Genomic DNA, 72,089 nt, shown 5'->3' with positions numbered 1-72,089 from the left:
GCGCAACAGCTTGGCTGTTGTTTCTACAAATGTAGTCAAAATATCAGTTACGGGGAACCATGACGAATATTAATTAATCGTGTTAAAAATTTAAATTTTTATTTTTATTTTATTTAATCGTGATTAATAGTATCGATTTGTCACGATTTTCAAGCCATGATCATTTATAATGTAGCGAATATTCAAATTTTTTTGCATTGTGATCATCATTTATACGTGATACTATGACTCTTAATCATAGTCAGTAAATAAGGGTAAAATAGCTAATATATTATTTTACACCACGTCGAGCATTCGAATAATTTTTAAATATAAATTTAATTAAAATAATTAAACCATAATGCATTAAATTGAAAAAGGAAATCTGATGTAGCCTTCAAATAATAATGCATTAAAAAAATTTAATTATTACCTATATTATAAATCACTGTCACTTAAAAGACACAGTAAATCCTTATTCCTAAAAATAATAAAGTATGTAATGAAATTCGCAAGGTACAAACGATTAATGCACATAGGCATACCAAAGCTTTCTAAGACATGTCTCATGATATATATAGAGGATTAATTAGACTTAAATCTTCTTTAAAAACGTAAACTTAGATTTTTTCCTCATTTTTTTAAAAATTATATTTACATTCTTTTTGAAAATTTACTATTCAAACTGGACCCCCATTTTCGTTAGAGTTTTCGGATGAAAAAGGCTGAAGTTGGCAAAAAATTAAAAATTTATGCATTTTGTATTTTTACTGACGTCAGTATTTTTTTCAAACCTTAACGGAGGGGTCAGGTGTAAACGAAATTTTTTTTAAGGGGGTGTAAGTATAATTTTAGAACTTTTTAAAAAAAATTGTAATTTCACATTTTGAAATAGTGCTTAAGTGTAATTAATTCTATATATATATATATATAAATAAATAAATAAAATAGGATGTTGTAGTTTTGTTGTCCGAAGCAATCAGCTCTCCCTAATTAATTGGATTAATATTCTAATATGATCTATCTACTTGTATTAACTTTTAATTGGGACGCGGCTCCGTACAAGTACGAGAAATACGGAATTGAGTAAATTCAAAAATTTCGTCGGTCCACATTAAAAGAACTATACACTAGAAAAAATTATAGTTTTTTTTTACGATTAATTATTGTAGTCAAAAGAAAAAAAATCGTAGCAAATACAAATTAACCACAATTTCGTAACGGCTATTAATCGTTGTTTCTACAAGTGCAGTCAAAACATTAGTTAGGACTAAAATCCCGGCAAATGTTCTGGTTATGATTAAAAAATCGTGGCGAATATTAATTAATAATGGTAAAAACTTAATTTTTTATTTTGATTTCGTTTAATTGTGATTTATAGTATTGATTTACCATATTTTTTAAGTTATGGTCATTTATAGTATAGTGGAAACTCAATTTTTTTGTAAGGGTATATGTATATATGTATACATTTATGAGCTGCTCACCAATTAATTCAAAATAAAACATATTTAAAGAATTCATTACACAAATTAAGGTGGGATTTAAGTAATAATTAACACTTGAAAAAGTTCACTACATTTATGATTAGTGCATATATATATATATATATATATATATATTGTCTGCTCAAACTTAATGAGAAATGTTTAATTATATGACATCCGGAATTCAATGCAAAGATTCCTAACTTGGCTTCAGCACGATCGACAACCCTAACAAATCGAAGAAATTACTTTATAGGCTACATTACATCAGAACTTAGGAACATATATAATATAACCTTAATTTGTGAGTCTGTAAACTAGATTTCGTCTGTCTTGTAAGAAAAATTTAGTTCAGAAATTTCATAATCGTAGACCTAAATAGTTAATTATACTTAGCTAATTATAAAATTATAGCTAATTTAATCAAATTTAAATCAATCACGTAACAAGCGATCGATAAAATGAAGATTACATATAATATTTGTTTTGTAGTTAATTGATTAAACCAAATTTTTTCTTTGTCCTTGGACTAGGAAGTTTTCACCACCCACATTCTAAATTTCAAGTATTCATTGAATTGAAAATAACATAATTGATTTACTTTTAATAATTGATTTGCACAATATTATTATTATTGGGCAAATTAAATTGATATTTCTTGAAAATTAGGTCTAATTATGTAGAATTACTCTATACCCTTTATATATTCGCACGTACGCACCTCTTGAGGTAATATTAATATGAATTTTCGTCACTGAATAGGGCGTAATATTTATAGTCAACCTCCAGAGACGTATCTGTAATTAACTCTGCGATATGTAGCGAGTCTTTGCAAAATTAAATCTAACCTTAGGAGTGTTAACGTATATAATTTATCCTATATTTGTAACTAAACACACTTTTTTTTTGTTTTTTTTTTAATTATCAATCACATTGGCTTAAATAACTATTAATATTATAATTCGATCTGAATTTTTTTATTATAAAATGACGATACGTCTTATAATACTGTACTTTATATACATACACAATGTATATGAAATTCATATCATTTATATATACAAACACAATGTGTATACATAAAGAACAACATAAAACACAACATCAATTTGTAATAAAAAATTCCGATGAAATAACCTATATATATAATCATGCAAGGGCTATATATTGGTCGGCAACATGGGATCATGTCAAGAAGAGTAAAAGGTACGTACATGTTAATTACTTGTTTTGTAATAAAGATGTTATCCTATGTTTTCGGCTTTAGGAAGAAGCACTTAATTGTGTTAATTTGATATATATATATATATATATATATATAGAGAGAGAGAGAGAGAGAGAGAGAGAGAGAGAGAGATTGATGAATTAAGGAATCTTTGTAATGAGTAGAAGCGGAAAGGTGTGTTTGTGCACACGACTGCACATGGGCTCATAATAATACCCTTTCAATTTGTTTGGGATTGATGCATATGTTTGACATATGTTTGTTTTGTTTGTAATAAACAGAAATGGGAATGGGTGAACGAATCAGGGGAGTGTGTTTGTTGTTGAGTTGTCAGTATTAGATTCTGTCATCAAATCTATTCAAAATTTCTATGTGATTATTTTGATCCACATATAGTTAATGTTACGTGCCGCCGGCTAATTAAGGTTTAAACCAAGTACCAACAATTGGCATTTATTTGGCATATGTCCCTATAAATAAGGGGAAATTGCAAAATTGATCTCATTTTTTAAGGATATTGGCACTTTTGGTTTAGACCCATTTTAAAGTATTCAATTTTAGCTTAATTTGACTGGAAGTTTGTGGGGATGCAAACGAGTTGAGCTTGAGTGCGAGTACAAAAAGAAAAATTGTTAGTTCGAACTGGAGCTCGTGCTCGTATACCCTACTTTTATCTAAACACATGTATGTAACAATTTAAGTTAATTTATTGATAATCGACTAACTAATTAGAAAAACAAACAAGTCGTACCAAATTCGCAAAAACCAAATAGAAATTATAAAATCATAATATACAAAGATTAAATTTATCTAAATATCAATCCATCATTCAAATAAAAATAAATTAGTTACGTTGGACAAAAACCGTTCTAATCCAAGTTTGTTCAGAAGTATAACAAAAGTCTATGAAGTTCACATAACAAAACGTCCTCGTTGTTATTATCTCAAACCTGCATAAAATAAATGATAATAAACTAAATTAGAACCACATAACAAAATTCAAGCAATATGTATCTCTTTGTAAGTGAATGTGAATGTCATAATATAATCAAAATAGTTTGCTGGAAGTTAACAAACCCAATAAAAAAGACGAGCAAGTTATCACCTAATTTGATGTCAATATTAATTGAAGGATCGAAGCTCAAACCTCAAACCTCAAACCCACCTTATGTCATCTCAAACATGTTATATGTTGATGCAATTTAAACGAAGTAACTGAGACAATTTTCAGCAGTTGAGTTACATGAATGTACCTTTAGGACATCACCATCAAGAGGCAAGCTTACATGTATTGCTTTTTTATCACTCTGCAAATCAATGAATAAAAATTTAATACACTTATAATAAGTTAAAAATAATAGTGATATTTTTAAAACTTTAAAAATACAAAGAATGTACATGAGACTTTTTCTTGACTCCAAAGCGCTTTCTCAGCCAATTTCCTCCACGCATCAATACTTGCACGATGTTTGTCTATGACTTTGCTTCCTGCGCTAAGTGTAACCTCAAAAGCAACACTGGTGATCGGAATAGCCAGAAGATCTCTTTTCATTATTTATAAGATCTTATATTTCAAGGCATGAACTCTCCACCATTTCAGAACTTCAAAGTCTTTTCCGTCCTTCTTATCCTTCTTAAAATATATATTTCTTCAAAATATAAATCAAGTTCAGACTTTTGAGGCTGAATAGATTCCATTGACTTCAAATATTCAGCATACTCAGACCAATCACATTGAGTTTCAACATGTCTAAGATCTGGCTTTGAAAGTTTTTATTTGTGCATTTCCCCAATTGAGAAGTCTTTTCAATATTGAAAATACCTATATACTGAGAATATAGTTCATATAATGTTTTTCGAATAATAACAATCTGCCTCTCAACATTTTCTGAAAAATACAATCTTGGAAAGCATAAATCAAGTGCTCTTAACTTACACATTGGATCCAGAACAACTGCTATGGACATTAGCAAATTGGATTATCCACAATATTTGTCAAACTTGATCATCATTCTTTCAACCATATCCTGAATGAATTTATCATTCTCCAGTGTCTTCTTATCTAACAAGACTTTGACTCTGTTCACGTCATTAAGGAACAAGTTTGAAGTAGGATAGTTATTTCCAGAAATATGTGCATAACAGTCCTGAATAGCTCTAATATGGAGCACACTTTTTCAATTTTTGTCCAATCTTTTGCACTTGGACGAATATCATAATGTGGCTCCCTATCAACAAACCTCGGGAAGACATTTTTGAATTTGATTGCAACAACCAGTATTTCATATATTGAGTTCCACCCTGTCCGACAATCATCAACTAACTTCTTTTTTGGTAAATTCAATTGTTTCACCATTTCAGAGAATATTTTAAGTCTTGCATCGAATCATCGAACATACTTTATGCTATCATATTAACATCAACAATATTTTTAATTTATGAAAGTCCATCTTGAGCTATGAGATTAAGTATATGGGCGCAACATCTTATGTGGAATAATTTTCCATCATAAAGTAGTCTCCTTTGTTTACATATAAATCTTCAAATTTTCAATGGTTGAATCATTAGCAGAAGCATTATCCACAAACATGGTGTGGATCTTACTCACGATTCCCCAATCCTCCAAGCAACAACAAATAGCATTTGCAATTTTAAGACCTCGATGGGCGGGGGAGTGGAATGTGAACAAAGTTAAGACACGCTTTTGTAATTGCTAGCTTTGGTCAATCCAATGACCATTTATCACCAAGTACTCGATCTTTTGGTTCTTTGATTTCCAACAGTCAGTTGTGAGACTGATTTTGTTCATATTTTTCAATAAACTCTTCAATTTATTCTTTTTCAACTCATAAATGTTGATGCAAAGTTTTTATTGTGTTTCTTGTAATACCTCGCTACTCAAGTAATCCTTTTCTTTGCATCAAATTGAGTCCTTCTTCTTCCACAATAGAGAAAGGGTGTTCATGTATCATTATTCAATGAGCCACTGATTCTTTTATCTTCTCCATATCAAACTTCCCAATATACATACTTGGACAAGAGGTTGGATCTAAACTACTAGTCTTGAAACCAAGTTGTGTTTGGAAAAGTCCATCTTTCTCCTTGTCAGCTTTTGTTTTGAGATAGTTAGCACAGTGCTGCAAGTGCTGATGCAATTGAATTATTGGAGTAATCTTGGTTTTGGTATACATTCTCTTATAACGTATACAAGAAATCTTCATAACTCTATTTGCATCCTTCACTTTTGTAAAATCTGACCAAACAACTGTTTTTTTTTTTTTAAATTTGGGCATTAACAGTGAAGTTTCATACTCTATATTGGCCTCAATGTTCTTCTTTGTCCCAACAGTATCCATATCAACTCTATTAATCATCTCTTCATTAGTAGCACTGATTGTTTTAGTGTTTCATCATTTTGCATTACTGGACTCGCTGAAAAATTCATATCTAAACAAAAAACAAATGTGGATGTTGTGTAGGGAGGCCCTTCCAACAACGTCGAATCTTATTCATCGTTGTTGTGATACTGATTTAGCTTGCTCGTCTTGTGGAGCACTAGAAGAAGATTCAAAACACATGTTCCTGGAATGCTCATTTGCAAGGCAGGCTTGGGTTTTTTCCCAATTCCCTTGGCGGTTAATCAGCAACTGGAATGGAGGAGTAGCGAAATGGATATGCCGAGTTCAGGAACAACTCGACAACAAGCAGTTCAACCTTTTTGTGATGATTTGCTGGAGGCTATGGGGGCGAGGAAACAAACAGTCCCTGGCAATTCATTGGATTGTGTCATATTTGCTGTATGCTATTGCATGATTTTCATAACGTGGTGGTGATGAAGCCTACTTCCCTTCCTTTTGACAACTTATGTAGACCACCTGACACCGATCAAATTAAACTTCAATGCTGCAGTCTTTAGCGACAATAGAGGAGTGGGTGTAGGAGTTATTGCACGGGATTGGAGAGGCCATTGTCTCAAGTGGAAAATGACAGTTACTGGAATCGTTACATTATTGAAGGTGATCGTCTTTAAGTGATCACCAAACTTCAGAATCATATGGAGGATTGCTCCTCGGTTGGCCCGATCCTTGTGGACATCCATCATTTGATTTCAAATGCTCGTGATGTTTCATTTAGTTTTACTCGTAGAGCAGCTAATCAAGCTGCATTTGTTACGGTGAGGGATCTGACCCACGTTCTTTTCTGTATGAAACAATTAAGGCTAATGTCCTGTCTCATTTATAAATTTCATTTTATTGTAAAAAAAAAAAAAGTTTGCATTTGCATTATTTCTTGCATATGCCTTGCGTTCAAGATTGCTTTAAAGTATTGTTGGCTTTTTTTGGTTCAGAAATTTAGAAGTACAATGCTTTGAAGATGCTTGTCAATAGCATGAATGGAAAATTTGTCTTTTTTATACTTGAATCAAGCATAAATAACCTACCTAATGGGTATGGTCCAAAAGAGATTGACCCAAGAAAAAGTGTTAAGTCCAAACATAGGCTCATCAGCCCGGGAGAGAGGCAGCACACCCAAGTCACCATGCTTGGCCCAAGAAGCTACCGATACTCATTAGTTACTTGCATTTCATTACTATAGTGTTTTTTTTTGTTTTTTTGTGAAATTCAAAAGTTCTTTTTATTTATTTGATTATTCCTTATTGCGAATCTAAAATCAGTGCAGTTCTAAAGTATAACCCCACATCAAATTCAAAATCTGATGGATCAACATGATCATCATTGTAAATAGAAAATTGTGAGGTGGTAGGTGTTATTGACATAGAATACGATTTATAATCAATTTTTTGAATTAGACTGTATTTTACCCACCAGTGAATCAAACAACATTAATTCCCCACCAGTGATCTATGCTTGAATTTGAATCATTAGCCTCATGCATATACTCATCAGTACCCCACTACCTAGTTTAGTTTGTTGTGTATTACGTACAAACAAGACCAAGAATCCTTCCTCTCGATGCAAATAGAACCCAAAACACCACCAACCACAGTGAATATTTACAAAGGTATATTATACTCCCCTCCCATAAAGTTTGGTGTAATTATACGTAAATTTTTTGTGGTTGGAAAATTATATCTGGAACCATTGAAGTTTGCTTTCATCTTATAAATAAGTCCCTCCGTTAGTCAAAATTTACCGAATTTACTGCTATTAACAAAAAAATTCAAAACCAAATATATATTTACCCCCGATTGACTTATTACTGATTTATTATTGGTCAAATAATTTTTTTATGATCAAATGATCTCCATACGTCTTCATGCGTTAGTGGACGTAAGGAGGTATATTTTGACCATTATAAGGGTAGTTTACTCGAAAAAAAATTATTTGACCTGCAATAAATCAATAATAAGTCAATTGAAGGTAAATATTGATTTTTATTCAATTTTTTTATTAATTATCAGTAAATTCAGTGAATTTTGATTAATGAAGAGACTTATTTGTTAGATGGAAGCAAATCCCAGTGGTACTAAATATTATTTTTTAAATTACAAAAAATTTAAATATAATTATACCAAATCTAAAAAAAGGGAAACGAAATTATCGGTATTTACAATTACCTAGAATCCAATACCAAATATGACTACAAATATTCCACGATTCAACAATTTTATAAATTACACTACTTTTTATAACATACAACTAATATATATAATATCTAACTAAGAATTTCAAAGAAAATTCAAGAAAAAAACTCTTCCAATAAATTGGAGCAAAACGTTCATGCTCGACATACCCACCATTTTCAGCCCAGATCTTAATTTTCCAACAAAAGAAAATGCAATTTTAGTCCGACAACTTATGACAATGACAATTTTGTTCTTGTATTAAAATTGGCCAAATGAAAATTAAAATTATTAAAATTATAAAGTTAAAGGAATAAATTATAAAAATTAATTCGTACATAACTAAAATTGTCACTCCCTATAAATTACAAGACTAAAATCGCAACTTTCCCTTTTGAAACCATGTTGGACAAAAACTTGTCTTTAGCAATTTTTACCACAAATTTTTATGTTACCCCATATTTAAACATTTGTAATTGGCATATATTGATTAATGATTCTTGAAAAAAAGGTATTATAAAATAAATAGAGATTTTTTAAATTAACAGAAAATTTGAAGTCATAAATATCATTTGTTTGACAATGTTAATTAGTTTCACTTTCCGTCACCCTCTACTTCTTAATTATTGTTTCAATCACTAAACTCCTCCACTAATTTTCTGATCTTAGTCATCATAATTGAAGGCTGTAATCAAATTAATCTTTTTTTTAGCATATTTTATTTGTTTAAAAGAATTATACATGTATAATAATTGTTCATCATTCCACCATTCGGCAAAAGGTATATGCAACTTCAGTCACGACAAACATTATTTTTTATACAATAAAAAAAAAAGTTACAATTTGATGAGGGTTGGATTACTAAAAGACGGAGATACCTTGAAGGAGGGTATTAACGACATTTCGCACCTCAACGGTCCTTTTTATTCTATAAAGAGCAAGGAGAAATTATACGACGTGATTAAAGGGACCAGATCGCGGATATATAGCTAATGAGGCGACCTGGGCGCATGATCCCATATTGGCCGCCTGATTAGGAGGTTGTGAAGGCTAAAGATTAAGACACGTGGCAGTCGTGCAAGGAAAATCGAGATTATATAAATAGGAGCAGTTTTACACTGATAAAGGTAATCAATAAATCTACTATAATTCTATCACTGGAGATTATCTATTCGACCTCCGTTTTCTGACTTGGGCGTCGGAGTCTTATAGTCGGGCCTCGACCCGACTAGTTTGACGCGTTTTCTGTTCTACAGGTACTTCATTGGATTGGGAGAAGAAAGTGGACACATCGCTTAGATCACCATCTCCATTTCTTGCCTGATCACAATTATTTTAGATAATTATGAGATGATGTAAATATAATCAAACACTCTCTTAATCGGGGAAAAAAAGAGGTCCATTTAATCCGACCATATAAGTCTAGCCTACAATTTTTGGGCTTCTAGCTATAATTATTACCACGTAATATGTAGTCCAATTTCAACAAATCATGTCGGGTCAACTAAGGTTGGTTAAAACGTAAAAACGGCCCAGTCTTCTTACACTTCATACTGCACACATAACATTTTATGCGCGGAAAAATATATTTTTTGTTGTGTAATTTATGGTATTTTTATTTTAGTTGTATTAATTATTAGAACTTTTATTTTGATTTTATAACTTTAAAAATAGTATTTTTTTTATCTCATAACACCTTTTCGTCGAATGTTTTAACGAAAAATTTCACATGCTTAGTACGTGCCCATTAAGATTTTTATAGGTTTAGTCCCATTAGTTACGAGATTCTCACTTTTAGTCCCGTAATTTTTAAAATGTTACACTTTTGGTCTCATAGACGTAACAACCATGTGACCTTTTCTGTTAAATATCTAAGGAGAAAAAATACAATTTTAGTCCTGTAACTTATGGGGGATGACAATTTTGGTCCTGCACAAATTGATTTTCTCAATTAGTCTTGTAACTTTACAATTTGACAATTTTCATCCTTTTGGCCGGAAAAATTGCATGTGATTTGCACATAATCCAATTAAATTACAATTTTAGTCATGTAACTTAGGAATCGTTGGCATTTTTAATCCTATAACTTCGGAGAGTCGACATTTTGGTCCTTTCATGAATTTATTTACAAGACTAAAATTATAAGTAACTTGCAATTCCCAATCAATTGGCCGAAAAAGGACTAGCCAAAATTATAAAGTTACGGGATAAAATTGCAAAAATCAATTTATACGGGACTAAATATTCCACTCCCCATAGAGGACTATAAAAATGTTACTTTTCGAAATTATAAAACTAAAAAATGAGAATCTCATAATAAATAAAATAAAAAATAAAAAAATCTTAAGTTACGGACAAAAATATTATTTTTTCTGTAGCCAACCATGTCTAAGTCTTTAAAGTTGACCTTGAAACTATAATATCGAAAAGAATTTGTCAGAGAGGAGAACAAATATTTAAGATACTTCCTCTTTCTAGCTGAAGCATGATTATGACTTATCTTGTATGTTATGACATAATAATTATGGTAATAAAAAGAAAGAAAAATAGTGTATATATATATATATATATTCTCACACGAAATTAAAAGCATAAATAACCGATTACGAACTCTATTTTAATGATACGTGAGTTGAAGTTCGAAGTTTCTAAGTCTATGTAATAAGATATGTTTAAAAGATTATTCCTTAATTGTATTTAAATGGATAGAATTTTTATTTGGAAGTTTATTACATATTCTATTCCATTCAATATATATACACATCATGTTTATCAAAAGAATTTTAAAATAAAATATATAATGTCATCAGTAAAGTTACACTTTTAGTTTCATAAAATACGAAGTTTCAACACCTTTACGAAATTTTCAAAATGATTTCAAAATTGAAAAAAGTGGACACATTTAGTCCTCTACTTTATGGGATTTATAGGACTAAATCTGTCGAGTTTTTTTTTTAAAATTTTGGGTTCTTTTGAAATTTTTGTAAAGTATAGAGCTGTGTCGAATTTTCTCACTTTCGGGATTATTTTGAAAATTTCGTGAAACAGATGACTAAAAGTATTGAACTTATTATTCAATGGAACTAAAGGTGTAATCTCGCCTGATGTCATCCTTATACATGTAGCGTGTATATTGAATAGAGTAAAAGATAGAACAGGGTTTGCAACAGGCAGTACAAGAAAATTGCTAAATAACAGTGCAAAAACATTAATGTTGAACTAATTATCAAGTAAAATTCTCAATACTAATCTATATTATTTAATATAAAAAATTTACTTGCTAAAAAATTTACTTACAAACCAATTTAACGTCTTATTTAAAATAAATATTAAATAGTACAGATCAGTAGCGAAAATTTTACTTACTAGTTAACTTGATTTTTGGTAGAAATAAGCTATTTTCTTATCTAATCCGGTAGCGAAAATTTTACTTACTAATTAACTTGATTTTTTGGTAGAAATAAACTATTTTCTTATCTAATCCGGTATTTAAAAGAGATTGATGCAACTAAAAGGATGTAATCGCGTTTTATGCATGTAACCCGATTATTATATTAGTTCGCGTCTCATGGGGTGTTAGTGTTACCCTACTTGCAGCATGTTGATTAAGAAAGGACAAAAGACATGAAACAAAAACCATACAAATGTTGTAATGAAAAGTCATATATTCCCATGTACGCAGTCAACAAAGTGTACCAAACGCCACTTTTGATCTCATAATCTGGATTCTTTTCATTTTTGATTTCGTTGATTATGGAATTTTCAATCTTTATTCACACAATTTTTGAAAAGTAGTATTTTTGATCTTATGGTACGTTTTTGTTAGATATTTTAACGAAAAATATCACATGCTTAGTACGTGACCATTAGGACTTTTACAGTACTTTTGGTCTCATATATATGTTAGTGGATTCTCACTTTGATCCCGTTATTTTTAAAAAATAACACTTTTGGTCCCATGCACTTAACGGCCACGTGACATTTTTCATTAAGTAGCTAACGAGAAATACCATTGCACAAAAAGTGCTACTTTGGAAAATAACGAGAGCGAAGTGAGAAATCAATAACTAATGGAACCAAAAGTGAAAAGACCTTAAATTATGAAATGAAAAATATTATTTTTCCTTATATATTGACCTATGATTTAACTTCATGAATAATTATAAGTATTTAATTTTTACAAATTCGTAATAAAGTGTCTGTATAGATCTAATAATATAAAAAAATATATATTACACACACATATAGATTCATAATATAGCGCCTCTATAAGATAGCTATGCAGTCCAAACCCAAATGTATATATCTTTGACATCATATCGATCCCTTTAAAATAAGTTGCAGAGAAAGTTATAAGTAAGCAGTAGTTAAATACAACCCACAAAATAAGGAAATAGAAGTACATATCACGAAGAAATCTCAGATGTAATTGTTTTTTCATTTATGGGATTTACTGTACATGCAGAGCAAAGGAGACCTCTTTTCGTGGGGTTAAATACAATTTACCCTCTGTATTAATAAAAACGTGTAAAAGAGCCCCTGTGAAAAAATAAAGAGCAATTTACCTCTCTATGACACTAAATATTACAGGAAAGGTAAATTGCATTTGTTTTTTCATAGGAACTTTTTTTTTATAGTTTTTCATTAATTGTATTTAATCCCTTTTCCTGCGAACCCCCCTCTTTTTTTTTTTCTTCTACATATACAAATATATATATATACTAACGCTCACAGATGCAATGATCATAACCACATGGAATAGAGTTTAATATTTTTAGTTTTATATTTATAAAAATTTTTAGAATGATCTTAAAATTGAAAAAATTCGACACATTTAATCTTCTACTTTATAAAATCTTCAAAATGGCCTCAAAATTGAGAAACATCAACATATTTAGTTCCATAGATACTGTAAAACACATGATTAAATGTGTCGAATTTTTCTCAATTTCTGCACCATTTTACAATTTTCGTATAATTAAAAACTAAATTTATCGAATTTTTTTTAATTTTACAATCATCTTAAAAACTCCAAAAACTAAAAATATTGTATCCCTTGTCTAAAAACATAATAATTTTGCCCTTTCCCATATATCAAAAAATAAACCCCTTTTCCCCAAAACCCACAGTCAAATCAAGTAGCTCCTACTCCAAGAAAATCAATGAATCCCATGTCAAATTTTCCACTCTCATCTTCCCCACACATAAACAGATTGGCCTCATTGTTGGCTACTGATTCAGATGCAGAAACTTCAGACTTTGATTCTGAGTAACCTAATTCATCATGATCCTGATGATTTTCAGGCCCTTTCCCTTCTTTCCCTGCACCCCACAATTGATCTAATCAAAACATATGTTTTTTTGTTAAAAAAAAAGAAAGAAAGAAAGAAAGAAAAGATGAGATTATCATTACCAGCAGCAGCAGAATAGAGGAGATTTTGGTGATGAACTGCAGGACTAAAGCTGCCGAGGAAATGAGTGGTTTTGAGTGAAGATGGAGTGAGGGAGAGATCTGCGGTGCAAGTAGAGGCAGCAGACAACTGATCATCGAAGACGACATTCATGATATTTATAAGGTTGTTGCTAGAAACAGTTGATGGATCATGACTGTTGTTTTCTTGGAGTTGGAGGTGTAAGAATGATGAGGGCATTTTCCGTCTGTAGATGCAGTTTTCTTCCCTTCGTTTTCTTGCCATAATCACATGCCAATGGTTCTTGACAGCGTTGTCGGTTCTCCCAGGAAACAGCCTCGCAATCATAGCCCATTTGTTGCCGTACAGTTTGTGGGCTGACAAAAGCCTCTCCTCTTCCTCCTCGCTGAATGCTCTCCTGTTAATCCTTGGATCCAACTGGTTAAACCATCTCAGTCTGCAACTTTTCCCTAATTCCAAAACAAACAATATATATTTATATACACATTTTTCAGCTTCTCGAGGTATATAAATACCAAAAAAGTAGATAAAATCTGGGAAAAAGAAAAAGATAAAAACCCATTTTTTTAGCTTCTGGAAGATATATAAATAATAAAAATTAAAATTACAATCCTGAAAAGAAAAAGGAAAAAAGAAAACCATTTTTCCAGCTTCTGAAGATATATAAAATATCATTTTTGGAAAAAACTAAAAAGATATACAAAAACATTTTTCGAGTTTCTGAAGATATATAAACATTTGAAAATCAGAAATATTTTTCTTGCTAAATTTGTTGCTAATGTAAATAACTCATTTTTGGGAAAAATAAAAAGATATAAAAAGAACATCAAATATATATATACATATATAAATAACAATCTTGAAAAAAAATCCATTTTTGAAAAAAAGTAAAAAAAAAAAAAAAGCCATTTCTTGAGATTTTGAAGATATATAACTAACAAAAAACAAAAAAAACAAAAATTATTGCAAAAGAAAGGAAGAAAAAAGGAAATGTTTGTGATTAATTAGTTACCTGATCTTCCTTGAAGATTTTGAGCAATGATGTTCCAGTTATGAGGGCCGAACTTGGCAACAAGCTCTTTGAGTTTAGCATCTTCATGCGGTCTCCAATGCCCTCTGCTACATACCTTGGACGACGTTGTCACCCCAATTTCCAGGGAATCAGTCCGCCCTGCCCTTTTCATCACCTCATTCTCATTCCCATTCATCAATGGACCATTAATCAGATACCGATCAAACCCCATTTCACTCTCTCTTTGTTGAGGAGGTTTGGAATCAGATGGGGTTACAAATGCCGAATCTTGAAACCCTTTTGCTGTGATTTCATGAGTAGCAGCAGCAATCCTCGAGAGTTTCTGCTGCAGATTCATCATTCTTATTATTCAAACAAGAATTAAAGGTACTAAATAGAAACGAGTTTCTCTCTCTCTCTCTCTCTCTCTATATATATATATATATATATGTATGTATCTAGGTTTCTCTCTCTATATATATGTATCCATTTCCTCAGAGAGCGCGGACGACATAATCAAGAAAGAAAAGAGAAAGCCCATGAATGAATGAATGAAACTAAGATCAATGGAACACCAAGGAAGTAGCTAGAAACGACTCTCTCTCTCTCTCTCTCTCTCTAAATGTATGTGTTTCTCTCCCTATATGTATCCATTAGTCTGTCTGTCTAGAACTTTGTGTGTGCGTGTGTCCTTGTGAGGGTTGGGTGGAAAACGAGAGCCCCTCGTGTGGGTGTGGGTGGTGGTGGTGGGAAGCCCCATTCGACAGTACTGTTGGAGTTGGGTGTCTGGAAAACTGCTGGTTGTTTTTCCCGTGTCTTTTCTTCTTTCTACCTCGGTTCTCGAGAGCAGAAAACAGAATCTCCTCTCTTTTTTCCCATTCAATTCAACGTTTGTTTCAAAAAGAGGAAGGTATCTGTCCCTATTTTATTACAATGCCGTTTTGTTTTATCTTTTCTGCGCAATTTTAACCAACTTTTGCCTAATCACTGTCCAAATTTCAACATCTCTTTATGACTGCTTTAGAATAATAATAGTATTGATTGCACGTTGATTCTCCGACCATATTTTTCTTTTAAGTCTAAATTTAAATAACCATAAAAATTCTTTTAATTGAAAATAACATAAAATTGTATATTTCTAATTCAAATAAAAAAAATTTAGTAAAAGATACAAAAATTAATAGGAATAATTATACTGTTATCTCATGAGATATTTGTATAATCACATATAAGTTTTTTATAGTTTGAAAAATTATATCAAATGCTACCGATATTTGTTTTCTTCTAGTAAATGGAGCTCATCTATTAGTTAAAATTTACGAAATTTTTTTATAATTAGCAACAAAAAAAATTGAATAAAAATTCATATTTACCACCCATTGATGTGCTACTGATTTATTGTAGGTCAAACAAATCTTTTTTAACCAAACTATCTTTATAAAGGTAAGATGTACCTCCTCACATGTATTAACACGTGTGAAGATGTATTATGGTAGTTTGATCGAAAAAAAATTTTATTTTAAATACCCACGTACATTATTCTTTTCATTGACGGTAAGTTTTTGAAAAAGATGTTCTAACAAATCAAACTTAATATTATTTTGCATCCCACACCGATTGTAAACTAATAAATTGAGTGGTTTATAATTTAAGGCCTTTTTTTCCTAACAAGATACTTTTTTTTCAAAATAATAATATTGTGAAACTCATATGTTATTCAAATGGACAATATCTTAAATGATGAGACACATAAAAATTAAAAAAAAAAAGAATAAAAACCTTAAAAACTGTGAATTCAAAAATCAAAACCTTGCTAAAGGTACTATTCTTTTATTCCTAGGTTAACACCCTTACAACCTAGAAAGTAGAAACAAAACTTTAAATTGTATTCATCATTACCGTAGCTACATATTTGTCAATGTTTTTCAATAATAAAGAAGAATGCAATAAAAATGTTTTCCAAAATATTCTATATATGGGCACGTATAATCTAAGGTACGTTGTTTATTGATATAAGTTAATGTTCGTTTTAATATCATTTTGGGTATCAAGACATTGGCAAATTCGAAAAATATAGGGCACCCCGAGGGTTTTTGACAAATGTGTTCCTTACCATTTATCTTGCTTTTAGAACTGTCTTATTACACCAATTATGTCTTCGGTTAGTGGTTAAAATTAAGGTAGAGATGAGTTTTAGTCTCATCGGACGACGGACGTATGAATATTTGTCTCCTTTTATATTGGTTCTTATCATATTTAAAATAAGCTATTGTAATTTATTTATTACGTAAATTATTGTAATTTATTTATTATTGAGATTGATGTAATTTATTATTTTTCCTATGCTAGCTCTTACATATGTTCTTGTGCAAGTAACTAATTAATAAAAGATTCGTCCATTTTCCTCCCTTTTTTAATAGAAATGATAAAATTATATATCAGTACATTTAAAATTTTAAATTAAAAACTAAAGAGATAAAAATAAAATAAAATTTGAAAGAAATTTCTTAAAATATCAGACATACATAGATTTCATAAAACATTAATTTCTTTGAAATATATATATTTTCCTGAAATTTCAACATTATATTTATTTTCTTGTCGATTATTCGTTTGATACGTAAAAAACACTATGCGCACCCCATCACAAAAAATGAAGTTTTGTCCTGCCGTAATTCAAATTAGGATTCTTGTTTGACTAAATTGGAATAATATTTCGGGCATCGGTCAAAGATGGAAATCTTTTGTCTAAATTAAATTAGATTAGGTGTTTTTTTTTTTTTTTCAACCACCAGGGAATGGGGAACTTTTTGGAGTGCCTGATCCTTTTTTATTAAGATCAAAAATGGAGGAAATTTAAAATGGAAAGTACTGATTCCCTATCATTTATAAAAAACTGTAAAAAATGAGTACTACTCCCTTATAAATTTTCATCAAAAGTATAAACGATGAGTACTACTCCCTTAGAATAAATCACAAAAGCATAAACAAGGAGTACTACTCCCTTATAAAAGGGAGACGAGCTAAGATGAGAGACTAAGTTGGAAACAATAATCCAGTATGTTAAAAAATTTCTGCCACTATACTCGAATCATTAGTTCCAACTAGCCCACAAATCAAGCTATACAAGCAATCCAACAATTACCACCAAAAGTGGTGCACCATCAACGGATATAACGCGACAAAGTGAGGGAGAGCTAATTATACATTTCTTACATGAACCTCAACTCTCTCAACAAATCACGCTAAACAAGTCAAAAGATTAGTATCAAAGCAATAGCTATGTAGGCACAAAATTGCGGCACAGCCCAAGCATACTCACAAGACAAAAAAAGGTAAGAGTGCTCCAGAGAATACAACCAAGAAATAGGAGCATAATCTATCGCCCATGAAGTCTTGCAGTATCAGGCATGAAATACAGATAGAAATTTGCAACAAACATCAACACATAATCAGCTACAACAGATAGAAATTTGCAACCATAGGCAGACAACAATGCAATACCACAAGCAGTAAAATAAGCTATAACATATAGAAATTCACAGCCGTAAGCAAACAACAATGCAGTAACAGAAACTAAGGCAATCGATATCAGGAAAACTACTCAGGGTGGATCAACTATAATTTTGAATCGAACGTGAGGGAGACCGCAAGAATCAAGGTTCGTAATACCTTTCGTTTTACCTATGAGATGTTCCTTGGAGATGATGCTAAGTTGTTTAGATGTACATGCTTGATTACCCAGAACATAGGCCACTTGATTGCCTTCTCTAAAAATGTGAAAGATTTTATATTCAATTTGCCTCAGGAGATTCCGGATGGTTTGAAGGATAATCTGATGGTTCCATGCCCCTTTGTCATGGTGTAGAGATGAGTTTGATAATCACCATTATGTCAATTTCAATTCAAATATTGTGAAATTCCTTTTCGATACATAGTTTCAGTCCTCTATGTATAGCTCGAAGTTCAGCCTGGGTGTTAGAATTCATGCCCAGAAGTTCTTGAAAGGCAAAGATGACTTGACCGAGATGATCTCTGAGGATGCCGCCCACGCCGGAAATGCCTGGGCTACCTTTAGAAGCTCCGTTTGTATTCAGTTTGTACCACCTTGTTTGAAGCTTTCTCCACTAGACAATAGTAGTTTTCTCCTACTTAGTCTTCGATTGGAGGAGGATATTGAGAGTGTTAACAGCGAAAAAATCCCCTTGCACGTGCACGGGTTTTAACAGCTCACTTTTATAGAGGTTATGCAAATATGCCAGTGTTTTGTGAATAATGGTGTTGGCCTTGAATGCGACCCCTCTGTGCTTAGCATCATTCTGGAGCTTCCATATATTCCAGAGAATCAAGATTGGGATAATATCTCTTATGTGTGGTTTAGCGCTAATTCTATTTTTCCAGGACTGGATGAGAATGGTGATGTCATTTGTTTGGGGGAAATTAATTTGGAATTTAGCTGCGAACAGACCCAAGCTTCCAAAAACTTATTGTTATGTAAGAAAAGATGCGGTATGGTTTCTTCTGCATCGCAACAGTAGCATTTGGAGGCCATTGTGATCCCTTTTTGCTTAAGCCTCTCATCAACAGGTACCCAGTTGTGAATCAATCTCCAGACGAACACTGAAATATTTGGGATAATCAATTTAGAACAGAGAGTACGATAGAAAACCTGAGGAGGTTCATGGATTCTAATTTTGTTCCAAGCTGATTTAGTGGTAAATGCCCCATTCATGGATAGTTTTCAATGTAGAAAGTTAGTTTGGCTATCAATAATAGGAATTTCCATGATCGATTCGATGATTTCTGTGGAACGGCTTGTTGGAGTTTGTTGATATCCCACTCATAGTTGTTCCAGAACCAGTTAACAGGTACATGAAGCTTGCAGTGAATGCCCAAGATATTCGCTAGTGTGCCTCCGGTAGCCACCTTCATGCCAGAAAGTGATAGTCCCAACCCCCAGGCTCTAGAAGATATTGGCTTGTGTTTCTGTTTGGATTTTAATGAGTCTTTTCCAGATACTCGAGTTAGTCATGAAGATTTTGGAAAGCGTGGAAAAATATCCTCCACAGTATTTACTTATGGAGAATTTAGACCATAGAGAATTGTTGAGCCTCAATCTCCACCACAATTTATATGAGAATGTTGTGATCGTCTCTCATAGGTTCCTAATTCCAAGTCCACCTTCTTCGATAGGATAGCAGATATTTTACCACTTTTTCCAATGAATTTTTCTCTGTTCCGTTGTGCTACCCTAGAAATATTTTGGAAAAGTTGTTTGAGTTTTTGTATGATTCCCACCAGAGGGTTCAATAGTTGGAGGAGATAGATTGGCATAGAAGAAAGCACAATTTTGACTAATTGAAGTCTACCCCCATAAGAGAGGTGACAGTGTTCCCATCCCGCAACTTTAGCTCTGACTTTATCAATCAGATTTTCATAAAGAATTTTCTTTTTGTTTTCCTTGAATAGAGGAGCACCAAGGTAAGTAACGGGAAGTACCTTACTTGAGAATCTGGTGATATGTTTGATTCGATGTGCCAGCAGGTTAGTTTTTTTTTTTCGGGAATGAAGGCACTTTTAGCATGATTAATTTTCTACCCGAAGGATTCCTCAAAGTTTTTCAAGAATTGCATAAGCTTATCAAACTATCTTCCTCGCAATTTGTGAACAAGATAACATCATCGGCATATGAGAGATGTGATACTTTAACCTCATAGTTAATATGATAGAACATACCCGGGTTCTCATTAAGAGGATATCAAGTCCTCTTGAGAATGCTTCTGCTGCTAGAATAAAGAGAGCTGGGGAGAGTGGATCACCTTGTCTTAAACTCTGGGATGGTTTAAAGAATCCTGCCATTTCTCCATTAACAAGAACAGTAAACCAACAGTTTTGGATGACATGCTTGATGAGAGTGAGGAATATGTGAGGAAACCCATCTTTTGCAAGACTATAAGGAGGAAATTTCAGTTGACTTTGTCATACGCTTTAGACATGTCCAGCTTGATTACCAGATTGCCTTTGTTATATCTAAGGTCAAGATGGTGAATCATTAGAATTGTCACTAATAAGTCTTTCCGAAATGAAGCCGCTTGGTGAAGGTTAAATAAGATTCGAGAGTGTGTGGTAAAGCTTGTTGTAAATCAGCTTAGATATAATTTTATTGGTGACGTTACACAATGAGATGGGTCTAAAGCCATTCCAGGTCTGAGGAGAATCGACTTTAGGGATGGGCACGATTGTTGTGGTTGTGAAGCTCCTTGGGATTGGGGTGCCATAAAAGAATTTCTTGACTGCCTCGTTAATATCTATTGTAATAAAATCCCAACAGGCTTGATAGAATGTTGCTGAAAAACCATCCAGGCATGCTACATCATTCTTGTCAATACTGAAAACTACATCTCTGATCTCCTTATTTGTTGGTAGACTACCGATACTGTGAATGCATTCTTCTGATACGTCGGGGAATTGAAATGGGAATTTTGGGGCATTGTTGTTGACCGAATTATAAGAAAGTAGGTTTCTGAAATGTGTAGCAGTAGATTCTCTTATTCGGGCCGGATTAGATCAGGTTAAATTGATTATATGATAAATATATTTTATTTACTGTATAATCGATCAGTTAATGTAGCGTACGTATGCATTGTTTATTAATTACATCATAACTGTATTTTATTTTTATTTAATTAATATTTTGAATGAAAATAATTTGAACTAAAATTTCTGAGTGCAGACACATCATTTCAAGTATCTATGCAGCCCAAATCTTGTGAGGTTTAATAGATAATCCTTCAAATAAATGTGTATATGACTGTAAATACTCCTAACAAATATTTTCTTTGTCATTTTTCCTACATTTGTGTTCTTGGTAATAGCTAACATTACAAAAAATACAATATTAGCCGTGATTAAAAATAAAATAGTTATAGTAAATAGTCATTGACCACAGCCATGCAATGGTTCTTGGTCGTAGTATCTGCGATGATGGCTAAAAGTATTTGCCATGACTTTTATTTTTACCATAGCTCTTTTTTCTTGATGGAAAGCTTATATTTTGTTCATCGATTTTATTTCACTGTTGTCAATAAAAATTATTTAACACAGTTTTTAATCTATAACTATTAAAATTATAACCCATAGTCAAATTTTTTTTTAGTGTAAGGTATAGAAAATAATGCTCACACTCACTTGAGCTCTGCTGATCATGGGAGGAGAGAAGTAGAAGCTCCAGTCATCAAATAAAGAAAAGGGAGGATTACAAAAGCAATCATAATATTCTTGAATAAGTCATGTTTCTCAACACACACTTTGTACATTCACATGTTTTTTGTTTACGTTTTTTATTACTTGCAGACTCATTAGTATTCCACTTTGGTGCCAGCTAGGTCTGTTGATAGGTAGGGTAAGATCCTATCTAGATCCAGGCCCAAAAAAAGTTCAAAAAATTATTTTATGTTCAAACCCTACACAATTCATTAAACCCAACTCAATATCCATGGTTCTCTAGACCCGACATATCCGTTTCTCAGTCACCTACTAAAGTCCCACTTGCGGGGAGATCATAGAAAATAATGTTCACATTCTATTTGTTTTCATCATGAGAGGACAGAAGTGGGAGCCTCAATCATTAAATGAATAGAAGGGGAGATTACAAAAATAGAGGTTGGGCGACGGCGACGGCGCCCGAAATAATCTGGGCGACGATGAGGTCACCCTGCAAAAAGAGGGTGACGATTTGGGGCAACGTCGCCCCATCACCAAGCGCTTGTAGTGGCCGACGACGGAGAAGAAGAAGAAAAAAAATTAAAATAAAAAATATTTTAAATAATATTTATAGTAAATAATATAACTTAAAATAATTAATATAATTTTGTTGGTATTTTAATATTTAATTAGTATATTTTATAAACAAATAAAATTTATTGAAATATTTTTCAATTAATAAAAAATTAATTTAGCTAATAATATACTATTATTATTATTATAAGTGATTTTTTATGTTTCATATGAATTCAAAATAATTTTTGTATATTAAATTTTTATATTTAAATTATATTTTAAATGAATTCTTAATTTAAAGATAATTTTAGAATATTAAATTTGTAGTTGTTTTATAAATTAAATTTTTTAAATTTTTAGAAAATTTTATATAGTATTTAGTTGTTTTTATATTTAAATACATATATTTCATAATAAATATAATTTATTGTAATATATTTGAGCTAAATAAATAATTTAAATTAATTAAATATATAATAACATATATAAATAAATTAATTTAAAATATATTTAGATATGAAAGAAAAAGAGCAAAAGTGTGAGCCATTCTCCATTTGTTTTAAATGGAGAGGGAATTTTTTTTTGTATTTTATAAAATACATGGGGTTCCTTGTCTCTTAAATTAATATAGGGGGATTTTATATTATTTCACCAAAACACAGGGGGCATTATGCAATTTACCCATAATTTCTGGTCTTGAATAAGTGTAGGGACTAAATAATCCTAAAATTAACACAAATGTTAGAGATGTCGGAGTCCCTTCTAGCAAAAATACTCTGATGATCGAAATAATGTAGATTAATTATAAAAAATTTACTTAAAAATTAATTCGGTATTAATTTTAGTATCAATATTTTTAGCTATTGAAACATTTTCTTAGAGTGTAATAACCTGCTCGAATGGGACGAGATTGAAACAATCCCCCGATACAAGCAAGCGTAGCCTTTTCTTTTCTTTTCTTTTTTTTTTTCTAAATTTCAAACAAATAGAAAAAAAAAATGAAAATTTCACAAGCTTTGGATTTATTTAAATTTCTCCTTTTTCTCGTAAGGTGAGTGGGCGTGTGCAGAGCAGCATTGGACTTTGCAAATTTCTTGCAACTTTCCAAACAATTTCTAACACAAAACCGTTTTGTCTTGGCTTTCTCCCATATATTACTGACAGACTTCTGTTACACACACGTGCAAGTTGCCTCGTGGGGTTGTCTCCCAAGACTGATATATGTCGCGATACAAGGAATATACAGTACAGCTTTTCGTAATTCATTTTATGACCAAATTGACTAATTATAATGTCACTATCACTTTGTTATATGATATTAATTAATATTAAGCATATGTGTATTATCATCTCATCTAAAATTACGACCAAGAGTTTCAATAATATATATGTATATATATATATACATAAGTCTAAATATCTGTCTTTTCAATAATATATTTTTAAAATAAACACATAAAATTACGATTTATATAGATAATACTTAATGCAATAACATCCGATCAAAATAAAACAAAAAAACTATGAAGGTGTAAGGAACAAGGTCATGTACCCTTTTCGTGTCCAAAATTTGTCGGAAATAATTTTTAACATATTGTAAGTACTAAGGTAAAAACAAAATGAAAAGAAAGTAATTGTAAAATACAAGATTTACGTGATCCAAAAAACTCGTATAGGTCTATGCTTATTCAAGATCAGTTTTTATTAAGATAATTTCATGCTAATTACAATAGAATATTCTGGTTCCTGTAAGATTATATTCAGATGAAACATCTCTTGATGTAAGAATATTCTACTTCAAATCACGATAAATAATAAATATCTCGTGCAACGTAATTTGATGTAAGAACAGGACAACCCAGGTATGTTTTATTAAGATTTTCAAGTGGTTAATTTAAAAAATTATTGAAAAGTGAATAACTGATTAAGTACTTTAAACCCATGAATTGGCCCCAATTCATGTGTGAATTATTAGAAATGACAATAATTATAGGGCCACAAAAAGTAATTATCAATTGGTGAATGATAGGGGTCAAACATTGTGAAACCCCACATTTGACGACTTTGTCCCTTAAAAATCAAATGATTATTAACTTGGACAAGAATCGGCGCACTTTTATTCTGATCGAGTTGGATTAAAAAATTTAGAGTATTAGCCGTTGATGTTTATTCCATCCGAGGGCTCATTTGATAAGATATGCATTAATTATATATAGATCTAACTCTGCGATCTCGTTACAAAACCTAACCGAACTCTAATTTAGTCATTCGAGGATTTTAGCCTAAGACCACCTCAACAAGCGTCTAACAATTTGTGTTGCAGGGAACAATTTTTTACTTAATTTTTTTTTTAAAAAAAAAACAAATTATGGACTAATTAAGGGCATAGCTTTTTTTTTATTACAATTTTTTAAAATTTTCCGTCTACCTCGTCCAATTTTTTATAATTTTTTTTAAAAGCAAAAAATGCAGTATGTTCACATGATTACATAATTTCATCAAACGCCAGTTGAGAAATCGATAATTTTCCAAACATTAAGAGGGGTATTCATAATTTTGTCAAATATCACGAGAACTTGTTGTAATTTATTCTTATAGCCACCTCAGTTAACAAAACCTAACCAAAATCACATAAAATGCTTCTTTTACCACAACTCGTTCAAACATTGCCAACTTGATCGTATAAATCATATTAATAAGTCAATCTCAATATTCATAAATTAATTTTATGGTTCAGATACCTTAATCTTTGATATACACACATAAAATAACAAGTTTTATTACATTTTTCAACAAATTCAAATTCGTGATATTCAAATGAAAAATCTGTATTAGATCAAACTGACGAGGGATATCTTAAAAATGTAGGTTTAGAAGGATTAGTGAGAGAGTCAATTGAATTGATTAAGGTTGTCACTTCTGAGGAAAAGACAAAAAAAGCAGTCTTTTTTGAAAAGAAAGAGTTTGGGGGAATCAGACCAAAACTATCATAAACAAACACTTTATTTGACTCGACACTTTTCTGTTCAAAAGGAATATGGGCATTTAGACCTTCCCATGAAAGCAACAAATTAAGATATTTCACTATCAAAAAGAGACGATATGGATTTAAATACAGAATAAATAAATAATAGTGGTGGTGCTGTAATTTTCAATTTTGTTTTCTTCGGATTTTATGTTTGATGTCTGAGAATTATTGTTCCCAAGATCTATTCATGACGTGATGTCTTACAGTCTATTTTGTGTAGATAAATACAAATATTTAAATATGAAAATAACATTGACGTGATGTGTTTCTGTATATTTCGTACGAATATGGATATACAGACATCAAAAGTATAATATGAAAACAACATTACGATAGTATACAATTGGAATATGTTGACGAAAAGTGTGTTATTTGAATTAATTAATATACAAAGGTATTATTTATTGGTTTTTCTGGACAGAACGTTTCTATGCTAAAAAAAGGAAATGTGTTATACACTACATATAGGGCAAAAGTATTAAAGAACGCAGTATTCTTAAAATATATACGGGGATAATTACACTTTTCTCTCCTAATTTTTAGTGTAATTACATATAAATTTTTTGTAGTTTAAAAAATTATATTTAGCACCCCTAAGATTTGTTTCAATCTAACAAATAAGTCCCTTCGTTAATCAAAATTTATCGAATGTCCTGTTATTATAAAAAAAATAGAAAAAAATCTATATTTACCCCCAATTGACTTAATAATGATTTATTGCAGGTCAAATAAATCTTTTATGGCCAAGTTATTCATCATACGTCTTCACACATTAAATGCATGTGAGGAGGTATATCTTCAACGTTATAAGGGTAGTTTAATAAAAAAAAAATAGTTTAATCTGCAATAAGATCAGTAATAAGTCAATCGAGGGTAAATATCAATTTTCATTTAGTTTTTTTTTTTTTTGTTAATATCAACAAATTCAATACTGATTAATAATGTGTTCTTACAAGCTCAAATCTTATGTCCTGTGAAGTCCCATGCGACTCAAATGCCTTTTAAATGTGTCTTTACACAAAAGCGTGGTAAAAAGGATCAACAATCATGTCATTAATAGGAATGTGCTTGAGAACTACTTGGTCTTGTGCAATACTCTTTCGAATAAAGTGATATCTAGTGTCAATACGTTTGGTCCTCTCATTGTACTTAGGGTCCTTAGTGTACGTTATGGCGGTTGTGTTATCACAATAGATTAATACAACATCATCAACATGTGCATAAATGCACAGATTCTTGAGGAATCTCCTCAACCAAATAGCCTCTTGGATTGTTGATGTATAAGTGACATATTCTACTTTCATGGTGAACAAGGAGATCTAAAGTTGCTTCTTGTTGCACCAAGTGATAGGAGCACCTAATAAGAATATCTTAATGTGGATTCGCATTCATTTGTGTTCGTTGATGCATCGGCATCATTATATTCAATTAGTCCTAAACTTCCTCTGTGCTAGTGCAAAGCTAGATCACTGATTCTTTTCGAATATCTAAGCATCCTTTTACATGCTCCCTGATGGTTGGGTCCAGTATTATTTTGGTACTTGCTTACTATTCCAATTGCAAAGCACAAGCTTTGATCGAGTACATATCATAACGTACACCAAACTTCCTACAAAACTTGCATGTGGAACCTTAATCATGCATTTGTTTTCTTCTTCTGTCTTACGACACAACTCCTTTGTAAACACACAATTTTTGCCCATGGGTGTGTCAGCAGTATTAGCATTGTGCACACAAAATTTTCTACAATCCTTTTGATATAAATCTCTTGAGACAAGATCAAAGTTTTCTAAAATGATCTTAGTGTATCTTAACACCAAGTATGTTTCAGCTTTTCCCATGTCCTTCATCTCAAATTTGAGGACAACCACTTCTGAGTGACAACAATTATCTCAACATTATTCTAAACCAACAAACTTACTCGCCTGTATACAATGATAACTAAATTCTATCAGTATTTTAACATATATAGTGACCATTCTCGGTGATCATTAAATCTATCAAATTGATAGGTACACTACTTGGACAATAACCAAGTGGTAAATGAAGCTTTCAAGTATCAAACTTTGTGTTTGCTGCACTTCTTGAATACACTTTAAGATCCACATTGATCACCACGCCCATTTTTCATTTAGAACGTCAATTATCCTTAACTAGAAACACTTAGATAAAAATGTCTATGGTTAATAAAGATAAATCTCACCATTTATGGAGAATGTCTCAAAACTACACCCCTCAAGTGGGCGTAAATATTTTCCCTCAGTTGACCTTTATACTCGTTAATAAAAACTATCTACTTTACATGTAACCTCTAAGAACCGCATGTTTCTAATTAGGCCTGTAAATGGGTCAAATTTACCCAAATCCAAACCCATTATAATGGGTCCAAACCTAGGCCCATGCCCTAATGTTTTAAGTTAGGCCCAGATCCATTAAATCAAAAGAATTGGGTTTGGGTCGGGTAGAAGACCTGCTCCTACCCGTTATTATCCAGACCCATTCTAATTCTCTTTGCACCTGTCTAAATCATTTATTCTCTCTCTCTCTACTTTTTTAATCTCGTCTCTCATCAACCTCACTGTCTCAATCATCCTTTAAACGGCCGCCTCCGCCGCTTAGGCCACCTGTGTGCCCACTTAAAAATAATGTAAATTTGCTATAAAAATTCCATCTCATTACATTAAAATTCTTGGATTTTTTTTTTTTTTATCTTTTTGACGTATAGTAGTTGAATTTTTTTTGTGTGTGTTCGGGGTTATCACTGTTTTTTGGATTTGTTTTCTTTTTTAGTTTTACAAGTCTAAGTTTGATTTTTGTTTTCACCCTTTTTTTATTTTTATTTTTTTGTTTTCACAAACAACCATAATATGCACAATTTATTCAGACGCACGGGAATAAAAGTTACACACATACTTTGTTATATCTAAAAAGTGATGAATAAATATAGGCTTAGGCCTAAAGTTCTATGCACACATAAAGTTATTCAGTTTTAGTTCTGCCAAGAGTTTTGGGAAAAGGGAGGTTGTGGCCGTGCCTGAGTTCAAGATACTTTGCCTCAAGAGATACATTGATAAGGCAAGATATAATTGTTCTGGTCAATCAATCTATGGAAACAAGTTTCTCCATTTGCTAAATGTGATGTTGTGCTTAGTGTGCTAATTATCTCCATGCTGCAATAACCCATTTTAAATTCATTGTGATGTCATCTTGTCTTCATATCTTGTAACTTCTGAAATAATGATGATAGTTGTGATGTAGGTCTCAAGTAACAATAGCAACGCAATAACATGTTTTTCCCAAGTTGTAGGAAAAAAGGGATGGTGTGGTCTGTAAATATACAATGTACATCAAACACTTTTCACTTTATTTAGTCCTTATATAGAAGATAGTTTGTGGGAGTTCTCTTTTCCCCATATTTTTGGTGATAAAGTTGATAGGATGTGTTTTTCTGTTGTAAGATCTTTAATTATGAGGAATTGAATTTGTTCCAGGCTCCAAATAGATTCTGCAAAATATAGGAAAAGGTTGTTTGTGAGTTCTATCTAATGTCTATTTCATAGTTAAGATTTTTGTTCACACTGTCCCTGTAATATATAGATCATTTCTTTTGTCATTTTTACCATATTTTGTTTGAGCAATGTTTTGTTTGATGAAGGTTAAGGAAAAACGTAAATCTAAAAAAAATAAAAATAAAAAAGAATGGGTCTGGGTAAAATCCTACCTTAAAAATTGCGTCTGACTGAGCATGGGTCATGAGTTGAAATTAATGAATTGGGTAGGGTTTGGGTACCAATCTTTTTCTTTGGGCCTCCTTTGGGTTTGGGCCTGAGTACGGTAAGACCCTACTCTTTGACAGACCTATTTTCAATTATTTTACATATAAATAGAAGAAACAACCTACTCTTAGCTTCGTTCTTCGTCAAGGATACCAACCCAGTCTCACAAAGGCAATGGGGAACATCATATATTCAATCCTTACTATGAAATTTAATAATCTTTTTTCAAGTTAAACACTTCCTTGACTTTCGGATTTGTAGACCCATAATCCAATATGTATTTATATTTGAAATAGAGTCCGAAGCCTTACAACTTCATGTTGGGATAATGTTCCTCTTGAAAAAATTCTATTTGATAGGATTTGCAATCTCCCAAATGCATATTAGGATAACGATCATATAGGATAGATCTTGTAGTCCTTCAAATACATATTAGAATAAGGGCTCTTCTTGACGCACTTCTTTAAAACATCACTAAATAATTTATAAATTTAAAGTGCGTAAACAGATGAATTATTTCTGAACAATCCACCAAGAAGTGAATCACACGAGAAGTGAAGGTCGGAATATATATATATATATACACATATATATAAATGTATAAATATGTATTATAATTATTATTAGGGCGAAACTCCATATACCCAAGATGTACCTCAATTGCAGATGGGTCCTCATTTTTGGGGCTTACTATCCGTTGGGTTTCAATTTTTTGGACTCGAAGTTGTCCTATTTAAACTGATTCAGATCCAATTGTCACCCATTATTACAATAAGCTAAACATGGCTTGGTTTCTAATACCTAATAATAATTTATATAAGTTGATTGAATCCCATAGGGTTAAACACAACCTGCATCCCTAAACTATGTATAAAGTGCATTTATACTTCTAAACTATAAAACGTAATAAAATAGTCCCTCAAGATATACACTAATTTTTTTATGACGAAAATGCCCTTATTATTTACACGCCTAAAATATCTCTGTTACAATCGTTCTCCTAAATATAATCTGAATTATTATAATCATCTTATTTAAAATAAACACTACCCAAAATTTATGATTTTTGTATTGAGTATATATAGAATTTGTATAAACTCTATAAATTTATAATTCTTATACTTTTAACATAATTGGTAAAAAATTTACATAAATTGAATTTGCTTGTGATGCTATATATAAAATTTCTTAAAAACATAAATTATCAGACAAATTTAAAATATTACATCGAACCTACATATGAATATATATACCATAAAATACGCAAATCTATAATATAATTAATGTAATATTATATACTTTTATTATGTGGACATGTAATCGAATAAAAATTTACAAGTTATATAACGTACTTTTTCTATAATATTATATGCATTATGTATTCCCACTATTTACATGTACTTTTTAACATAATTTATTTACTTTGTAAAATATATTTGCATATATTGAGCCTGTAAATATTTTTTGTGCATGATCTTGGTCCTTGGCACGATACTTGGCATGATCTTGGTCCACTTATCCAGCAGTTTCCGCAGGGCCCTCGACTTACTAATACTATAGAGACGGACAAGGTTGCGGTTTTCCTTTTAGATGGGCAATGGTGTTGGCCCTTTATCACTAACACTCACTCCCTACAGCTCTTGCAGTCTCTTCCACCCATCCATAGAGGGGCTGATCGTATCCTTTGGCGGTCAAGAGATACACAACTAACAGTTGCTATGATGATTTGTTCACTTCGGGGTGAAGAGCCCAAGGTAGGCCGGTATTCACTATTGATTGGCCGCTTCAAAACCCCTAAACATACTTTTGTATTATGGTTCGCAATCCTTGGTAGACTCTCTACTATGGAAAGCCTTGGTTAGCTCATATTAATAGTTCCTGCATACTTTGTTCTGATGGTGCTGATGAGACCCATGATCATCTTTTTTTTCACTGCACTTATTCGCGTGGCTGTTTGACAGTGATTCGACGCACCCTTCGATTTGATTGGCCCAACCGAGCTTGGGCTATTGACGTCTTATGGGCTGCCGCAGATGGAGAGGTAAACACTATATTTCTACGGCCTACCGCACTCTTTTGGCCTCGTGTGTGTATCATATCTGGCGTGAGCGCAACATTAGACGATTTGATGGAGTACATAGAGATACACGCACTGTGGGTGTGCTGATGGTTCGAGATGTGCAGTAGAGGATTCTTAGTGTAGAATTACCTACTGCTATTAGCACTTGTGCGCTTTATCGCTTATAGCGGATTCCTTGGCCTGTCAAGGAAACTGCTTAGATTAAGCAAGATGTATTGTACTATTATACTTTTTTACTTAATGAAATTTACCTTTACCGAAAAAAAATATTTTTTGTGTTCCATAATTTATAAAAAGTCAATTATAAATATTATTTTTAAAATAAAATATGACTAAAATTTTAAAGCACTAAAAATAATTTGAGGGAGATATTTTAATAAAATATAATTTAGGAAGTAAAATAAAATATATAGGGGTACGTAATTGAGAAGGGCATTTTTGTTCTGTCAACGCCAAATTATATTGTTAGGGATGTCTTTATTATCTTTTATACGTTAGAAATATAAACGAGACAAAATCATAGTTTAGGGGCGCAAAATACAGTAAAACCTCTATAAATTAATAACCTACGGGACCATGAAATTTTATTAATTTATAGAGATATTAATATATTGATGAATTAATATTTTATTAATTAAAAGAGAGACTTTTTAAATTCAACAAATTTAGTACATATGTATTGAAAATAAATGAATTCATATATGTTTCATTGATTATATTCATGGTAACTAATTCTTTGTAACTAATTAAATATATTCATGTATAATATCAATTCATTGTATACAATTAACTATTATATATTCATGGACGCATGTATCAATTCATTGGAATTACTTAAATATACATGTTTACATTAATTCATTGCATTTAAATAACTATTATAGAAAATTAAATATGTTCATGCATGATGAATGAAACATATGTTATATAAATCTCAATATGGAAATAAAATAATTCATAATACCCAATAAAATTAAATATGTTCATGCATGATGTCTTCTCATCTAAAAGGCATCGCAAAATTATCCATAAATGATCAAATACGTAAAGCATTACAGACTTCATATTTAATATTTATAATTGTAATTTTTATGAATTATTAATTCAGAGTTTTAGTTGGACCTAATATTTTTTAAGAGATTCTCCGAAAAATTATTATCTTATTATCTTATCGAATTTGATGATTTTTTACAAAGGCCCAAGTCGGGACCGAAAAATTTTATTATTTTAAATAATCTATTAATTTATAAAATATTAATTTATAAAAATTTTACTATATGTTTATCCCAATCCCATATATTCATCCTTTATCTACAGTTGCCCAAAGAAAATGATGATGAAGAGGTGGCAAACAAAGCGCAGCTTTCTTGGAAATCTAGGAAATAAAGTTTGTCAGCAACAGGAATAGGGGGAGTGCTCTATTATTATGTAATACATAATGATTTCTTGGAGTTGTGTCGCCCTACTTTTTAGATTATTGAGACATCAAAAATAAACGTGGGGTTTCACTTTTAATTATTATAAAGTGATTTGCTTTCGAGTTGCATTGGAATTCCTTTTCTTTTTTTAATTTTTTATTACAACAAGAATCAAATAGAAGGTCCAGAGTAACGATTTTGAGGATTGATGTTTATATTAGGACAAGAGATTTGGACAGATTTTCTTTAACTAATTTTTAGGAATAATTACACTTCATTTTTCTCAAGTTTAATGTATTTTTTGTGATTTAAATAGTACGTATGAAGTTTTGCTTCCACCTAACAAATAAGTACTTCTCTTAGTTAAAATTTATCGAATTTGTTAATATTAACAAAAAAATAGATAAAAATTAATATTTATTCTCAATTAACTTATTACTGATTTATGGCATGCCAAATAAATATTTCTATAACCAAATTATTATTACATGTTAATGCATGTAAAGAGGTATATGTTCACAATTATAGGGATAGTTTAGTTAGAAAATTTTTGTTTGACAATGCTGTAAGTCAGTAATAAGTGGATAAACATCAATTTTCATTTTAGTTTTTTTGTTATTATCAAAAAGTCCAGTTAATTTTAACTAACAGATGGACCTTTCGTTAGATAAAAGCAAATCTCAGGAATATTAGACGTAATTTTTCAAACCACCAAAAATTTAAATGTAATTACACTAAATTTCAAAAGAAGGGGGTGTAATTATCCCTAACTTTTAATTAATATTGAAAATATTTGTGTAATTATTTTGCAGTATAAGAAAATTCACTGACTTTTCATTTAAAAAGATCAATACTAGATTTTAATTTATTTTTAGACAAATTGATCATTGAACCTCTTATTATTAAAAATCATTATTTATTGATATTTAATTTTAGTATATATATATATATATATTTAACTTATGATCTTTGATTAATTTCTTATTTTTGTCTTTTATAGATATGATCCATTATGTCATTTGGTATATTTAGACATCAAAAGCTGTAAATCAATTCAACAACTTAAACCATTGAAATTTGCCAAATAAAGCATCAAATAAACGATGCAGAAGGACACCAAAGAAACAAAAAACTACATAAGAACTTGGACGTACTTACACAAGAAACACAAGATTTACGTTATGGGACAAAAAATGCAATTTTCTCTGTTGTTCGCCATTGGATTTAGGGAACTTCAACTAGAAGACACGTTCATGTGGAAAAATGAAACGCGCTTACTCAAAAACACTAAAAACCTACACTCCCGTAACCAAATGCTGCAAAGAATACAACTGCCATTGGATAAAAACGATACAATGTGAACAATGCTGTGACAATAGACGGCTTATTCTGTGGACGAATCCGAATCTATTGTCTGCACCAGCGGGGGGGTGACTTGTGCCGAATTTTGGCCAGGTGCGTTTAAATCTCCACACCTTCCGCGGATTTCTCTGTATTCTTGACATAGGGCGCATAAATGGCAGAAGAAATGAGTGCAGAAGTCTCCGCAGGGGGCCTCCTGTAGTACAGAATCCATGAAAAATGAAGAAAATTAAGCCCTCTCTTTGTTGAGGAAAGGAGAAGCAAGTATCAACATGGAAAGTTGATTATCAAATTCATGGTGAAGAGATCATAATAAAATAGAGTACTGAACCACAAACTACTAGCAGCAAGTTGAGATGTGACTATCAGGCAGAAGTTAAAGCCAGTAAGTTTAACTGGTTTAACTACAGCAATTATAATGGAATCAGTCTATTTTAACAGCTACAGCCAGACTGCATTCATTATTGTTAGTGACCATACAAGTGCAATTTGAAATTCGAGTATGAAAATTTTGTGGCTTCAAACTTCATATATTATCATCTAAAGCTTTATACAATAAGCTCAGCATGTAAATATGTACTATTTGATGTAGAACACAAACAAGTCGTGGTTATGTAATCTTAAAGCACATCCAATAGCATTACACTCTAAAAATGGAAAGCAAATAAGCAGACACTTGAAACAGAATCAGTGATGAGTGTATTATGGACATAACATAGGTGGTGTGAAAATATACCTGCAGATTGTACTTTGACCTTATTGTCCTTCGGTATCCACATGCATATGGTGCAATGAAGCATCCGGCCAATCCGAAAGAAACGCCTTCAGTCAACAAGCAGCATAATGCATTAACAAGAGTGCACAAAATAAAATGTGTCATACAAGATCCCCCTAGAGTTCCAGATCCCAGAAACTCTGCATTTCTTCCAAAAATATAAGATGGGCAACAAAATCCCATACAACCTGAACAGGAAAAAAAAGAGCAGCTGGTTAGGACAAGTAAACGATATCATCAGGCACCCAATGACAAGTTAGAGTAGAATATAGCATTGAAATATTAGCTCTTGCCACCACTATGCTTGAATAGTATATGTCACACGAACACACATAGAACTTGAGAGAGAAATTTTTGTCCCCGTACTAAAATTAACCTGTACAGATTTCCTGAAAAGATTACAATCAGTAATGAAGAAAACCCAGTACTGACTTCTATAAAAGATTATGATAACCAAAACATAAGATGTTGTATTCAATCGCAATGGTCATTATCTGACATCTTTTATGTGATAAAGCAAGACATAAATAACAGCATTTATCATTGCTTAGTTATCTGTCAACATACAATTTTGTTGGACAAGATTCTAGCAAATCACAAACATAGGATGGTCCTGATAATGTTTCTTATACTAATCAAAGAAGCACCTTTCGTTCACTTTTTTTGCTTCTGATAAATCAAGATCACAAAGCAGAAAGTAGCGTACAGCTCTGTATATCATCGAAACAAGCACAAATTCCAGAAGACCACTGCCCCGTGTTGTAATTAATGTCCGGTTGAAGAGGTGTGGCATCCTCGGGGGGTACTGGATCTACTTCTGCATCTAGGGGAACATAAATTGGTGCGGCATAACTGGTTTTGGCCACCATTTTTCTGGAAAGAAATAAGATGTTGCAGCTCAAGAGTCTTTTTCAACAGCTTGCGCATCAACCTGCAGCAAGATCCCAGAGAGAGTACGATGCAAACTGCTTTCCATCAAATTCCACAAACCACTGCAAAAGTTTTATGAGTCACCATCCATTCATTACACCAGAAAAGTGAAAATTAGTTAACGGATATACACACGACAATCTTGTTTTTATGAACTGGTGAAGCAAAAATCCCAATGAGTAAAAGCCTTTACAAGAAAGTTCCATGCAAGAATTTCGGGCCAGTTTAGGCACTCTTGAATTCTCACATTAGAATTATGAGGGGAACAACTCCTCATTCTACTTCACTAATCAGATAATTTCTGCAATTATATTGTAAGACCCATAATAATTTTGACATTAGCTCCACCACTACCAAAATTAAGCATGCAGGGAAGAAGAACTAAGATCTGAAATAACAAAAACCCAGACATCTCAAACGCAGCATATGGTAATGCAACCGCTTCTTCCACCAGAAAGCTTAACCAAGCTTCACAGAAAGTTCCACATCTTCAACTACTTCTTTCTTCCATAAACATCTCAAATAAAAGCCTTCAATCCCAATTGCAGATATCGAACCGTCCGGCAACGCATTGCAGATGATGCTCATACCCAATGCACAATGCACACACATGCCATTAAATTCAAATTCAGGCCATCTACTAAAAAGTCCAACTCTGTAAATTCTAGAATGATCAATAACAGTTACCAATAATTATGGACAAAAACGAATCCTACAAGAATTCAACCGGGATCATTAACCGCGACGGTTTGCAACAGTTTTCATCAGTTCAGGATTATAATCAAAACATTATCACACGATAATCAAATGTAAAACAAAGGGATTGGGATTCAACATAGATAAAGCTCTCGAATCACAGAATATCAACGAACCAGGAACAATGACATACGAAATCATAAATACACGCACATAACTCAACAGGCTAATTCACATTCAAAACCATTACCGAATCAGCTAATGAAGGTCATCATGATTTTGAAATCAATCACAAATCAGAGCAATTGAACGTGAGTACCAACCTGAGGGGAGGGAACTGTAGGAGAATCGATAAAAAGCGGGGAACTTTTACAATCAGTCCGAACTAAAATCGGTGGATGGAAAGGTATAAAGCGCAGGTTTGTTGTCATAAAGTCGCGTTCCTGGTCAAGACCAATATTTTGAAAATCGGATCGATGATTTTGAATTTAATAATTTATTGAATTATCGATTACATAAATTGATTGACCACAAATATATATATATATATATATATATATATATATTATAGTATATCGCTATATTATATATCAATTGATTAAATAAATACAAGTTATAACAATAATTCATAAAAATAGTACAATTTTTAAATAAATACAATTTATAACAATTTAACAATAGAAATCCTCAAACCCTTTGGAGGAAACAAATTAAATCAAAGTTCAAACTAACAAAAATTTAAAATCCAAAAATTTCTCAATGCTTGGATGCTTTGTTGCTTCCTCTTTCGAGACCAAGTACTTTATTCTTGTGAAAGATAAATCACGGTCCGAATCACAATGATAGAATTAGGGTATATAGCTTTAATCTTCTATTAAAAGAAAAATAGGGAGTTTTATAATTTTGGTCTTGTTCAAATTAAAATTCATAATTTGGTACTATAACTTTAAAAATTTATGGCAATTTTAGTCCTTTCCAGTTAATTTGGCCAAAAAAAAATTTCGTTAAACGTAAATTTCATTAAACAGAAAAAAGTGTAAGAGTACAGTACAATTATGAATCATTATGAAGCTTCACCCCCTAACAAGCCAAGGGATCCGCCATAAGTGATATAGACCACATGAGCTAACAGAAAATAGCAGTTCAGCACTAATAATCCATTGTCTAACATCTTCAAGAATAGTATTAGAAAGTGTATGTGCATCGCGCGCGCGTTCTCAAATCGGTGCCGATTGCGCTCCATCCAAATGTGATAGACCAGAGAGGCAAGTAATGCTCTATAGGTTGCATTAATAACACGTTTCCCTCTCCATCTCGTCGACGCCCATGTAACATCTGTAGACCAAGAACGGTTAGGCCAAGGAAGAATCTCTGCCAAGCAGTGCTGAGAATACCGACATCGAAAGAATAGGTGGTTGTGTGTTTCCAGAGATTCATCATCACACAAGATACAAGAGGTGCCCAAGTGAGAAAGTCAAGGCTTGTCCAATGTGGACAGCCTGTCGAGGATAGCCAACCAAAGCACAAAGGTGTGTCTTGGAATTTTGAAGGATCCCAAGAGTAGTGAAGACCATCCTACAATGGGCCCTGGTAGGGATAAAATGTGAACCAATGAACCACAAAATTTGATCTGAGCCACCATGCACAACTGGTAGCTGATGTAGAATCTCCACGCCCCTCCTGGACGAGTGATGATCGGCCAACAGCATTACCCATCCACGATAATCGAGTTAAGAGTAGCGCTATGCAGCGTATTAGTAAGAGTAGACCCCGTTGAGAATAACAGAATAAGTGGGCCCAGGCTATGCCATGGATCATGCCATAGAGAGAATGAAGCACCATCACCAATCCGATACTCGATAAGAGGTCGTAGAAAAGGATGGAGGCGAAGAAGCTTCCTCCAACCCCACGAACCCCCACGTTCAGCAACTGTTCATATTAAATTCTCACGTAACCGAACACAACGAATCCATTCCACCCATATGGAAGTCCGATCACATAGAATAAGATCACACAATCGTTTGCATACCACTGCACGGTTAAGAGTGGCAACATCACGAAGTCCTTACCCCCTTTAAGAACCGGCCGACATACATCCGCCGAAGCAACCTTAGCATAGCCACTAGTGGTCGTTCCCTTTCACAGAAAACCCCAGAGCCGTTTCTCAATTTCCCGTATGACGCCCTTGGGGAGTATGGATGCAGAAGCCTAATAAACACTCAACGCTGTAAGAACAGATGTGATGATCCGAAGCCGCCAGCATATGATAGAGATATGCCCTCCCAACCCTTGATATGCTTCTCAATTTTCAGCAGCAGAGGGTGACGGTCGGAATTGTCAAACGTGACGCTAGAAGTGGTATTCCCAAATATGTCATTGATAGGTGCCCTTCTTGGAATGCAAGTAATTCAAGTAGTTGCTCCCGATACCCTTGCGCCAATTGGAAAATAATTAGGTGACTCTTCTGCTCACTAACTCGAAGGCCAGATAGCGTAGCAAAGTAGTCCAATCCCTGCTTAAATACACCAACATATGCCACATCCGCTTTGCAAAATAATAGAAGGTCATCAGCAAAGCCCAATTGAAATAGTCGTAATGATTCACATTTTCCAATGGAATGTGAATCGCAAATTCTGCTCAATTAATTGGTTTAGGATCAAGTTCAATACCTCCATAACCAATTCAAACAAATAAAGGGATAGTGGATCACCCTACCACAAGCCCCTTGCTCCCGTGAAGAACCTGTGTGGCTGACCATTAAGTACCATCGAAAAAGCCATGGTAATAAGACATTCACCAATCCACTGGATAAGGAGGGGCGGAAATTCAAACATCCAGAGCACGATTGTTAGAAAATTTCATTCAACAGTATCATATGCCTTACGGATCCACCTTCAAAGCACACCTCAGTGGAAGCCGCTTCTGATTATAACCCGTGAATAGTTTTTGGGCTAGTAGAATATTGTCCCCAATAGAGCGACCAGGACAAAAGCACTCTGGGAGGGACTAATAATCTTATCCAACACACTACTCAATCGTCATACTAGTATTTTTGTGATAGCCTTGTAGAGAACATTACAGCACGATATCGGACGAAAATCAGCAACAAGAGTGGGGTTGTGTACTTTGGGAATGAGAGCAAGTAGCATAGTATTCATTTACTTTAAAAGTTTTCCCATGGCAAAGAGTTGAACTATCGCCCAAGTAACTTCCTCGCCTACAACGGACCATGCCTCTTTGTAGAATCATGAAGAACAGTCATCCAGGCCCAACGTCTTATCCTTTGCAATATCAAAGATGGCCATTTTAACTTCATCAGGGGTTACCGGCTTGGTGAGCTCGCACCCATCCTCCTCAGTAAACACCCCCACAGATGGAGATAGCCTAAATCATTATGCCTGGTGCATCGTTCCCCTCCCAGTAGAGTCTGATGGTAAGAGATAAATTCCTAAACCACTTCCTCCTGATTCATCTACATGTGTCCTTGTGCATCATTAATTTGAAAAATGCGTTCCGCAACGCGTCGTTGTCCTATTTTTTGAAAAAACACCCAAGAACATTGGTCCCCTCCTTTGAGCCATTGAAGTTTGGCCTATTGTTGCAGCATGACTTGTTCAAGTCTCATGGCTTTGGCAAGCATCAACCTGCAACAGTGTTCAAGCAACAGTAAAAGACCATTATGTCTATCCATGCTCACCAACCTTTGAACAGTAGCAAGGAACTCCTTGGCGAGCTTGACATTGAACGACAGGTCCCATTATTCCTCCGTTGTTGGCGAATAAACAGGTTTCAAAGCTTTCAACTTTCACGTGACTGCAAACATAGGTATTTTAACAATATGGTGCCTCCAGACACTCTGTACACTAGGAATAAAATCTGGTGAGAGCGCAAGGTAATTAACCGAAACATACCTCCTAAGCGTTGTTGAGTATCTCCTCGCATAACGAGAGGTGAATGATCAGACGTCCGAGGTGAAAGACAATAGTAGAACAAATGTGGATACTGCTCAATTCATTAATCATTCACGAGCATCCGGTCTAATCGCTTCCATAAGCTCCGTGCATCAGTATTGCAATTATGCCAAGTAAATCGCTCCCCCTGCATAGGAAAGGAGAGGAGGCCTGTATTCATGATACACTCATTAAACTCCTCCATGGCCAAACGAATATCCCCAGAAACACCGCAAACCTCACTGAGATCACGGACTGAATTAAAATTCTCGTTCACAAGCCAACATTCATCAACACACTGAACCGCCAACAATCGCAGCACGTGGCATAATTCACGTCGGGTGTTAATGTCGTTAGCACCATTGGCCACAGTGACATAAATGGTCTTATGCAATGACCGTACACTCACTCGACAATGCACGTATTAAACCCCCACATCCACAATAGAAACATCCAAGAAATCATAATTCTAAGCAATTCATATGCAATTGCCTGAGCTCGCATCATCCACAAACCACTTCCATCTAGGTAGCATAGCTAATTGCACACGAGTAGTATTATTAGCGTGAACACGTGTTTCAATGAGACCCAAAAAATGTAACCTGATTCCGCAACTAGATCAATAACCGCTAGTTGGTGGTCCCATCTATTTAGGCCACGTACATTCCAAAGAGCCATATTCATCACGTAACCATGTTATGGAGGCTGCATGGCTTAGGACCCCGTGTGGAACACGTTGCATCATCAATGTCAGTGCATAGGAGATCAAACGAGTTAAACAGGACCAACTCCTTACCCTTATCCGTCGAAGACCGTGAGAGTGGCCTCCAGTTGAGGTTGAGGTGGTTTATTAGAGTTAATCACCTCTGAGCGCCTAGGTTCTTCTTTTTTGCATTGAATGTACACCGCAACTGGTGGTTTAGTAGGAGGTTCGGAGTTCGGGCATGCCGCCGTTTTATGACCCAGGTTGGCACATGTATTGTACTTGGGTGGGACTCATTCATATTCCACATCTACACGACACGGTCGCTCACCACCTTCTCTCATTGGTATTATTAGAACAATATGATCAGGTAGGCGGGACGAGATATCTAGCATGACACATACGTCATCAGCCATGTCAATATCTAAATTGGGGCTTCTGATGAATTTGAAGATACAACATCCAAAGCATTTTTTTAAAAAATTATTATTTGTTCTCAACATAATTGATATATTAGTCTTTGTAATTTGATTATTCATAAACTATTACTAGTTATTATAATTAATATTTATAAAGTTTAATAATTTTTGAATTAATACATATTAATTGTGATAGTTGTTTATGATGTAATGTTATGCAATATCAATTTATTTAACAAATCTTATAAATGACCTAAGTTTAACTACGAAATTCACGTAAAAGAAAAACAAAGTATAGACAATATAATACAAAAATTGAAAAACCAATAAAACTTCATAAAGTTGTAATCCAATTTTACGTGTGAAATTATACTTTTAGTCCCATACAATAGGGGTTCAACATTTTTGGACCTCTAATTTATGGAATTCTTAAAATGATTCTAAAATTAGAAAAATTTTACACATTTAGTCCCATAAATTCCATAAAGTAGAAGACTAAATATGTCGAATTTTTTAATTTTTGGACAATTTCAAAAATGTTATTCGAATTTTTCTCAATTTTAAAAATATTAATCCTCTTATATTATGGACTAAACATGAAATTTTATGCATGCAAGCCGATCCTTATTGTATCTCTTATTTTAAATTTTACTGTATTTTTATTTTAATTAATATATATATACACGTTATGGATATAAAAATTATGTTATTTATTTTATTAAATGCAAATTTTATAAATTTGTGTGTGTATCTATACTATCTACATCTATACTAATATAAAAAGGAAAGTGCCCCCATACTCATAAATGACGGTTAATGATACTGTCACACTATTTTTTTTGTGAAGTCAAAAAGGCTCCTACAATTAATAAAATAACTAACTTATTTAACTTTTCAAATTAATACATAAACTGATAAGTTAGTTTTCTTTTCTTCGATTTCCTTTTCTTAGTATAATGTATCAATTTGTATATTTTACTCTTACTTATGATATATTTTAAAATATGAAAGACTATTTATTGTATGCACGTAAAAACAGCGTGCCATAATGGCTAATTAATTAGAAAAATGGGCCCTCTACTTTAACAAACGAAGGTTAATGACACTGTCTTATCGATTTTTAAATATAACAATTACATCCCTAATTAGATCATTTTAAAAAGTAATTATAATTATTTTTTTTATACGAAAGTGACTTTACGTCATTTTAACACTATTACATTAATATTTTTTTAGGTAGAAAATCCTAAATTGGTTTTCTATTGTTTCTTTCCTTTTTTTAAAACATGATGTACTAATTTATATTTTTATTTTTAATTAAAATATATGTTAAAAAATTATTTATTATGTACATGCAAAAATAATATATCACGATAGCTAATATTAATAAAATAAAAAATTGTGAATAAAATAAAAATTACGATAAAATTTATAATTTAAAAAAAAAATCCAATTTGGAGCATGATCAGACAGCATTGCTACCAATTCAAGAAAACCACCCATGATACCCTGCCTGCCACCACCGCCACCACCAACAGCTGAAAAGACCAAAAACACCCCAAATTCTCACGCCGCAAAAGCCACCGGCAACCCCGCCGGTCCCGGGTCAGAGCTTACCAGCGGCGGCTTATTCGCCCGTGGCGGCCTGCCACCGGCCGGCAACGGAAAATTTGTTGCTCCTTCCGCCACCACGCATTTCACAGGAGGCGGCCCCACGCTCGCCGCCTTCTCTTGCCGGCAGCTCATTAACATAAGCTCATCCCCATTCCTCTTCCCACCGTCTTCTCCGTCTGCCTCCTCCATCCGCCTCCTTAACACTCCGATTTCCACTGCGGAGACGTCGGAGAAGTTGGCCTTGTCGTAGCCCTCCGCTGCGGCGACGCTCCAGTCCAGCGTCGGCGTCTCGTCCACCCTCCTCCTGACGTATTGATCAATCTTACTAATCCCATTGGTTGAAGAAGCAAATCTTCTTGCATCATATGTGGAATCTTCTTCGTCTTTCGTGTTGCACACCGCATTATACAGTGTCGTCGGAGTACTCGAAAAGCTTTCGATCTCGAAAAGGTCTGAGCTGCCATCGCTGCCCACATCGTCGTCTCGGGCTGTCGGGCTTCCCGGATATACAAAACCTCGAGCATTGACAGTATTTTCCATCGATGAAAATCTTGAGACAGACTGAAGCTCGTGCAGCTGATGTTTGACAGGATTAACCATTGGTTTTCCTATGATTCCTTTGATCAGCGCAGCGTTGGTGGCCTGGAAGACGTCGGGGGATTTGAGGACAGGAAAACTAAAGCCGATAGCGCTGTCAATGAACGGCCTGCCTGACGCTGACCCACGACGTTGATTCTGCCGAGAGACAACATAATTATCTTGTTCAATCTCGAAAGTACTCTCGCTTGTGCGCTGTGCTGCTTTATCGACACTGATTCTCTCAGGATTGATTACAAGAACTGATCTTGATCGGGGTCCGGAGTCTGACGTTACTTCCTTAACCTGGACGGATTTCTTACCAGTGCAGCAACATTTTCTTCCGAAGGAGAACCATTTCTTACCATGATCAGCACTCCGTTTACTGCTACGATCTGACGATAAATTACTGAGTGAAACTGAAACGGAATCTGAAGGATTCGACAACAAGCCTGTTTGGCTGTTCCAGCTGGCCTCGGATGAAGCTGTGGGCGTGGCCTGGAAAGATCCTATCCGAAAGTTCCTGCCGTAACTTTCGACAGAAGAAACAGATGAAAGTCTTGAGACAGAATGATAATCATGGAAGGGTTCTTGTTGCAGCTGCTGTCTTCTGAGCATGTCTTTCAGACCGCCGTCGTTGTCGTCTCTGAAATACCTCCGTGCGTCGAAAATACTGATTTCTGTGTCGTCATCAGTGAGCCGATTCTGAGTCGGATCTTTGGGTTTGAGATAAGATGCATCTTTGAAGGTTGTTTTCACTGTAGTTTGTGAATCCATGAAACACACACAACACACACCAATTGTTTTAGTAAGAGTTTCTCTCTGTTGGTACACAGAGGTTCAACCTGAAATGTTTCTGCAAATTCCTGAACTCGATCTGGATTTTAAGTAGGTAGGATCAGTTGTGTGGAAATTGCTGCACAAGTAATAATTTATAACAGTGAAACAGCTAGAACAATTAATGTATATATATAGAGAGAGAGGGTGAATAACAATTTATAAATTGTTTTATTTTAAAAATTATAGGGGATAAATTATTATATTTTAAAAAATATAGGGAGGTAAATCATTTTTTACTTTTCATAAGGGGATAATTTGCTCATTTGCAATATTACAAGGAGATTACTTATATTTTTCTATATATATATGCATATACTGTCCAAAACTTTCCATGTAATAGAAAAGACATCTATTTGCAATAATGTCATGCTGAATTTTGGATGTCCTTGAAGAATGCTGAGGACCTCCTCCGCAACGGGAAATTATAGCCCAGGTCGAGTTTGGCTGAATGTGAATCAATTATATGATGAGTATAATACATTTATTAGAGATCATGAAAAGTGAACTATCATATAGCAAATATGATACAATTGCTTTGTGATTGTTTTGGTTCGACCAGACTTGATTTGGATAAAAAAACTTCTTTGACAACAGTCTTAAATCAACATTCATAAGATTGGATCGATCCAGAACTAGTACAAATCAATTTAAAAAAATAAAAAAAATAGACTCAAGAACAGCTGCTATTGTTCATAGTTGGTCTCATACTGATTTTGAGCTTTTAAATATTCCTAATTTGATCATTTTTAAATTCAGGTTCAACCCATTAGTTGAGCTCGAACTAGGCCCAATATAGGCTCGGATCCAAACCAAGCCTAGATGTGCCTTTCTATAAAAAGAAAAAAATAAATTTGAGATGTTTCCCTGAACAATTACTTAAATTATGATTGTCTTATAAAATAAATAAATAATAAATTAAATTGCATAAAAATTTATAAAAAATAGTTAAGACTATTAATTAAACTTAAATAATATTTTATCGACAAATTTATAATAATAAACTTAGATAATAATAAATTAAAAAATAAATTAAAAAAAAATTTAAAAAAATAGACAAAGAGTATTAATGAATAAATGTGCTACAAATTTAGAAATAGAACAATAAAGATACAAATTTTCAAAATTATAAAAAAACATATTAGAATATTCAACTTAGAAAAAAGATAAAAAATATTTTAAAAAAATAGCTTAACTAGCTCGACCCAAGTCCAGCCCACCTGGGCTATGTCGGTCCAAAAACGGGTTTGAGCCAAACCAACCCATCTTTTTATTGGATATAATTCGAGTTTGAGCCGGCTAATCCAATCCAATTTACTGTGCATTTTGAGTCTTAACAAAGAATTAAATTTTTAAATTTTATTGTATATTCTATTCTATTACGCCGTACTTTATTGAGGTTGATGTAATTATACATACACACTTTTTAGTTTGAAAAATTATGTCTAATACTCTTTATATTTATTTCCGTCTAATAAATAGATTCTTCCATTGGACAAAAATTTACCAAATTAATTTGTTGATACACTTAAAAAAATTGAATGAAAACTCATATTTACCCCAAATTGATTTGTTACTGATTTATTATCCATCAAACAATTTTATTTTTACCTAACTACCTTTATAAGGGTGAAAAATATATCTCATCACATAAACTATCGTATGAATATGTATATGGATAATTTGATCAGAAAAATATTTATTTAACATATAATAAGTCAATTAACGTAAACATGGATTTTGATTTTTTTCTTTTTTTCTTTTTTTGCTAATATCAGCAAATTTATTGCATAATAACTAAAGAAACAATATATTTATTAGATAAAAATAAACGTTGGAATTACTAAATTTAATATTTTTCAAACTATAAAAGAATTATGTTTAATTACATCAAACCTCAGTAACTTTGAATTAATATATACATAAAAAGATCTCAAAGTGTTTTAAAAAACTCTTTTTCCCTTTCATTTTTTCCTTCCACCAAGTATATAATCCTCTATATTTTATATTATTTAAAAGAAAAATTCTAAAAACAAGCTTTTCTTTTAATATATATTTTTCCAAAAACATCCTCTTGATTCATGCTATAACACCACTGTCTTTTAAAGACATTAGGGCCCTAATTCAAATTAAATAAAATTATTACACTATCTATAACTTCAAATTAAAATGACACCATATATTTTGAGAAATTCTTACCATACATTAAACCAAATCCATTATTCAAATAGAAAAAATATTTGGAGCCAGCACATTGTGGGGCTGCTAAATATTTTCTTACAGGACCTAAAAGTGTTAGAAAGTGCAATAATCAATTATATATTTATAGGTGCTAACTTGAATATGATAGTTGTGGTTGTGCAATTTAATAACTATCCATCTTAAGCAACTTTATGTGCCCCTTTATCAACCACTTGCAATTGCTATGCTATTTCTAGTTTGATAGCTTCATTTCCAGACTTTTTTCACTCATAAACGGCGATTTCTGTCATCGTAAATGTTTAATTTTTTATTATGTCGATAATATGTATAGTACAGTTTTTTTCGTGAAACGTAATAAGTGGTTTGTATAATTCATTTTAAAAGTATGAACGATTATTTATTATATGCACAGAGTGACGATGTGCCACGACGGCCAGTTATTAATTAAGAAAATTTGAGATTCCTTTACTTTTCAAGTATAAGGTGTTTATAATTTTTGTTGGAAGATGTATTTAAGTATTAAAATTAATATTAAAGCAATATTTAAATGTGCAATAATAATATTTAGTAATAATACTTTTTATTATATTATAATATAATTTTTAAAAGGATAAATTACATCTACACTCCTGAGGTTTTTTTCTATTAATTTTAAATACATCATGATTAGTTTAAAAATAATTACGTTACTCTACCTGAAGTTTGTTCTCTCTTATGTTTAACTCCATCCGATAGGATTTCGACAAGTGATCGACATGTTTTCGAAAAAAATTTCAGTGATTATTTTCTAGTAAAAAGAGATAATGGGATGAGAATGAAACGTACAGAAATAAATAGACAAGAGTGAATCGAAAGAAAAGACAATACTGAATTGGTAGAGAGGAGTCGAGCATATGTGACGGAAGTGACCTCATAGTCGACGGCCGGACATGGGGAGAAATGAGAGCGAAGGTTTGTTTGAGAGAGCAACAGAATGATGGTTTATGTCTGAGCACAAATTCTCGATATTTTATCAGGGACTTTTTCGTCCTTTAAAAAATATATTCTTTTAGTTTTTTTTTTTTTGGGGGTTGAAAAAACTTTATGAAATTTTCGTACTTTACACACTTTTCAGACATGTATTATCAATTTTACTAATTTCATTTGGGGTAATTGTATTTTTTAATCTAACAAATATATATATATATATATGTAATTAGGCCAAAATTTAAGGACGAGAATGCAATTTTCTTTTTATTAAAAATGTAACAGTAGCAAAAGTTATATATGTTATAGTTGTCATTATTGCAAATTAATGACAACTCAACTGCAACAACTATTTCTTTGCTCGTTAGTCGTCACTATTAATGTGTCACTAATTATTTTAAATACTATTTTTTATTTTAAATTTAATTATCATGATCATTAATTAACCACAAATAAATTATTTTTGCAAAATAAAAACTATTATCACTTATTACATATAATTAAGGGTCAAAAAAAATTTGCTTCTCGAGTTATGATAATTTTTTTATATTTTCTCCTCTAAATTTTTTTTTTTATTTTAATTTATTATACCAACCACACGAGTTTGCACGTTTATCTCGGACCATTTTCAGCTGAAATGTTCACCAGAAAATGGTCACATGCAGCATAATGTGTAATTTTTTTCGTAAAATATATGACCAAATGTGTCGAATTTTTTAATTTTAGGACAATTTTAAAAAACCTCGTAAATCAAGAAACTAAAAGTGTAATTTCATCTGCTTTGCAGAAATAATACTTTTATTGATTGATGATATAAATCGGGGAAAAAGAAAGACAACATTCAATTTTAGAATTTTTTTAATATTTTAAAAAATAAATAATTTAAAGTATTGAATTATCTATTTTATGGTACTAAAAATATAATTTTGCCGACACGAAAACAAAGGGCAGTAAGCTGTTAAAGATAATGATTTGATGAATGATTGCAAACTTTTTACATTGTTATCTTTATCACTTTTTCTTAGGAAAAAAGCAAAAGCTCAAATCATATGAATGACCACTCCCTTCTTTGGGGTTTTGTCTGTAATTGGAATGACCCCTCATCTCATGTGAACCACCATGCATGCCTGTTCAATTGGAATTCTAAGTGGGAAAGAACCTGTCAGAATTTGGACACACACACATATACACTAAAACCTCTATAAATTAATAACTTTGGGACCATGAAATTTTATTAATTTAGAGAGATATTAATTTATCGATAAATTAATATTTTATTAATTAAAAGAGAGATTTTTTAAATTCAGCAAATTTAGTACATATGTATTGAAAATAAATGAATTCATATATGTTTCATTGATTATATTCATGCATCAATTATTTTTTTATAACTAATTAAATATATTCATGTATAATATCAATTCATTATTTACAATTAACTATTATATTCATAGACACATGTATCAATTCATTGGAATAACTTAAATATACATGTTTACATTAATTCGTTGCACTTAAATAACTATTATACCCAATTAAATATATTCATCATGCATACTACATAAATCTCAATATGATAATAAAATAAATCATAACACCCAACCATATCTTCTCATCTAAAAGGCATCGCAAAATCATCTATGAATGATCAAATGCGTAAAGCATTACAGACTTCACATTTTAGTAAATTACCACAATATTTATAATTGTAATATTTATGAATTATTAATTTAGAGTTTTAATGGGACCTAATATTTATAAAGGAATTTTCCAAAAAATTATTATTTTATTATCTTATCGAATTTGATGATTTTTTACAAAGGCCCAAGTCGGGACTGGAAGATTTTATTATTTTAGAGAGTTTATTAATTTATAGAGTATTAATTTATAGAGGTTTTACTGTATATGATGTGGTTGAGGTTTTACTAAAGAATGAAATTGGAAATTTTACCTACGGCACAATTACACATCAGGTGAAAATGCGATTTTTGAGAGAGATCCTTTTACAAGAAAAAGAGTCAAATCAATGAATAGCGATTGCCTTAAAAAATTAATATTTTGGTATTTATAATAGTGTTGGAAGTTATATGGTGTGGTGGGTTGCATTTGTTTAATATGTGCCTCGTATATGTTAAATTACTTTTTTACCCTTGTAGGTTAATATTTTTTACTAACATACCTTAATATATATTTTATTTTTATGGGTAAATTGTAGTAATTTTATTTAAATTTAACATAATTATAAATATTATTTTGTTATTTAAAAAACTATAAGTATTTTTTCAAACAAAAATTAATTATGTAATCACTGGATAATGAGGTGGATATCACTACTTTACTTCAGTTGATTTTCTTTTCTTAAAACAAATATTTTGAGAAAATGTAAAAATATTTTAGGACGGGTAAAGCAAATAATCTACAGGGCATATTAGTTCATAAAAAAAATATTAGAAATTCTGGACATTTATAATATTAGAAATTAGAAAATGAGTTTGCTGTTAGACGAATGCTAAAATCAGAGAGGTATTTATAATTTTTCAAATAATAAAAAAGAATTTATAATTATGCTAAATTTTAGGGGATGTGGATGTAATTTACCTTTTATTTATTTACAATTATATTATTTTTATTTAGTTTAAATACATTTTGCACCGTTAAAATGTACTTAAAGTGTATTATATTTATATATAATTGAATAAAAATTTATAAGTTATATAAGATACTATTTTATAAAATTATATTCATTATGCAATGAGAATTTGCACTTGGGAATTGTGCCATAAGTGGAAGTTTTTGGGCAAATCTTGGACCATACTTATCATACGTGATGTGGGATTTATGAATCTTATGACATGATGAACGGCGGAGATCTTTTAAGACTGACCGTTGTGCGGAGCTACCAAGTGGGCTGAAGGTGGACTCGTTGTTGTGTCCTGCAATGTAATAAATAGGTTAGGTAAGTTGGGAGTGGATTTAAATTTTGATTGCTGTCATTCTTAAGTGTTGAGATGGGCTTCACTCTGAGTTATATCAACTTGTGGGCTCTCAATAAAATGAGTTTTTATATGTTCTTTTTTTATTACAATCATTTACACATCCAATATATAAAGTATCGAATGTAATAGAAATATAATTAACTCTGTGATATGTAGATTCCTACATTCAAATGTCGAGGTGTAAAGAAGTTTGGATCAGCCCAGAACCGATATGAACCGGAACCGATTGAATTAAGATCAGCCCAGTACTATTCATGTCTGGTCTCAGGTTGATCCTCGATTTTTGAATAAACTCCAATTGGGTTCATTTTTAAGTTTAGGCTCAGTCTACGGGCCAGCTCGATTGGGGCCTGATCTAGACTCGGACTAGGCTGGGTTTGGCCTTTTATTTTTTATTTATAAAATTGAGGTGTTACTTAGAATAATATTGTCCTCTGACATATATATAAATAATAAATTAATTCGAACGGAAATTCATAAGTGGAGAAAAAAAAATTAAACCAACGTAATGAACTTAAAAAAAGAATTGACTAATACGCTTACAATAATAAACTTAGATAGAAACAAGCCTAAAAGTACTTAAAATAAACTTTGAAAACAATAACAAAAAATAGTAACGAATTATTGTAATAAAAGTTTAAAACTAAACAATAAATAAAAGGTTTTAGAGTTTCAAAAGTTTAAAAACTTATCGGTACAATCAATTCAGAAGAATTGTAGAAATATTACACGATATGCTTTATTTAAAAAATCTAAGGCCTAGTCGGGCCTGACCCACAAGCTCGAACTGGCAGACTCAAACTTAGGATCATGCAATTTTGGGTTAGTTCCCATGTACTGAAATTTGGGATCGATCAGAATCAGTTTGATTGGGTCAGATCAATCTATTTTTTTTTGTTAGGTCAATTTAATTTTAAATCGGGTTAGACCTATCGAGTTCGACCACCTACGCATCTTGATTCAAGTGTAATGATTGCCCAAGATTATGTCTAGCTAGTTGAAATGACCGGATATAAGTGGCAAGATAGGAGTTGGGAGAGGAATTCAAACTTCAAAGCAAGATCCTCGCACTTCTATTATTCAAGATAGGATTTAGCCCAATGAAAAAGCAATAACTAGACTAAATTTTGGGGAAAAATTATTTGAAAAAATGTTATATATCATTGCCTAACTTTTTAACCTTTTTATTTTACTTCCAAATTTGTGTTGTTGTAAAAACTATTTTAGATAATAGGCAGATAAAAAGGTAGTTTTTGAGTTATAAGCAGATGTTTTGAAATTTATAAGTTGTTGTAAGATATGTTGTATACGAAAAATTGAAATATATAACGTGAATTTTAGATTCCATATAGTGAAATACAAATGATATAGTATAAGATGTCTCGGTCAAATTACCCCAGTACGAGGATTCATCGTCAACGCACCAACAAATTCTTCAATATTTCTATCGGAACTCCCTCCCTCATCTACCGCCGCTCTGGCAATACTACTCCATTTGGCGGCATTTGTACTAACAACCTTCCCTTCCTCCCCCTCCATAACATTCTTCACACAGCGAACTATCTCTTCTCGTCTCACTAATCCTTCCTCATCCGCTCGAGCCCTAATCCCAGTCCCCCAGACTTCTGTCACAAACTTAGCGTTCGTGCTCTGATCAGTCCATTGTGGCATCCCCACTATAGGGACCCCGAGACTCAGGCTCTCGAGAGTCGAATTCCAGCCACAGTGCGTGATGAAGCAGGCTACAGCCTCGTGTGACAACACCTCCAGCTGAGGGCACCACGACACTATCAGTCCTTTCTCCGACGTCTCCTCTGAGAAGTTTTCTGGAAGCTTAGCTTCTTCCGACGATCGGACCACCCATAAGAAATGGTTGCCGCAGGCTCTCAGAGCGCATGCTAGCTCTAGGGTTTGCTCAGCAGTTAACTGAGCCAAACTTCCAAATGAGACATAAATGACTGATTTAGGTTGTCTTTGATTCAACCAATTCTTGCAGGCATTGGTGTCTGGCTTGAAGATAGTGAAATCATATTCTCTGTCATCCTGCAAACGTTTGTCTAAGTACATTGATGGTATGGCTGGTCCTATTGCCTTCACCCGCAACGATCTTGACATCCATTCGAGTACCTACCATTCAACAATTATTCCTACTATAGTTTAGCATTGTCCTAAGATTGAAGTTGTTCTTGTCTTCTATTTCAATTGTGTATTATAATATCTCGTCTACATAACGTAGGGTAAATTGCAATACTTTTTCTCAAATTTGATAAAATTATAAATACGTCCTTTTTGTTTAAAAAATTACAAATAATCCCGTCAAATAAAAAATAATTATGCAGCTCCTAAATATTGAGGTGGATAATACTACTTTACCTTTACTAGAATTTTGTAAAAAATAAAAAGAAATTGAGGGGGATAAAATAAATAATTCATAAGAAATATCAATCCACAAAAATAATTTAGAAAATTCTATAAAAATATATAAAATTATACTTTATAAAAAAATGACATTTTAGTCAGTTCACTATAAAAATTGAATAGAAACCTAATGAAGGCTAGTGGAATTACTCGTTGTTAGATAAACATTAAAATTAAAAAAAATATTTATAATTTTTCAAATAATTAAGAGCTATTTGTACGTATACTAAATCTCGAGGGTGGCTATAATTTACCGTATAACATATGAATGTCAAATGTAAAAAAATATAATTTTTTCTTTCCAAAAAGACACATTATATTAAATCAGATATACATGTAAAGTGGGTTAAATTGCATTTTTTATCCTACAAGATTGGACTTTACATTTTTTTTTTTCGTGATTTTACATAAATTTTAAAATAGTCCTAAAATTGGACTTTTTTCGACACATTTAGTTCCACTCATAATGTGTATAAAATAATAAAGAGCAAAATCACATGGCTATTATGCATAGAAGGAACAAAAGTGTTGATTGGCATATCCTGTAGATCAAAAGACTACAATTTTGCCTTTAAAATACATATAAATTAGGAATAATTATACTTAGACCCCTTTAAAAATATAAAATTATAATTTTTTCTAAAAAACTTTTGAAATTACAATTGCACCTCTTCTAATAATTCTCCATTTACAACTATACCCTTTTCAGTTAGGTTTGGATGAGAAATGTTCGGAATTAAAGACGGATTTTTTCTTATAATTTTATTTTCTTAATTTTTTTCAAAAATGGCAATTCTGAAAAAGATTCCATCTTTGTTTTTAAATTTTATTTTAAAATTTTGAAACAAAAATATTTTTTGCTTTGAAAGATGAAAATTATTAATCGATATTTTTTCATCTCTGATTTCCTTTTCTAAAACCCTACTCGTATCACGGTCATGTGATTTTGCTCTCTATTTTTTTATCACGGTCGAGGAATGTCCACAATTTCATGAAAATACTAGAGAATTTTTTGCATATTACCCTTTTTTTTTCGAAAAAAAAAAATTACAAAGAATTTATTTCAACGTAACTTGTTTACATCTCAAAGGAGGTTTATTTATGTTGGACAAAACTCATGAAAATTTTGTATAATTTTTTGTATTAAATATATATAAATACTCAATAATTAATAACAATAAATCAACAACCATTATTAAAAAATAATATGACATAAACTTCATTAATTAAACATAGGGCCTTACTAATAGACATCGAAAGATATGTGTGATTGGACATATCATTGAAAAGGTCAAATTAAGGTATCATATAAATCCAACACCTAACATGACCTAATTTATACTATATGATACTTTTACACCTTATATATATATATATATATATATATATATATATATATCAAAAGATAATTCATGCACCTAACTGAATAGGGTAAATATCAATTTATCATACTGTAATATTAAAAATGAGCACATTACCCTTATATGAAAAAAATATGGTAATTTATCCTCTTATACTTTTTAAAAATGAAGCAATTTACCTCCTTATATAGGGAGGTGAATTGCTTCATTTTAAAAATTATAGGGGGTAAATTATTGTATTTTAAAAGATACAGGAAGATAAATTGCTATTTATTTTTTCATAAAAGGGTAATGTACTCATTTACGATATCACAAGGGAGTTGCTTGCATTTTTTCCTAACTAAATATGTCATCAACAATAGAGACAATTAAGAACATGTAAGTTTCCAACCATAAAAACGAAATAGCACATTTTAAATTTAAAAAAATTCCTTATTTGAAAAAAATATATATTTATGCATGGCATTTTAGTTTTTTATATTGTTATAATTGTGAAATAATTATTCTAAATTCTCTGAATTCGAAAAAATGCAAGATTAAATTATAATTTTAAGAATATAAAGGATTAAAAAGATAAATAATTATGATTAAAGGATGAAAAATGCAATATTAAGCCTTGAAGTTAATTACCTCTTCTTCCAACTCATCGAAAGTGTTGATAAAGATCCAATCCGCCTTGTCAACATTCCGGAACTGATTCAGAACCATTTGAAAAGTCCCCGGATACGACCCGTGATCGTAAATAAACGAAGGCATCTCGTTGGGTCTCATCGCCGGCAACCCGGGAACCACTACTTCACCTCCCGAAAGCGGCAGCTCCAGCTCCCCTCTGTACACATGACGATAAATGTTGTCCACCGCGCACGACTGCGTGAAAAACGCCGCCGCGAACAACCCCAACCCCTTGGCCACATCCAAAGCCCACGGCATAAACGGGTCGTAAACCACGCAGTCCACGGGGCAACCCGAGACTGCGAGATCTTGGAGCAGGTCAGCAAGTGTTTCTTGCCCGATTTGCTGGAACCGGGCCTGGTATTCATCGGAGCTCTTGGCTTGTGCCCGCCCGCCTTCGTCGAAGCCGTCGGAGATTGCCCGGACGGATACGGATCCGCCGGAGAACCCGGGCGCGGTGCTGAGTAAGAATCTGGTGAGTGCTAGAGTGACTTTGATGTGTTTGCAGGTTAAGCGCTTGGCGAATTGGAGCATCGGGTTGATGTGACCTTGGGTCGGGTGGGGCAAGATTAAACAGTGAGCTTTGCATTCTTGGTCTGTATCCATGGTGGCTCAGAGTGACGACTCTTCCAACGTTGTCTGTTTGTTAAAAGTTAAGACATTGAACATGAAATGTATTGCTGCACTTGGGAGTTGGGGACATATTTAAATAGGGCTTATCGCGGTTTACATTCTATAATATTGTAAATAAACGTGTATTTTTTAAAATAAAATAATTTACCTTTTTAGATAAGGAGGTAAATTGCTTCATTTTGAAAAGTAGGGGATAAATTGTTGTATTTCAAAAGATACAATAAGGTAAATTGCTATTCTTTTTTTATAGGAGGTAATTTGCTCATTTACAGAAAGTTGTTTGCATTTTTCCCATTTAAATACAATAATACGAAGGCGGCTCACGTTTTGAACATAAGGTCTGATTTAATTGATGAAATTCATAACCATATGTTCAAATTTCATACGAGCGTCAACTAAGTAGTTATTGATTAATTCTAGGAATTTGATATAATAATTGATCAATATAGTGACTGTTGACTAATAAAATTGATGATTGTAATTAGTTCATTAAAAAAAAGTTACAAAATTGGAGAAATTCTAGTATGAACCCAGTTTGGCAAATTTTGAATCAATTATATAACAAGTGCAATACAGTTGTTGTGTGATTAGCAGAATTCAGAAAAAAATAATCAATCACATAATAAGGATATCACATTTATTTTATAATTGATCTAATTTTATACAAAATCTTGTCTTCTTGTCTGAAAACATTTCCTTGAAACTTTTTTATCTGAATCCTGCTTTAGATGCTGAGGCATATAATTTTGGATGGGCCACTAAGAATGAGGCCCATAACCGAGGCCCAATAAGAAAATTGGATTACATTATGAAATTGGGCTTGTTTGTAAGCAAACCCTAAGCCATATAGCTTTTTGTATATAAAGTATTCTAGGGTTTCACTCTGCCACAAACACTAGCACGCAGGCTCTTCTCTCAATTTCGCAGACATTAGCGTCCCTTAGCTAGAATCATGGCAGAGAGAGGCTCAGGAGATCGCGGCGGTTTCGGGCGTGGGTTCGGTGGCCGTGGCCGCGGAGGAGACAGGGGAGGTCGTGGACGCGGCCGCCGTCCTCGCCGTGAGACCGAGGAGGAGAAGTGGGTGCCGGTGACGAAGCTGGGACGGTTGGTAAGGGATGGTAAGATCAAGTCGGTGGAGCAAATCTACCTCCACTCTCTCCCAATCAAGGAGTACCAAATTGTCGATGCCCTGATTGGACCCTCACTGAAGGACGAAGTGATGAAAATCATGCCAGTTCAGAAGCAGACCCGGGCCGGTCAGAGGACTCGGTTCAAGGCGTTCGTGGTTGTCGGGGACGGTAACGGCCACGTGGGCCTCGGGGTGAAATGCTCCAAGGAGGTGGCTACTGCAATTCGCGGCGCCATCATATTGGCTAAGCTGTCTGTTATCCCTGTGAGGAGAGGGTACTGGGGGAACAAGATCGGGAAGCCACACACCGTGCCGTGCAAGGTTACCGGGAAGTGTGGGTCTGTTACAGTGCGAATGGTCCCTGCACCACGTGGTGCTGGGATTGTGGCGGCGCGTGTCCCGAAGAAGGTGCTCCAGTTTGCGGGTATTGAGGACGTTTTCACCTCATCACGTGGATCTACTAAGACTCTTGGGAACTTTGTCAAGGTATAACTTTCGCTGCATTATCTCATTATTTTTGGGTTACTTCAATTTTTTATGTTGTGTTCAATATGCTTGCAATTCATTGTTGTGTTATATTTAAGCTAGCGTTATGTATATGATTATTACGATTAATCAATTTGGTATAACATGGATATTTGAAGTTTTGCCTTTGAGAATGTATTTTATTCGTTAATGGAATTTAGATTTAATCACCTGAATGAAATTGCAGTTTTGCAAATTGATTTGGTGTAAAGATGTTAAGGTTTGATCAGTATACAGTTTAAGTTTCATGATATCCTAATTACAGATGATATCTCACTGCTTCACTATGTTTCCGTACTCCCATAATCTGTGTGTATCTGGCTATTTTTAATGATCCTATGATTTTCTTATGTCTAGGATTTGCGTTTGCTAATTTAGATTCCTTTGTCTTGGCGTGCATGACTAGGTCGGAATTTAATTATTGTGTTTCTGTGTTTAGTATGTTCGAGCTACTGTATGGATCTTTTGACCTGAATATGTTTAGAATCTTGTAATTCTTGTTTGATCATTTATACTTTTAACTGTGTAATCCTCATGGAGTACATATGTAAGTTTAGGTTTATCCAACGTTTGATTGGTCATTCATGTAATCTCTCGGCAATTGGTACTTTTGTTGCCCATGGTTGATATGCTTAAACTTCATTAATCCTAACGATGTTGCTGCTGATGTATATCAAATGGTTTTTCTGAAAGAATGTACTGAAATTCTAAATTCTCATGAAATGATGTGACATATTTCCCAAGAGAGTTTTGCATATTTTTTAACAGTTCTCTTTTTTGGAACGTGGGTAGTATTGCAGTTTAATTTGGGACGGGAATGATACTCAATAAGTTTTAAAAGAATTAACTGTACCAAGTCTAGGTCTCAGTTGTAGTCTGCTCAACAAGTAATTTGACACTTGTGTTTCTTTACAGGCAACTTTTGAATGCCTCTTGAAGACCTACGGCTTCCTAACTCCGGACTTCTGGAGGGAGACCAGATTCACAAAGTCTCCATTCCAAGAATACACCGATCTGCTGGCAAAGCCGACGGGCAAGATTGTTCATGTTGTTGACGATGCTGAGGCTTGAGGAAAGAACTTACAAGTTTAAATTTTGCCTAATGTTAAATTCACTTTTATGGTAAACAGGTCTGTTTATTGGGAGTTTGATTGGATACTTTGTCTTCCTTCCTTTCTTTCTTAATGCAAGGGACTTTTGCTGCCTTCTTGATCCCAAATTTTCTTGGTTGTGATCTTAAGTTCGATTCAAACAATCTTACGGTTTTCATGGATAATGCTGTACTATCAGTTATACATACATTATTATGCCTGTATTTATACTGAAGGCTTAGATTTTAATGTTAATGTACAGCTTTCTTCATAGGTCAATAGGCAAAATTGATGATAGTTACTTTGAAGGTAAAGCTAATTGTTGTAAACTAGATTTTCTTCCCCTTCTCTGAGGAATGCCTTCCATTGTGACTGTGATTGTTACGAATACTAGGCTTAATTACGCGTAGGCTCATAAGACTCTAATGAAAATATGAAATTATATTTTTTCATCAAGTTTTATATATTTACAGTTCCTTTTATAAATTTATTGTTTACATTTATTATTAGTTTTGAGAGTTTGATCAAAAAATACTGATGATTATAAAAGAATTATATAAAATTTTAATTTTATTATATATTTAATACTTTTATGTAATAATTTGTATTTATAGTGAGAAAATTTTAATAATATTAACTTCATTTATACGTACATCGTATTTTCTTTTATATAGATATCAAAAAAATGTAAAAGCATGTTAAATGACGGCAAATTAAAAATTTACATAATTTTATTTGTCGAGTCAGTATGTGAGTAAACAAAAAAAAGAATATTTGAAAAGGGTGTAAATATAATTTTAAATTTTTAGAGAATGTCTAAGTGTTAGTTAACCCTAAATAATATAAACTCTTCCCAGTTCATTCTGGTATTGTTTCTTTCGTTTGGGCTCCAATAGTGGTAGGTGGGCTCCTTGCTAAACCCTTCATCATTGCTCTTGGCCCATTTTAAACTACCACACGAGGGTTGTAGACATTTCACCTCACTTCTCGAGAATAATTACACTTTTATCTTTTGAGATTTAATATAATTATATATAATTTTTTTATATTTTAGAAAATTATATATAGTACTATTGAGGTTTGTATCTGTCTAGTAACTACGTCTCTTCATTGATCAAAATTTATTGACATTAACAAAAGAAATTAAATAAAAAATTATATAGATTATCGATTTATTATAGGTAAAGTAAATTTTTCGAATTAAATTATCCTTATAACGATGAAAATACACCTCCTTATATGCATTTACATGTGAAGATGTAAAAAGATAATTTGACTATAAAAATATTTATTTAACGTGCTATAATCAATGATAAGTCAATGGAAATAAATATGAAATTTTATTTATTTTTTTATTAATATCAGTAAATTAAATAAATTTCACTAATAAATGACTTATTTATTGGATGAAAGTTACTGATGAAAATTTATTTATAATTATACTAAATTTTTAAAAAAGGGAGTGGTATTATCTTTTCTTTTCTTTTCTTTTTAAATTGAAAATATGAATTATTATTTATTTTTTTTAAGCCCACCCTTCCAATTGATAAAGTATACCAAATAATAATTTAAACTATAAATTGCAACCTCCACCCTAATCTTAGTGTTATTTTTCAATCGGAGTTGCAAATATGTGAATTCACGATAAGTTTACCCGTTTTTACCTTGACAAGTAACGATGCAGAGCTTTCATGACAATACAACTATTAAAGTGTCAATATATCTTTAAAATAATTAAATAATTATTATTATTTCTTAAATATTTTAAAAAATAGAAATACCCCTAATTTTAGCATTTTTATGCTAAAAGCAAGTGAGAAGTTCCTAATTTAATTTAGGAACTAAATTTTGATACTAATAAAAAACCATAATCCTCAAGAATTTTCTATATTTACATACTTAGTCTAAAAATCTCACATTTGATCATATTTTGGCAAATTTAATAATGTGATGATAATTTTAGCACTAACAACATATAGCTACTGGACCAAGACTGATATCTACGTCAGTAATTTAGGGTGGCAACGAGTCGAAATCGACCATTTTTGTCGAGCTCGAGCTCGAGCTCGAACTGATTTTTTATTTTTTTATTTTTTGTTTATTATTATTATTATATTAAATTATAGAAATCATCAATTGTTTACATAAATTTATAAGTAATAAAATAGATTGTATAATGCATACTATATTATTATTATTAGATTAAATAATGAGAATCACCAATTTTTTACATAAATTTATAAGTAATAGAATAGATTGTAGAATGTATACTATATTAAATATATCAAAATATAGTACAAAATTCTAATTTATTGTTATAAATATAAACTACTGATTAGTTTAGTAGTAATATAATTAGTAAATTGTACAAAAAAAAAATCATTTTGAACAGTTTAAAGTTTTTGGGAAAGTATCAATTATCTGAAATAATGCAATTAAAATACATAAAAATATTTTATAGTTGAGATTAATATGTGTTCACAATCTGCATTAAATTTATATATTTATAAATGTTACTATTATATTAATGTAACCACTATTTTATTTTGTTGAACAACATGGGTTAATCGGACCATCAAAATTCAGATCAGACCGTTAGATAAGATCAAACTTATAAAAAAATACACTTGGTAAAATTTTAGACTTATTAGATATACGGATGTCAAGATATTGTGCTCAAAACATAAAAATAATCATTCAAATCGATGTATCATAGAATCAGGCCATGTGATTTTAAATCAAACCGTCTGATATGATCTAATGGACACGGTCTTATACATATATAAATTTGATGTGAATCCGATCTCCAGATTTTAAGATATCCTAATTGTTGATTAAAATTTTTAATCTCATTATATATAATAAAATAATAATTAAAATTGTTCAACCATCACTATTATTATCATTATCATTATTTTTAAATTAATTCATATGAATCACTAAATTTTGACATAAAATAATAAAATAGATTACATAATGCATAGTATGTATCCTGATAATAATACAAAATTCAAAAATAGATTAAAAAAAAAATTATAAGTGAATTACCTATCAATTTAAAAAAAGTATAACGTAATACAAATATATATTAAAATATAGCATAAAGTTCATATATGTCATATTAAATAATAATTTTAATTACAAAAAATATTATAATTTACTAAGTTGTTGATTAAATTTATTTTTGTATAAAGATTAAATGTATAAATAAAAGTACCATAATTTATTATTATCCAAAATAAAATATATGATAGTGATTAATAATTATAATATATGGTCAATTTTGATTATAAAATCGATCAAATATAAAATATAAAATTCAAAAATAAAAATATATATAAAAAACTAAAAAAAACTCGCGAGTTTATGAACAGGCACAGTTGAGCTCGATAAGCTCGCGAGTAGGCTCGACTCATCTACCACCCCTAGTCAGTATGAAGGGATCAAAATTATTAATACTTAACTAAATTTATAAAAAATGACCAAATATGAGATATTTAAAACTAAATCATAAAAAAATAACAAATATATAAATAGAGTAAGTTATAGGACCAAAAGTGCTAACACTTAGAGTTAGAGAACAAAAAAAAAAAAATGTAATTTTGCTTTAATTATGTCTAACTAACTCTGATGCATTAAATCCCTTTAAAAGTATATAAATATATTTTATCAAGTTAATTAACATAATATTTCAATAATTAGATAATTTATAGTTTCCCAAATTTGAGACATTATATCCCCAGATTCACTTAATTGCTAGGATGGGAATGAAAAATCAAAAGTGTAGAATCTTTGGAAAAAAGAAATATTTCTTAAGAGTCTCTTTTTCTTCATTATTTCTCAAAAAAAAAAAAAGTTAAATCTTTCTTGAAAATAAATAATTAAAAAAAGGTGAAAACCAACAATAATTAATAAAGAATTCCAACTTTCGAATTGTGAGGAGATGCACAATTCCCCATAATTTAATAAAAACAAACATTGCTTTTGATTTGTTGAATTGTTTGAATTTGTAATTTATAAGATTTGATGATACGATTTTGTGTGTGTCCTATGATTTCATATTCGAATACATTAAAAATTAACATAGTCTTATACTCCTTTCGGAGAATAGAATGTGGGTCTGATTTCTCTCTCCTCTCTCTCATCTCTCTCATCTCTGTTGTATTTATTATTCGTCCACATGTATTGTATATTTTGATTTCTCAGGACTTAGATTTTGAGCTCAGGTTTTGCAGCATGGCTTCTGGGTTTTTTGTTCTCTTATAGAGAATGTTGGAACAGCTCTCTGCCTGCATGCAAACTCAAATCTTGTTCTCAGACTTCTCTCGCTTTCTGGGCTTCTTTGATTTCTCATGGTAAGTCTGTTTCTCCATTTCTTGTTTCTTCTATTTTTATTTTTTTTTTGGGTTAATTTTCCGTGCATTTTTGTTGGATTTGATCTGGTTCTTGATTTTGGGAGCCAAAAATTTAATCTTTCTCGCATTTGCCCGATTGATGCTGTTCTTCAATTTGATGGGCTTTTCTTTCTTCTTTCTTGATAGATTGAATGAATGGTTGCATTTTCTGCAAGTTTTGCGCTGCGGGGATTTGTTTGCTGCTGTTAATTAAGGGGGTTTTGGGATTCATTTCTGGAGGAAGTTAGTTCAAGATTGTGGGGTGTGTTGGAGAGAGTGAGAGAAGAGAGAGAGGGGTAAAGAGGAGGAGGCCATTGAATGGTTGCTCAGAGAATGGGATCTCAAGGGGGTTGTGGTAATAGCATTGGGGGAACCCAAATTCAGACACAGGACTCGAAACCGAACCCGTTGGCTAGGGAAGGGTCCTTGTACAGCCTCACTCTAGATGAGGTTCAGAACCAATTGGGAGATTTGGGGAAACCTCTGAGTAGCATGAATCTTGATGAACTTCTGAAGACTCTGTGGACGGCTGAAGCGAATAATCAAGCGATGGAGGGTGTTGATTATGGGCCGTCTTTGCAGCCTGGCCGCCCTGCATCAGGCTCATCTTTGAATCGTCAGTCGAGCCTCACATTGTCTAGGGATCTGAGCAAAAAGACTGTTGATGAGGTGTGGCAGGACATTCAGCAGGAGCAGAAAAGGAGTAGTCTTGATAGGAAATCGACTCTTGGGGAAATGACATTGGAGGATTTCTTGGTTAAGGCAGGAGTGGTTGCTGAGTCACCCCCAGGGAAGAAAAATTCGGGTTCAGTAGTAGGGGGTGTTGATCCAATAGGACCGCCTCAGCAAGCTCAATGGATCAATTATCCGATCCCATCAATTCATCCACAGCAGCAACAACAACAGCATATGCTGCCTGTTTACATGCCAGGCCATCCAGTTCAACAGTCTATTCCCCTTGGTGGAAATCCTGCCATGGAAGCTGCTTACTCAGAAAGCCAAATAACCATGTCTTCATCCCCTCTGATGGGTACTTTATCAGACACCCAAACACCCAGACGTAAAAGGGTTGCACCAGAAGATGTAGTTGAAAAGAGTGTTGAAAGGAGGCAGAAGAGGATGATCAAAAACAGGGAATCTGCAGCACGATCCCGAGCAAGGAAGCAGGTGTGACTCCATGCATTGAAATATTTTTCTTTTGGCTATAGGTATATGTTATTGACTTTTTAATTTGCAGGCCTACACACATGAGCTAGAGAACAAGGTTTCGCGTTTGGAAGAAGAGAATGAAAGGCTCAAGAGACAACAGGTTGGTTCCCTCATCTCTAAACACAACATATTTTCTATAGCGTCCTATTTATTATAGCACCAATCTGCATTTCATGCTAGGTCACAATTGTCTCCCAGTGCAAGGCCAACCAGCAATTTGGTACTGGTGTTAAATTTTGAATTGAGTGCTCACATTAACTCTTTCACGTTCTTAATGCAAATACTGACTATAACTGATGTTGGCTCACTCATCAAAAGCTTTTGGTGTGTTTATGACTTTTGCTCATTGGAAACGCTTATAAAGTTGGATCTAATAACTTATGTGTGTGGTTTTAGTTGATTCATGTTCAATAATAATTCGAAAAGCAGATTTATGCAACTTGGGTACTAATTTAGAACTGTCATCAATAGCAATTATTATGGTGTCATCATAGATATAGAAAAGCACTAATATTCTTGCTGTTGAAACATGAAGCAGTGCACAGTGGGAAATACATAAGAATAATTGGTTATACGAATATGCAATGCATAATACATTAATTGATCATTTAGAAAATAGAAGCAATGTCATTTGAAGATTGATTCTTAAAAACCTTTAACAGTAGCATAATCATATATATGCAAAGTTCTATAGAAGGTGACATAAAAACATCTTTATTGGTTTATCCATGGGCTACTGTGTTGTCCACTAGAGTATCATCTTTTAAGCCTTTTCGGTGAAAAAAATCAGAATTTTTGAAATCAACGGTCCTTTTTGTTTCACAATGTTGTTAGCTGGTGTTAGGAAAAGTAGAAGATGGTTGAGTTCTGTACATGTATTCTTTTTTCTACTAGAAGGCGCTGTTGTTACTAGATTGCGACTCTATGTTTTGTGCCAAGTATGATGAAATTCCTCTACTTTGCCTAACGTTTGGTACCCTGGATAGTGGGATATCAACTATAAGCCAGATTAACTAACACGTACTGTACAAAATGCTGGCTGCTTAATAATCTATTTCCATTCTTCTTTATTGCTTTCTGGGATAGACCTCTCTTCACACATTGATAGTTCATGACCTTAAGTCAAAGTCCTTAATTTTGTTGGTTTTCCCTGAATCACTCTTTCTGTTCCTCTCACCTTGTACAAAACAGAATGCATGACCATTAACAGGCTGAACATATACTTGCTTTTACATTCTGTTCAATGAGTAATTACAAAACTATTACCTGAGTTTGACATTCCATTCTGAATGCTGGGGTTTCAGCAGGAAAAAAATTGCATGGGTGACTGACTGATGTTGGAAAGACATTCTTCTGCTCACTGAAACTTCATAATATAGTGTCTTCACTGAGAAAACAGAAAGTATTAACAATTCATGTCCAAGAATTCCCTTAATTTTTGCTCGTATTTTGTTTCTTCTTATTACCATAGAGCTGAAATGAGAAACCTTTGTGCATGATTTACATGTAGTTAATCAAAGTTCAATTTCTACTACATTGAAGATTAAGAACTATAAGAGCACCAATATTTTTCACTTCTTTTCCTCTTTTATTGACCCCGAAATATTGCATTTCTACTTGACATCCAACTTCCAGCTTCTGTGCATTGGTGCAGTCTTCTGATTCATCTATCTTAAGATAACGCATGGAGATCAGTAAATTTTAGAGTTCATTCTGATCTAAACATGTAAGAAAAGAGTGTAGAAAAACCTAAATTTGAAATTCGAATAGGGGTGTTTGCACTAGCTTCTGTTCTTGTGGTGGAAATAGGTTGTGAGTTAAGAACTAGTGAAAATTAATAGTTTTTGAAACAAAAGCAAAAAGTGAAGACTTGAAGTTGGAATATTTGTGAAAACAACTTAAAATGCAGAAGTTAATTGGAAGTTGTTTATAGCTTACACTCTTTCAGTTTATTTTTCAACAATAAGTTGATAAGCGTTTATTTTGTGCGGTTGCAAACACCCATTTTCTACTGAGCAAATTTGCCATATCATGAGAATGTTTATTTTAACCAGGCCTAATTCAGTTTACGTCCAAGAAATGTTATCTCCTTCTGTAAGATCAAACATGACGACCATTGAGTGGTAGACTTCTTAGGCTAGTTTATGCATAAGCTTTTGGTCCTTTAGCCAAATAAACTGGCTGAATCGAGGATAACTGCTGCAAGTCTTATCGAATATGATTGTGTTATTACAATATACCTGAGAGAACTTAACAAGTCCATTACTTCTTTTTGGCTCCATATCAACACCAACAACAAATTATACTGCCATTCTTCTGCACAAATCTGCTTCTCTCTTTTGACATCAGTAGCCAGCAATCCTCTTTGTGATGAAACTAGCTTTTTGTTCAGTCCACCTGGAAAAGTTTAACTATCTTAAGTTGTTGGCTGATAAATTGATCTCTGAATCAATAAATCGACTTCAGTAGAACTACTATTCAGCAGCCGTTGATGAAATTTAAGCAAATCCCTTCTGACTCAAAGCCTAGTAAGGTGACAAGTATGGGATATCACTTCATCCAAGAAGATTATTCTTTTATGTTCCGTGTTGTCAATGGAAGGGCTAACGACCCTATAAACATTATATTTCTCCATTTCCCTCGATTTCTTGGATATCCGTATTTATATGTACTTGCAGGAATGGGAGAAGGTGTTGCCGAGCATACCACCACCAGAGCCAAAGTATCAACTGCGACGAACGAGCTCAGCCCCTATATGAGGATCATGTAGATTCATTCTCGTCCTCACCTTTTTAGCCGGTTTTAGTTTGTTTTTCTCTTTTTTCGACTCTTTGCAACTTGGGGTACCGTCACCGTCCATGACTGGACGACAGCCATAGGATACATAGCATTCATGTTTGCCTTTGTTGTTTGAACATTCCATGGCCATCCTGCCCGAGTGAACCTTCTCCCTGTATGTACATTTTTATAGCGTTAACTGACATGGAACTTTATGGAACTAGTTATGGTGATTCGAGGCATAGTTCCCATGAAATTTTGCTCTTTCATCTATCGTTATGCTTTTGTTATTAAATAAATGGAATAATTACGTTTACAACACTTTTGACCCATAGTCTATTTACACAAACTACTCGTGTCTTTTCTGTAATTACAGAAATCACCTTGGCAACCAAAAAACAAGGGTAGTTCGTGTAATGATGTCGATGTTTTCAAGAAGTGTATATGTAATTTTTTAAAAACAGGGTGGTTTGTATAAATAATATAGATGTTTCTGGTGGGTGTATGTGTAATTTTCAAAAGATAAGAGTGGTTTTTTTGTAAATAAATCATAGATTAGGGGTGTAATGTAATTATCGCTAAATATATACGTTGGTCAAATAGTTTCTGGATTATAAATTGGTAGAAGGAAACTTCTCCAGCCCCCGATTCAATCTAATTACACGGTGAGTGCATTATACTAAAAATGATTAATTACATATTAAAAGGGTGTTTGCAAATAGCTTTCGCCTTCTATGGTTAGAATAAGTTATAGAAAAAAGTTGTATGTTAACAAGTGGTGAGAGTTGGGAGTTTTTGAAAACAAAATAAAAAGTAAAAAAAAGGTGAATTTCGAGTGTTTGAGAAAATAATTTAATATTTATAATTTTATTAAAATATTATAAAAGTTGTTTCTAATTTTCTTTTTACTTAAATAACTTAATCGAAACAATTAAAAAGCATAACTTATAAATAAAAAATATATATATATATTTATATTATTTTCAATAATAAATCGTAAATCTTTTTTTCAAGCGATTACAAACACTCCCTGAGTTAAGATGGAGTTTGGGGTGAGTTAGTGAACTTTTTAAAATATTTAAATTGGTAAACTTCTTAGAAAATTAGTTAATAATATCAAAAAATAAGATATCAAGAACTTATAATTTTTTTTTAAACATGAATGGCATTTTCAATTTCTTTCAAAAAATACAAAAACTCACAAAAAAGAAAACATAAATTTATTACAATATTATAATAAAAATATAAAAAAAGAATAATTACATTGTTCTCTCATAATATTTTGTATAATTACTAGCAGAGCACACCGTATAGTTCGAAAAAAATATATTTAGTATTCTTGGCGTTTGTTTCTTCTAACAAATAGACCCTTCAAATAGTTAAAATTTGTCAAGTTTGCTGATAGGGTAATAAGCCTATCGATGATAAATATAAATTTTTATTTAATTTTTTACTAATATCAACAAATTCGATGAGTTTTTATTAATATAGAAATTTATTTATTAGATAGGAACAAACGTAAGAGGTACTAAATATAATTACTCGAATTACAAGAATTTATATATATCAAATCTCATGAAAGAGCTGTATAATTATTTTTATAAAATTAATATTTATTTTTGCATTTTGGACGTGATCATTATCAATAATATTTCAATTTTTATAAGAATATTTCAAATTTTTATTGCATCAACGCCATAATTTAAACAACTTATAAAAATACAATTTTATTTTTAAAAAATAAGACTTTATCCCATTACTTGAAAATGTTCATAAAATTGAAGGAAAAATTAATTAAAAAAGAAAAATAGAACCTTTACGGGCCTGGTAGAAACAACTGGAAAGTGGAAACCTCAAACAGCACAGCCGACTGCTAGTAATCATTTGTTCTGTTAACACAAGTCCTCTGGACGGCTATGGCTTCCGAGAAAGATGCTGCTCTTGCTGCTGTGCCCTCTGGTTCTCCCACCATGTTTGTTTGTTTCTTCCCTCAGCCCTTGTTCTTTGTTTGTGGGTTCAGTTTGTATCTCTGTAATAAACCATATATGCCGAGAATTTGATGTTTCTTGATGGTTGACAACATGCAGATTTGACAAGATTATCAATAAGGAAATACCAGCCAACATCGTGTACGAGGATGACAAGGTTGTTTAAGCTCGACCCTTTATTTGTTTATTTAGTTTCTTGCTTGTTTTGATTCGAGATTTTTGTTGATATGCTTTTGTGATTTTGTTGTATGAATTTGTTGCTTGTATCAGTGTATATAAGTTATTAAAAAGCATGACAGAGTGAAATTGGGTAATGAAAAATGGTGTACTAATGTGAGGAACAAACACGTGAAAGTTTTCTTCTTTTCTGCTTTGGATTTTGTACTAATGCCTTTCTCGATCGTTTTGTAATTCTGTGGCGACACAAAATTGGACTGCTTGCTTAGGTTTTGATGTCTTTTGTTCCCTATATACTACATTGTTTGTTCATTTATGATGTCTGGATGAAGCACTGCTCGGTAGTTAGTTTCATGATTGAGGATTTTGTCCCTTTTCGTGCACTCAAAGCAACAACCTTCTAATCTTATTGTGGCCCTATGGTCTAAGTGACGAAGGGATGATAGTTTTAAGGTAAAATGGCTGCCCTGTTAACTATGTGATAAATGGGTGGTCATAAAAGCATAAATGAATGACCGTTCCCATTCGAGTTTTAGTTAAATTTCCTTTAAACTACAGGAGTGATCTTTACAACGATATCATGCTCGCCTAGTAAAAGCCCTTGTTTTATGTGACCAATTGATTGACGAACTGGTTGTAGCTCAAAACTATTATAGTGTTCCTGTTGTATAGTTTTCTTGTTTATGATTTTCCCTTTCTTTAGCTGAAATGGTTGGAATTGAAGTGCATGTAAATTGAAACTGAAAGCTCAAATTATGTTATAGCAAAGCTTGTCATTTTTCTGCAGGTGCTTGCTTTCAGGGACATAGCGCCCCAAGCCCCTGTACACGTCGTCATTATTCCTAAAGTGACAGATGGCTTAACTGGACTTTCCAAGGTAATCTTTGTTCTTCTTGCATATCCTCGAAGCCAACTTCATGTCTCCATTGACTTCTCAATTATAAATGAATTTTTCAACCCCAAACCCTGAAACTTGCCTTTTTCCAGACTGATGCTGCGGTTTGTTTCCTGCATTCTTCATCGTCTTGTCAATTTCGTACTTTTATGTTTACTGTTAATGTGGTACTAGAACTGAGTATTCTTTCTAGTTCTTGTTTTTATCTATCCATTGGGTCTAGAGATGTATAATCACATGAAATTACCTTAGATATACAAATGTAGTCCTTCTGGTCATTGGTGCTTCTGTGACTGAGAGTAGCATGAAATTGTTTGCTTGATCTCACACAGACGAGAGTATAGCACCACGACATGTGGTTTCTCCGATGATTTGTTAAAGAATGTTATGCTTCTTGAACTTGAATTTAAAGTCTGCAACCTGCAAGCTGTGTACTGATAGTCAGGCAGCAAATTGTAAGGCCTCTAGCGCTGTTTCTCATAAGCAAACAAAGCATAGTGAGGTTGTCGAGGAGACTCTTGCAAAGGGCAAGTAAGACATAATAATAGTGGTCAATTTATAAATGGGAGATTCATTTTATAAAGCTTGTGGTGGATCAAGGTTTAGTTATTCTTATCCATCTTGATTGTTTGATTGATGTGCAATTTTACAATTTCTAGAAACTTGTGCAAGAACACATAAATTCCTCTTTTGCTTTTGGTTTATCTTCAATATTATAACCAGTCATGGTTTATCCTACAGGCTGAGGAGAAACACACTGAGATTCTTGGCCGTCTTCTTTACACGTCAAAACTTGTTGCCAAACAAGAAGGCCTCGAGGACGGCTTTAGGCTTGTGATTAATGACGGGCCAAAAGGATGTACTCATACGAACCTCTCCTCATTTATTTACTCATGCAGGTAAATTTTTTGTCCATGTTCTGTAGTTGATCTTGACTTCGAGAATCTTTTGCAGGCCAATCTGTCTATCACCTTCACATTCACCTGCTCGGGGGACGCCAAATGAACTGGCCGCCTGGCTGAGCTGCTTATCTCATAGATATGCATGGAAAGCTCTTACATTCACTATGCCAAACTAGGGACGCTGTTAACTGCTTTGTCTGATTCTGTTCTTTGATGTTAATTTAAATTAAAACGAAGAGTGTGTGCAAACAACAATTTGTAGAGATCAGTTGATCCATGCCATTTGGTATTTCTATCATTGGGTGCATGTAAGAATTACCTCTGACTGCGGAGTTTTGACTGTTGCACGTACTTTCTGAAGTTTGCATTATCAGAATCAAGAAATCTACAACAGTGTTTTCAGAAGTTTTCGCCCCAGGTAGGTTACAGGTTCTTGTTTATTCTGTTCTTGCCAAGTTGTTCAAGTGCATACTTTTAACTTAGATAGACAAGACTTGTTATAAGTGTGTGCTTTTCTATGTATATGGAGGATAATTTCTTTGGGTTAAAAGCAAAATACTCGTTGTGTTATTAATAAAGAGCAAATTACCCCCTTGTGTTAAAAAAAACGCAAAATACCCCCCTGTCAATTAAATATTGTGGCACACTGTCTCTCTACACGAATTAAATATTGGTGAGAAGGGTGAAAGACGAAAATACCCCTCCTTATATTTAAAAATGCTGTTAGTCAAACTTAGGGTTTTTATTAATTGTTGATTTTGTTTCTGGAGAGAGAGGAAGAAAGGCGACTAAGAGGAAAGGGAAACAAGAAATCCACTCAAATTCTTGAAAATTCACCACCGCTGCCGGCGAAATCCACTCGAATCACTGTTGTCTGCGGCTGCGATACCGATTCCGCTATTTGGAGCTCTGGTTTCCGCCTCTTCTTCTTGAAAATCTACCACCGCCACCGGCGAACTCTTTCCCTTCATTCCCCCCCCCCCCAAAAAAGCCGTCGCTCGCGGCTGCGACACTGGACACGGTCAGTCTCGATCTACACAACTTCATATTTCGAGCTCCGATTTCCGATTTTCGCTTCTTCTTCTTGAAAA

The 72,089-nt window shown here is 32.6% G+C and overlaps 7 protein-coding genes across 9 annotated transcripts; 3 read left to right on the top strand and 4 right to left on the bottom strand.

Moving 5' to 3' along the window:
• Window positions 1-13,182: 13,182 nt before the first annotated feature.
• Window positions 13,183-15,599, bottom strand: LOC105162722 (transcription factor MYB56-like). Its single transcript, XM_011080825.3, has 3 exons — window positions 14,720-15,599; window positions 13,689-14,156; window positions 13,183-13,597 (listed from the first exon to the last, which is right to left on the bottom strand). The coding sequence occupies exons 1-3, from the start codon at window positions 15,078-15,080 to the stop codon at window positions 13,410-13,412; spliced, it is 1,017 nt and encodes a 338-aa protein (XP_011079127.2). The 5' UTR covers window positions 15,081-15,599; the 3' UTR covers window positions 13,183-13,409.
• An 18,315-nt stretch (window positions 15,600-33,914) lies between these two features.
• Window positions 33,915-37,004, bottom strand: LOC105162723 (cell number regulator 5). Of its 2 annotated transcripts, none has more exons than XM_011080826.3 (4): window positions 36,887-37,004; window positions 35,644-35,929; window positions 34,899-35,125; window positions 33,915-34,358 (listed from the first exon to the last, which is right to left on the bottom strand). In XM_011080826.3, the coding sequence occupies exons 2-4, from the start codon at window positions 35,804-35,806 to the stop codon at window positions 34,185-34,187; spliced, it is 564 nt and encodes a 187-aa protein (XP_011079128.2). In that variant the 5' UTR covers window positions 35,807-35,929; window positions 36,887-37,004; the 3' UTR covers window positions 33,915-34,184. The 2 variants fall into 2 exon arrangements, with proteins under 2 accessions (XP_011079128.2, XP_011079129.2); XM_011080827.3 differs by having other exon boundaries at window positions 36,814-36,904.
• Window positions 37,005-42,960: 5,956 nt separating this feature from the next.
• LOC105162800 (protein PHYTOCHROME KINASE SUBSTRATE 4) lies at window positions 42,961-44,738 on the bottom strand. Its single transcript, XM_011080916.2, has one exon. The coding sequence runs from the start codon at window positions 44,600-44,602 to the stop codon at window positions 43,202-43,204; it is 1,401 nt and encodes a 466-aa protein (XP_011079218.2). The 5' UTR covers window positions 44,603-44,738; the 3' UTR covers window positions 42,961-43,201.
• A 7,375-nt stretch (window positions 44,739-52,113) lies between these two features.
• On the bottom strand, window positions 52,114-56,076 carry LOC105162724 (UDP-glycosyltransferase 74E1). The gene is made up of 2 exons (XM_011080828.3): window positions 55,236-56,076; window positions 52,114-52,953 (listed from the first exon to the last, which is right to left on the bottom strand). Exons 1-2 carry the CDS (start codon window positions 55,881-55,883, stop codon window positions 52,213-52,215), a joined length of 1,389 nt encoding a protein of 462 aa, XP_011079130.2. The 5' UTR covers window positions 55,884-56,076; the 3' UTR covers window positions 52,114-52,212.
• A 707-nt stretch (window positions 56,077-56,783) lies between these two features.
• LOC105162725 (uncharacterized) lies at window positions 56,784-58,769 on the top strand. The gene is made up of 2 exons (XM_011080829.3): window positions 56,784-57,525; window positions 58,480-58,769. The coding sequence occupies exons 1-2, from the start codon at window positions 56,863-56,865 to the stop codon at window positions 58,633-58,635; spliced, it is 819 nt and encodes a 272-aa protein (XP_011079131.1). The 5' UTR covers window positions 56,784-56,862; the 3' UTR covers window positions 58,636-58,769.
• A 3,962-nt stretch (window positions 58,770-62,731) lies between these two features.
• Window positions 62,732-67,292, top strand: LOC105162726 (ABSCISIC ACID-INSENSITIVE 5-like protein 2). 2 transcript variants are annotated; one of them, XM_088880499.1, is made up of 4 exons: window positions 62,732-63,010; window positions 63,197-64,216; window positions 64,287-64,358; window positions 64,439-66,930. In XM_088880499.1, the coding sequence occupies exons 2-4, from the start codon at window positions 63,368-63,370 to the stop codon at window positions 64,496-64,498; spliced, it is 981 nt and encodes a 326-aa protein (XP_088736625.1). In that variant the 5' UTR covers window positions 62,732-63,010; window positions 63,197-63,367; the 3' UTR covers window positions 64,499-66,930. The 2 variants fall into 2 exon arrangements, with proteins under 2 accessions (XP_088736625.1, XP_011079132.2); XM_011080830.3 differs by lacking the exon at window positions 64,439-66,930 and adding an exon at window positions 66,937-67,292 and having other exon boundaries at window positions 62,736-63,010.
• Window positions 67,293-68,849: 1,557 nt separating this feature from the next.
• Window positions 68,850-71,403, top strand: LOC105162728 (adenylylsulfatase HINT1). The gene is made up of 5 exons (XM_011080831.3): window positions 68,850-69,008; window positions 69,124-69,181; window positions 69,989-70,078; window positions 70,838-70,955; window positions 71,051-71,403. Exons 1-5 carry the CDS (start codon window positions 68,953-68,955, stop codon window positions 71,116-71,118), a joined length of 390 nt encoding a protein of 129 aa, XP_011079133.2. The 5' UTR covers window positions 68,850-68,952; the 3' UTR covers window positions 71,119-71,403.
• Window positions 71,404-72,089: the final 686 nt, after the last annotated feature.

Source organism: Sesamum indicum, linkage group LG5, assembly GCF_026168435.1.
Source record: "Sesamum indicum cultivar Baizhima isolate 11 linkage group LG5, ASM2616843v1, whole genome shotgun sequence".
In the NCBI taxonomy this organism is placed as follows: domain Eukaryota; kingdom Viridiplantae; phylum Streptophyta; class Magnoliopsida; order Lamiales; family Pedaliaceae; genus Sesamum; species Sesamum indicum.
The sequence above is the reverse complement of the archived record's forward strand: the minus strand, read 5'-3'. Positions and strand labels throughout refer to the sequence as shown.

Bases quoted from the DNA above. Each gene is read 5' to 3' on its own strand.
- LOC105162722 (XM_011080825.3), bottom strand. From the start codon at position 15,080: ATGATGAATCTGCAGCAGAAACTCTCGAGGATTGCTGCTGCTACTCAT. The intron at 14,157-14,719 runs GTAACTAATTAA...TTTTGGAATTAG, and splicing joins AAATCTTCAAGGAAGATCAG to GGAAAAGTTGCAGACTGAGA. The intron at 13,598-13,688 runs GTAATGATAATC...TGTGGGGTGCAG, and splicing joins CCTCTATTCTGCTGCTGCTG to GGAAAGAAGGGAAAGGGCCT.
- LOC105162723 (XM_011080826.3), bottom strand. From the start codon at position 35,806: ATGGTGGCCAAAACCAGTTATGCCGCACCAATTTATGTTCCCCTAGAT. The intron at 35,126-35,643 runs GTACGCTACTTT...TTTCCTGTTCAG, and splicing joins TTTCGATGATATACAGAGCT to GTTGTATGGGATTTTGTTGC. The intron at 34,359-34,898 runs GTATATTTTCAC...TCTGTACTACAG, and splicing joins GGTCAAAGTACAATCTGCAG to GAGGCCCCCTGCGGAGACTT.
- LOC105162800 (XM_011080916.2), bottom strand. From the start codon at position 44,602: ATGGATTCACAAACTACAGTGAAAACAACCTTCAAAGATGCATCTTAT.
- LOC105162724 (XM_011080828.3), bottom strand. From the start codon at position 55,883: ATGGATACAGACCAAGAATGCAAAGCTCACTGTTTAATCTTGCCCCAC. The intron at 52,954-55,235 runs GTAATTAACTTC...GTTGAATGGTAG, and splicing joins TCGATGAGTTGGAAGAAGAG to GTACTCGAATGGATGTCAAG.
- LOC105162725 (XM_011080829.3), top strand. From the start codon at position 56,863: ATGGCAGAGAGAGGCTCAGGAGATCGCGGCGGTTTCGGGCGTGGGTTC. The intron at 57,526-58,479 runs GTATAACTTTCG...GTTTCTTTACAG, and splicing joins CTCTTGGGAACTTTGTCAAG to GCAACTTTTGAATGCCTCTT.
- LOC105162726 (XM_011080830.3), top strand. From the start codon at position 63,368: ATGGTTGCTCAGAGAATGGGATCTCAAGGGGGTTGTGGTAATAGCATT. The intron at 64,217-64,286 runs GTGTGACTCCAT...TTTAATTTGCAG, and splicing joins GATCCCGAGCAAGGAAGCAG to GCCTACACACATGAGCTAGA. The intron at 64,359-66,936 runs GTTGGTTCCCTC...ATGTACTTGCAG, and splicing joins AAAGGCTCAAGAGACAACAG to GAATGGGAGAAGGTGTTGCC.
- LOC105162728 (XM_011080831.3), top strand. From the start codon at position 68,953: ATGGCTTCCGAGAAAGATGCTGCTCTTGCTGCTGTGCCCTCTGGTTCT. The intron at 70,079-70,837 runs GTAATCTTTGTT...TTTATCCTACAG, and splicing joins GCTTAACTGGACTTTCCAAG to GCTGAGGAGAAACACACTGA. The intron at 70,956-71,050 runs GTACTCATACGA...AATCTTTTGCAG, and splicing joins TAATGACGGGCCAAAAGGAT to GCCAATCTGTCTATCACCTT.